Source organism: Ursus arctos, unplaced genomic scaffold (assembly GCF_023065955.2).
Source record: "Ursus arctos isolate Adak ecotype North America unplaced genomic scaffold, UrsArc2.0 scaffold_12, whole genome shotgun sequence".
NCBI lineage: Eukaryota > Metazoa > Chordata > Mammalia > Carnivora > Ursidae > Ursus > Ursus arctos.
Genome location: NW_026622786.1, coordinates 27,420,897 through 27,487,569, shown reverse-complemented (window position 1 = coordinate 27,487,569; position 66,673 = coordinate 27,420,897). Strand labels below are relative to the sequence as shown.

Sequence of the window (66,673 nt, the reverse complement as noted above, 5' to 3'; positions counted from 1 at the left end):
GCTGGCTCAGTCAGTAGAGCATGTGACTCTTTTTTTTTTTTTTTTTTTTTTTTTAGATTTTATTTATTTATTTATTTGACAGAGAGAGAGAGCCAGTGAGGAGGGAACACAAGCAGAGGGAGTGGGAGAGGAAGAAGCAGGCTCCCAGTGGAGCAGGGAGCTGGATGCGGGGCTCGATTCCAGAACCCTGGGATCACGCCCTGAGCTGAAGGCAGACGCTTAACAACTGAGCCACCCAGGCGCCCTGAGCATGTGAGTCTTGATCTCGGGGCTGTGGGTTCGAGCTCCACATTGGGTGTAGAGATTACTTAAAGATTAAAACTAAAAAAAAAAAAGAGAGAGAGAGACTAGTTGGAGTGCTGTTCGGGGGAGAGGTAAGGGAAGAAGTTCCTATACAAAGGTCAAGCACTTTGGAGGTCCGTCAAAACAAAGTTCAAATTCAGCTCTGCAAACTTACCTAGGACATATTATTTAATGGCTCTGAACTGATTAAAGTCAGTTCAATAGTGACTTTCTCTTAGACTCTTTGAGGAGAATTACATGTAATGATATACAGAAGTCACTTAGCATAACACTGGCCTATAGTAGTTACTCAATAAATAGTGTTATTGTTACCATACACTTCAGAGTCTTTCCTGCCTGCTCTTTCGTCTTCCCCTGGCTGCAAAGCCAACATATAAAAATTGTAAAGATCAGCTTCAAGAGCATCTGAGATGCCATCAGTTGTAAGATAAGCCATTATTTTATGTACCATTAAAAATAAAATATGCTGCCAAAAAATGTGCTGCCAATGATACTATGGCTCACTCTCTTATCGCTTGGGAATTTTTTTATACTTCTTGAAAAAGCTGTTTTAGCGGCGCCTGGGTGGCTCAGTCGTTAAGTGTCTGCCTTCGGCTCAGGGCGTGATCCCAGAGTCCTGGGATCGAGCCCCACATCAGGCTCCTCTGATGGGAGCCTGCTTCTTCCTCTCCCACTCCCCCTGCTTGTGTTCCCTCTCTCGCTGGCTGTCTCTCTGTCAAATAAATAAATAAAATCTTTAAAAAAAAAGCTATTTTAGACTTATTAAGATGTACCTTATCAAATACCACTGTTGTACATATATAAAAGGAAGGTATAAGCAAAAAATTGGTTAAAATATTCCTGAAACTCCCTCACATTCTGTGTCTGATGGCTGTGAATCAATGTATCAACTCAGAGGCATCAGTGTCTATGTTTTTCCACCATATATCATCCTTTATTCCATCAAGAGCTTCAGTGAGACAGCATTTCTTTTAAAGAAGTCACTCCACTAATGCTACGATTCCAGGACTTTTTCCAAATTGCTGGTACCCGTTCTGCTGTTCTGCAAGTTTTGAGACTGCTGTTTTCATGATCTCACCAGAAATCATGTGATCAAGGAAAACATCCAAGTTAATGGATGTGCAAGCCATGTCAGTGTCTGCTGCCTGGCCAGTGGCCAATGCAAGGTGCCATGAGTGGTATAAAGATTCCCAGTTTCAGAGTTGTTAAAATGTGAAATAATGTGCACCTAAGGATTGATGTACAAATGGTAGACAGCCCACATCATTACAGGTCCCTCACTTAGAAAAAACAAGTCATCATAAAATTATTTCAAACAGTGAGCTTGTTTAGCACATTAAAAAGTATTTGAATAACCCCTCTTTAATCTGTATAAAATGAAGTGTACTTGTATTTTCTTTCTTTTACATCAACAGGAAATGGTAGGCTGAGTTTTAGGCTGAAAACAACTTGCCCTAAGTGAAGGAATGGTTTTCCTCAGTTCTATTAGCATCCTACTCACAGAGACAAGTTGGTGCCATTTGAAGGTACTTGAGACCTGCAGCCTTTTCTTGCCAAGATTTGTTGTTATAAAATTCAGAAAGGCTTAAGAGTTTTAAAAGAACAACTTCTTTCAATTTTCAAGTTGAGGGCATATTCACTTCAAAATCAGAAAAAAAGGAATCTTATAAATGTATTATGAACTTACTAACCTGTGTTTTCCTCCCAGTACTCTCTCTCTTTTTTTTTTTAATTGAGATATACTCTATGTCAAATAAAATGCATAGGTCTAAAACAGTACAGTTAAATGGCATAAACTCATGTAACCACTTCCCCAGTCAAGAAATAGAGTATTTCTATCATAACAAAAAAGTTCCCTGGGCCCCTTTCCAATCATTCACCCTGGCCTCCTTCAACATAATGTGGTCTTTTAACTTAAACCATGGGTCAACAACATATTAACGTATAAAAAAAAAAAGAGAGAGGGAAAGAAAAGAAAAAGAAAGAAAGAAAGAAAGAAAGAAAGAAAGAAAGAAAGAAAAGAAAGAAAGAAAGAAAGAAAGAAAGAAAGAAAAGAAAAGAAAATAGAAAAAAAAGAAACTTCTTAAGTGATCATGAGTTATAGGGTGAAAAATCTGTTTTGCAACTTAATCTTAATTACTATCGCTATGTTGTTATATATAACTACCCTGTCTTCGAGTGATTTTGTTATTTTTAAAATGATTAATATTAACCTGAATAGTAAATAAAATGTATACCCTAGTCACACACACACAGGTAGAAATATGATATATTTTTAGCCAGGCTGGATCAGGTAGCGTGTGGTCTCCCATTTCAGTTTAGGACATAAACACTATATAGATTTACCTACCACATGACTTCCAGACTTAGACCAGCAGTCTCAGAACTTTATATTGTGTAAATTATTACTTAAAATTTATTTTTTCTTTGCATATAACAAAGTGAAGTGGCAACTGTGGGAGACTTTTACTGAAATGTAAAAAGTTACTATAAAGGTGACAATATACTTCTCCCTTTCACTCCCCTGTATGAAACTGTGGGACTTTAGTAGGAGTAATTCACTACTTTTTGTCCATTTGTACTTTCTTCATTACTCCAAATGTGATTCCAATAAAGACATGGGTAATAATCTGCTTGCTTAATGTTGATATGCGTTAACATGTTCAAGGGCTAATAAAATCTGGTTGGAATTAGAGTAGAGGTAATAAGAAAAATGAACCATGGCCTATTTACTTTGACACTATAACTGTGGGTTCACTCATTTTGATTAGTCAACAAATATCGAGTACCTTTTATATGCCAGTCACTGTGCTAAAGTTGGAGGTACAACCAAAGATAGAATAACCAGACCAGAACCAAAGACCCTTTTGGCCAGAGTGGGGGCTCAAAAGTTGTCCACCCAACAAGGAATCATTCACTGTCCAGAGAGCGAGGACAAGGACAATGTCTATTACTCATTGCATGAAAGTCATACTCTACTGGGGTTGTAGACACATGAGCAATTACAATTCAGTTTGACGAGTGTGTAAATATAAGTGGTGGGGAAATATAGGAAGGGTCCTCAACTCAGACTCAGATGGAGGGGTGCAATTCAGATCTAAGGAATGAGTAAGAATTCACCAGGTAAAGAGCTGGGAAAGTAGCTTATAAGAAAGGAGAAGGAGATGGGACAGAGTATTTGGTTATATGATCCCAATAGTAGGAACCCTGGCCATACTTCTTCAAGTATAATGTTCCTTTTAAAACAAATGAAGCTATCACTGAAGAAATTAGTGGCCAATCAATGTTTCAAAGGGCAATGAGAATCACATAAATATAGCAGGATTTTATCTGAAACAATAGACCAAGTATTCTAGATCCACCTTTCTGTTCTAAGATAGTTTTTATATTCCTAGGGAGAGACAGAGACCCTTCCAAGTGATAAAAGTACCACAAAGGAATTTTTTTGTTGTTGTTTTCTTTTTCTCTCCACTGAAAACAGAACGAAACAAAAAAAGTAAAAACAACAGGGAAATACAGAAACCCTACCACAAAGGAACTATTGTCTTGATCTAGATTGTGTTAGAAAAACTGGCAAATCAGTGCTTCTCTGTTCCAATTGCTGGGAAACACATCACTGTCATTATGAAATTCTTGAGATGCAGGCAGGCAATTTCATCTACTTCCATGATTTCAACAGGCTGCTGATTACCAAATGAGTTATCTCTTAAGATCTGTATTTCCCACTACACTACAACTTCCAAGAGGTCTGTGTCAAAAGCCATCATTTCCCCGGGGCCTGGTGTAATACTTGGCACACAGTAAGGTGCTCAATAGATGCTTGTTAAATGAAAGTAGAGATTTACCTTTCCAGCCATCTTTTTTCTCCAGCTTTCCTCCTTGTACCCTATGATGGGGAAAATCAAACATGATGGCCAAACCAGAATTCCTTGGCCTTCTCTGACAGCCCTCCATTCACCTGGCAGGACACTTACCAGCTGGCCCCAGGATAGGCTGATGTCTCTCCCAAACTGGATTGGGAGCTTCTGAAGGATGGTGATTGTGTCTTATTCAGTCATGGAATACCTGAGCTCTCATAAAATCACTAGGATATAGTAGGAGCTCCATAACCCTACTGAATAAGGAATTGTATAAAGAGTTTATAAACTTTGCAATGAATTTATTTGTATCAACAAATAAATATTCATTGCATTCCTAATTCACTAGGCACTGTTTTAGATGTGGAGGATACACAGGTGAACAAGACTGATAAGGCCCCTGGTTTCATGGAGGTCAAAATTCTGGTGGAGGCAGACAATAAACATGTCTGACTCTGTTTTTGATGTTTGACTGCTGACAGCTTTCAAGCCCCAGCCCTCCCTCTTCCCTTCTGTCCTGCCTCTGGACAAGTGGGTGAGAGTCTCCCTCCCTTGTTCAGACCACAGAAACCCCAGCAATGTGCAGGAGAATTCTAACCCTGGCCCCACCCCCTAACCACAATGAACACCGGAACCATTCACCCCTGACTTCACTCAGGCCATTTTGAATTGCCCTACTCTTCCCAGAAAGTCCCAGCATGTGAGTAATAAACGCTTTCAGACTCTTCTGGTACATGTGTGTCCTCATCACTCTGGACATCTGAAAGGCTTTGGTGGTGCTGGTGAGGGACTGATCCTGTTTTCTGTGGAGCAACCACAAGACCCATGTAAACAAACAAGGTGATTTCAGATAATGGTAAGTGTTATGAGAAAAATAAAACAGGACGAGACAAACAATGAGGGGTGGTGGCAGTCAAGGGATGGGGAAAGGGTGAGCTTGACAGAATTATGTATGTGACAATGTTTTGACTAAAACTCCACTTGATGTGGTGGGGACTGCAAGCTGCCTCCCAATAATTCCCTTTCTCCATAATAAGAAAGGAATAATAACAATATTTCATTTCTTCCTCCACTTTTAGCTGGGTATGTGGCCTCCTAGAATAAAAATGTCATTTCCCAACCCCCTTAACTGGGAGTGGTCATGGGACTAAATTCCAGCCAATGGGCTTGGACTGACTCCATTCTCCTGACCAGATGTAGACTTGGTGGTTGGAGCTCCAGGGACCACCCTGGAGCATGGCATGACAGCAGGGACCCAGGCTGTACAGAGCAGAGCCACGGAAGGGAAAGGTCCCTATGTTGCAGAGCACCCCAGCTCTGCCTGGCTCCCTCCACTTGAACCTCTAAGACAAAACCCCTGTATCTTGTTAAAGGTGCTAAAGTTTTAGGTTTCGTGCTTTTCTCACCTGAATGAATCCTAAGCCATACATTTGTTGGACATACCACTTTTGAAACTGTTATATTCTGTCTCTTCATACCTCTCACCGACTCTGTTTTGTCTACTTAGTCCTGCTTCTTTTCTTCTTTTCCTTTCCCTATTTCCCCCTTTGTTTCTGTTCTTTTCTCCTTACTGAGCATTATGCAAAACTCGAATATCTTGATCTATTCTCTATTGAATACGTTTTAAAAAGTAACTTATTATAGAGAATGTAAAATACACAAAAGTAGACAGAATAAAACACTAAATCTTTTGCACTCACAGCTCTGCTGCACCAGCTTTTAATCTATGGTCAACTCAGCCACATCCACATTCCAGCCTCTTGCCCCTTTCTACATTATTTTAAAGCAAATCTCAGATCTCATATTATTATTGAATAAATCTTCAGGTCTCTCTATTGCTTAAAAAGCAGATGAAGCAATATTTTTCTTCTAGAAATAAAGCCAAATTTTTAACTCATGTTTTTCTTCACTTCATAAAACTTATCCTTTTCATATTATCTTCTTAAGTGTTCACCTTCCTATTTCCCTGCTCTTTGCCCTCCCCCATTCCTTTTTTTCTCCCTCATTCCCTTCTTCCCTCCCTCTTTCTGTATCTAAATCATCTTTTGACTATAGGGCACCCCACATTTTTTTAAAAAGGAAATCCAGGTCTAATTATACCAGTTACAGATGTGGTTCTTTGATATACCTACCTCTTTCAATTTTCAACCACTGAGAATCTTTTTTGCCAAAACAGCAGAGTTTCCTCATTTATAGTTCCTTTAGAGTTTGAAAGGAAGTATTTTTAAAAAGTCACATAGTCCCCAAACTACCCTCCCCCGGTCCCCTAATAAAAACCAGCTATACTAGTAGTACACTGTGAGAAAGTATAATTAATAAAAGGAATCCAGTTACAATAATAACCAAAATTAAGTATTGGATGTTATTTTAATTATACAAACTCTAAAACCCTACTGATACTGAAGACTTGTTTTTATAATATTGATAAGACATTGAACTTTTATGTCATTGGACCTGGGCCATGTGTATGTTTTCCCACAAAGCAAGCTGGAACTGTTTTGATATCACTCATGCGTAAGAATCAAGCATGTTTCTCATAGGCAGAATGTAACCAATCTTTTGGAGTGAGTACAGATTATTTGGACACGGTGGAGGCAGATCTTGCCACCACATGGTATGATTACAGAGTCACTGTCAAATTCTCATAGATTTTGTTTTTATTTTGCTATCCTGGTGAAAAATCAATTTGTGACTTTTCACACTGTAACAGAACAAAAAGAACTATGACCGATAAACACAATGCTCTTTATGTACCTTTGGAAACAGACTATGTTCCTAAACATTACAAACATATTTCTCCTCTGGGAAGTTGTGGGAAGTGCGTGTCACTCCACCCATTGCTTTCACCTATTACCTTGACCTTCACACCAATAAGAAAGTGTGGTGAAAGAACTTGTAATTGTTGCTCATTATGTTTACTTGTCTAACCTAAGACTAAAGTGTTTGAGGGCAAAGGCTTGTTGCTTTTGCCTCTGTATCTCAAAACACTCCGTTTGTAGGGTCAGGCCAATCAACAGTCAATGTGTGCCCACGAGCATTTTATGAAACGAGTAAATACAGAAACTCTTCAGGAGAACCAGTAGCACGGGTTATAGAAGTCCAGGTTCATTTAGCAAGTTGGCATTTAATGCTTCTTTTGTTCTTTACTCTTAGTAGTTCTCTCTCTCTCTTTTTTAATTCCAGTTAGTTAACATACAGTGTTAGTTTCAGGTGTACAATACTCTAAGCAGTTCTTAAAGAGCATTTTTACTTTTCTTGTAGTCTTAACATGATCGTTTTCCTTATCATGTCCCTCTACTTCAGTATTGTTAGCTTTTTTGACACGAGACTAACATTTAACCAACCTCTCCTAATAGTCTTAAAATCGTGTGTTCTCACTTCTATGCCCAAGTGGGGTTTGACTTACATTTTCAGAAACAGTGTGAGTATTTAGGTCTACATACTACTCATGATAAAGTGAGCAGAAGTGTTTTCTCAGAAAAGCTAAAATAACTATTTCCTGAGCTAGTGGTTTTAACTGAAGGTGAGAGATTTAAAACTTCTCCTCCTTATGGTCTTGGGAAAACAACTGTTTAGAAAAGTTGCATGTATAAATAATATTCTAGCAAATCATACACTGTTTGAGGGAGGAGAAGGGGAGAGGGAGAGGCAGAGAAAGAGAACATGCTCTAACTAGACATTCATCTACATGTCTAGACATTCATTCCACATTTAAATATTTAGAACTTTCAGTAGCCTGTGAATACAAGAAAATTTATTACATTAAGGTAGGCTTTAGATATTTGACATGTAGCTGATATTTTCATAGTGTGAGAAATACCAAGCTGACATTATGCTTTCTCTGTGATGATTACTTCCAAATGTCAGAGAGTAGAAACTTATTCATGGGATTTCAGGGCCTTAGGATAGTGTCAATTTAAAAGACATTCACATCGACCTCTTTTTTATTTAAACATGCTAAATGGAGGATGAAAAGCAGGTTAAGAAATCAACAGAGAAAGGAAGAGCAAAGAAGAAACCTATTGACAAGAAAATTTTAAATAGATTGATGTACTCTTACATCAATTTCATGAAACCCTAGCTGACAGCAGGCTTTGCAATTGCCTCCTAATATTTCTGACAACCGGAGTCTGGCAGTTCATATTATTTTACTCATATCACTTCTGTTGAATTTGGGAAATTAAAAATAAGATGTGAACTATTTGATTTTTTGTAGACTATCTTTAATAAATAAGTCAGATAACTAATATTGTCTTTTAATACTGATATTGGACTTCAAATTAAAACCAAATAACTTAGTGATATTTTAAATTAAAAATTTATTCTTTTGTTCACCAAACTCCTTAGAAGCTAATTATGAATCTACTGAAGTGCTATTTTAGAAATAACTCAAAGAAATTTTTAAAATTATTATTAAACAAATTGGCACATCAGAGATAATTATGAGTTTAAATAAACCTTTGTCTTTCCAATTATGTGCACAGCAGTGCTCTTAATTACTTGGGGTCACTGAAATCCCATGGCATCCTGAGAAAAGCATTTCTCCTGCAGTCTATCTAGTTAGATTTCCTGTTTTTGGAAGCCAGCATCTTTTCCTTTTTAAAATCCCTTTTTAGCAACAGTGGGAATGATGTCAAGGATGGTAACATGGATTCGGAATCTTAAAATCAGGCCCTTTTGTTTGTCTTCTGTAGGTCAATGACAGGAGTCACTGAGTAGCCATCTAAGTTCTCTGATTTATCTTACAAACTAATTTTTGATACAAAGAAAATATTGTGGAACCTCAGTGAGCTAGACCAGCTACTTCTTGGGGCTGCAAAATTTTAAATTGTTACTTAGAAAAACAAAAGGACAAGCCAAACATGCTGACTGATAGAACTATAGCAGAGGATCATTGTAATCTTGCTCACTAAATCAAAGCTGGAATAGAATGGACTGATAACTCGGTTTCCCTATTGGTATTGCTCAAATTCTTGAACTGAAGTGCTGGATTCAAGGACGATCATTCCATTATTAAGCTCTAAAAGCCATACTGTTTTGTATGCATCGAACACCACAAAATGAATAATATTGAAAAGCTAGAGGGGCGCCTGGGTGGCTCAGTCGTTAAGCGTCTGCCTTCGGCTAAGGTTATAATCCCAGGGTCCTTGAATCGAGCCCCCAAATGGGGCTCCCTGCTCAGCGGGAAGCCTGCTTCTCCCTCTCTCACTTCCCCGCTTGTATTCTCTCTCTCTCTCTGTCAAATAAACAAAATCTTAAAAAAAAAAAAAAAAAAAAGCTAGAGTTTGCTACGTTTACACACTTGATAGACCACCCCCCAGACCCCTCGCTCCCCCGCCAAGGCCAAGGCGTCTGGGCTGTCCCCTGTGAAGGCAGGAGACAAATGGGGAAGGGTAAGACGTTGTTACCAGCACCCTGGCGCAGAGCGCCCCACAAAGTCCAGAGCCACCCCAGTAACATCCTTAGAATGGCAGAACCTGTAGGTCCTCTGCTTTTGTCAGGTTAAGAGAGAGAGGTCTCAGGAATCCAGAGTCCCAAAGCCAGTCCCTGGGCTTTGACTGCCCTGGGCCTTTCCCGGGTGTCTCACACTGCAAGAGTCACTAACAGCTTCATCGGGACAGAGTGTCTCCTGCTAACTGCAAGGTCCCCAACACCTAGTTCAATTCTGAGCTGGACCAGGGCTCACCTCCTCACTGGGCACTTTCCTGATTGTTTTTGTCTTCTTAGAACCTTCAAGTCCCGTACGCCCAGTCTGTTCTCTGCCCGGCAGCCCAGGGCCAAGTCTGGGCGGGAATGGTGAGTGTTCAAAGCCTGGGCTAAACTTAGGGGATTTCGGGCTTTGCTGAGAGGCCTCCTCCCTCTGTCAGAAAGCAATGGGTGCGCTGCACGGTCGCCTTTGGCTTCCGGGGAAAAGTCCCCCCAAAGAGACAGCCTCGCGCCTGGAGTCTGCAAGCTGGAGCTTCAGGGCGAACTCCTAGGCCACCGTCCCCAGCCCGCGCAGGGCGCGGGGGAGACTCGGGGCGCCCCCCAGTGGCCGCCCGGCCGCGCCGCTCCGGGCCGGTAGGGGCGGCGGCGGCGGCGGCGGAAGGGGAGGTGCGGCTGCGGCAACGGGGTGGCCATGGCAGACCCCGCGCGGGAGGAGCTCTCCGCCCTGGCCGCGATTTTCTGCGGGCCCGACGAGTGGGAAGTGCTGAGTCGCTCAGGTGACTACCCCCGCGAGGGAGGGGCCGGGCGTCCTTCCTTCCCACCACCGGGACTGGGCTCCCTCCCCCGGGGCCCACCCTCGGGGACCCGGCTAGTTGAAGGATGGAACGACACGCACTGGGACCGGAGATGTGTGGGAGCAGGCGGGAGAGTGAGGCGACCCCTTCCAACGTGAGCAGTGTGGCGGCGTGCTCGCCACTCCGCAGGGGACGGAGACCGCAGCGCCCAGGCCGGTGCGGCTCGCCGGCGGGCCCCTGCCTCCCGCGTCCCTCCGGCCCGCGCCCGCCCCCACCCCAGCCCCACTGCCACCGGCCGAACGCCCGGCCCTGAGCGCCCGCAGAGCCCGGGTCCCGGAACCCGCTCCACCCGGCTTCTCCGGCCGCCCGTGTTGACCTCAGGTCTCACCTTGAAAAGAGGCCTGTCCTGACACCCCGTTTAAACCCAGCTGCCCCAAATTGCATATTGTCTTTTGTAAGCGCTGTGCATTATTCCTTCGGGGCACTCACCACAGTTTTAACTCTGTGGGCATTGAGTGTGCCATGCAGGTGGGCGGGGACCCTGTCTGTTACGTAATCACAAAACTCCATGCACCTAGGACAGTACCAGACATATGGTAGTCAGTAAATGTTTGTTGAATGAATCTTTGAATTCTCCCAGTGCTCTATCCGAACCGTGTCTCAGTTATGTTCCCTAGTTGATTGCTCTTCTTTGGGTTTTTCTAGTCCCTTTAAAGGTGGCTGTCAATAAGAGGCTCTTGGGGGGTTGATCGTTCAGCTCACGTGTACTGATTTCCTGTAAACACTGACAAGGGTTCAAAGACACCGCCCATGTCCTCTGGGAGCTTACAGTCTAGAAAGGTTCTTCTGGCGATTTTTTGATGATAGTTAAAACTTATTCTGTCCCTGTCTGTGACTTATATTACGTAAAAACCAAAACTGAGGATTTTGAAAAAGTGCAGCGATGCAGATAATTTTCAATTTTCACTTAGCTTTTAAATTTATTATGTAAATTTTTTGGCATGGGATTTAGCCTTCTGTTATATTTCAGCAACTATTAAAATTGCCTTTTTGACCGTAAATTGGTTGACCTTTAAGAAAGTAGTCTAAAAATGTTCTGGGCTTGTGAGAAAACCATCTAGGACTAAGATGGGTTTCATGGTATCATTTGGTTGCTAATTCACACAGGAAGCCAGAGCTGGGCCTTTTCATTTCTTCTTCCTTGCAGCCCCTGTGGTCATGTGACCACTGTCATGTTCCAGGCACTGTGAACCGGTTTGGGTAATGGAGCTGCTTCCTTTTCAGTGCCTAGCCTGTCTTGTATCTTATAGAAACTATCATTGACAATCCATATGAAATAATTTATTTTTAGTGTTCTTGTCACGCCTCTTCTGATTGGATAGCATTCATGATTCTTCATCATCTTACTCCCTGTCTCCATGTCTCTCTTTATTGATAATTACTTCTGCCTAAGGCAGGCTATTTGAGAGATCATCAGTTTTTCTAAATTCTTTCATAATGCCTCAGTTGAAATATCCTGGGAAAATGAACATATGATTTCCCATCACACCTTAAAGAGTGGAGTGGTTGTGAGCCGGGTCATGAGAGCGTAAGATGCTGCTGACAGGTCAGAGAAAACCTAAAAAAGTAAGCATAGAAAGAAAGAGCAGTTTCTTAATAGCGAGAACACTGTGGACCCTTTATCTGCTGTTAAATTGAGCATGACTTTCAAGCCATGCCTCCTAATTAATTTAATTCAGCGTTCTGGCATCAATAAGTAATTGAATTATAAAAGAATTCAGTGTAACAACTTAGGACATTTTGTTGCTGAAAGGTTCATTGGAGAATAGAACAATTCAGTGATTGAAATAGGTATGTTTGATGTTCACAGCTGGGAATTAAGAGTAAGGTAAGGCCTTCTTTAATAGACCACAGTAAACATACAGTGAACTGCTGGCTGTTGTTCTCACCGTCACCGTCACCGTCACCCTGGATTGGAGGATATAAGATTGATACCAGAACATTTTTAACACCATCAGTTCCATTCTGGCCTCCCTGCAAATAATGCTCCTTGTTGCCGCTGGAATCAGGAGAACATTGTGGGATACTGTGGGTGAGATTGCGCTTCTGGTTGCCCAGGAAGGGTTAGGCTCCCAACCCAAGGGTCAACTATTGAGGCCATAAGATTAAAGAGGCTGACTAATTGGAATCAGCTAAGTTGGGCTAATTTGTGCTGGGAATTTCAGGGGACTTAAGCACCTGGCCTCTTTACAATGGTTATAGTAAGCTTATAGTAAGAGGCATCAGGTATAACTATCTCTTACAGATACAAATGAAGTAAACCCCCACACTGCTGTCTACTAGGGAGGGCTGTGGGTAGACCAAATCAGAAATATTCTACGCCTCCCTGTACAGTGCAGTCAGGCCAGGTGCCAGGTTTAATTGGGGTCGCCTTCCATGTGCCTCATAATTCAAATGCATCTTACTTGATGAGGGGTAATCTTAGCTTTTTGTTTCATAGAGAAGTTAATAGATGCTCAGACTGGTTAACCACCAGGCACCAGAGTGTATGGACCCTTGACAGAGATGGGGCTGCTGCATGAGGAAGAGAATTCTTAGCAAGGGTAACAGTTGTGAAAGAGCAATAATGAGCATGCAGAGAAAGGAGATGGGTGTCACCCAGTTTATGTTCAGAGTAATTCTGAAGGCGAGTGTGTGGGCATGCGTATGTGTGCACACCTATCAGATAGATGAAATTGATATTGTTACAAATCCTCATTTTCCTGATGAGGTAGTTGAGGGTCACAGATTATATTGCTGTGGTCAGTGCTCATTATATGTGGAGCTGTATTTCTGGAAATTACCTTGTGGATCAAAAAGTTGTAAAATGGGAGGTATATAGGACTCAATATCATATAATGTTTGCACAGTAGCTTCAGCATGAATTTTTGTCTTCTGCTAATACTCATGTTCAGATTGGATTGGGCCCTCTTGCAAAATGAATCATGACTGTCACCCACTGACCCCTCTAAATCTGCTCAGCTCTGTTTCCTGCTGATTGTCAGTACTGTGCTCACCTCTGTAAAACCAATTCAGCCTTGAACTTGACTTCTAAAGGATGGGATTGCCACTTTTAGCTTCACTTATTTTTAGTTTTCCTTTTGCTTTTTTCCCTGTAACCACATTTTAAACACATATAAAAATCCAGCCATAGCATAAAAACAAGCACAAGTGGATGCGTACTTGTGGCGAGCTGCCCAGGAGGAAAAGGAAAGAAAGCCCTGTTCAGTGTAGTACAAGACGGGATTGGGGGGTGCTTCTTGGTTTTCTGAACAAAGGCTTACTCTGAGGATATCTAAAAATTGAAGAAAAAAAAGCAAGTAAAAGGAAAGTCAGTTGTATATGGTTTCTTAACGGGCTCTAAATGAATCTTGAAGAACTCATTCTATTAAATTGTTTACATTTTCCAATGTGTTCTGTTATTGGACAGCATTTACTAAGTTCCTATTATGTGACTATGAAGTAGGGAAATCCTTAAAAATAACACTGCTCTGGAATTTGGGGTTCAGTTCAGTTTCTCTAGTTTGAATTTCTGTTGTTTGGAGTGTGGTTAGGTGTACAGTTTCTTTCATCTACTTGTAAGGAAGAACAAGGTCTGAAACCTATTTCAGTTAGTGTTTTATTTATGAAATTGATACACTTATTATAAGGCAGAGTGACTTACTTAAAAAAAAAAAAAGAAAGAAAAACTAGGGAATTTATATGTGAATTTCAACCAGAGGTGAGGTCTACATCTTTTGGTAGGATCTTTAGATTAAAAGAGTCTTGGAACTTATGAAAATTCTAGTTTTCTAGGGCAAGCATAAGGTTTCTGGGGCATAGTTGTTTATTGACAATGATGAATTTGTGAGTTAACGAGTTTGTTGAGGTCAGGGAGGGGCAAAGATTAGCATTAGATTTAGAGCACAATTATTTTTCTGTTAATCATTCTTTCTAAGCTGTTAATAGTCTTAAAGCAGATAGAGGCAACTTTGTTTTTTGTGTCTCTTTTTTTTACTGAAAAAATCAGAGTGACTGTACATGTGGTTATATGAAAACTTCTGACATGAGAGAGAGCCAGTTTAATTGCATGTACAAACTAAAGCAGATGTGAAGTGTAAGAGTAGTACACATACTTTGAGAGTTTTAGGGAGAAAATGAGTTTTTAAAAGAATGTATAATTTTATTACCACATTAAATATCAGCAGAGTGGGGTCATTTTTGGGCTTTTCATTTTCCAATAGGGATAACATCATTTTGTGTTATTTTAGTTTGTAGCCCCAGTGTGTGTGTGTGTGTGTGTGTGTGTGTGTGTGTGTGTGTTGGGAGGGAAATGGGCAGGGAGTCACTGTCTCTGAGAAGACCAACTAGGAAGAATGTTAATCCTTCCCAATTCTTGAAAGAATCAAAGCAATTTTTCTTTTAAACATATGAAAAGAATTTTACAATTTTCTAAGGCAAAAGTGAGGATGTTTCCCATTGCTTTTTTTTTTCTTTTGAGAGAGAGAGAGAGAGAGAGAGAGAATCCCAAGCAGGCTCCACACCCAGCATGGAGCCCAGCGCAGGGCTCAATCCCACCACCCTGAGATCATGACCTGAGCTGAAATCGAGAGCTGAACGCCCAAGCAACTCGGCCACCAGGTGCCCCTCTCCCTTATTTACTATTTGCTGACTAGGACCAGAAAATCACTGAGAGAGAAAAATAAAAATTGGTCAGGAGTAGAAAGACCAGCTCAATAGCATTTTCATACTTTCTCGCTGGACTGCCTGTTTCTGTCAGTTGGTTATCTGCACTGGGGAGGAGCAGGTGGGTACTTAACGTATGGCAGAGATTGGAGGACACTGTGGGTTTCAGGGTTTTGATCAGGAACGGATTCTTGCTTGAACGGAAAAGCTTGCTTTGTGGACACAGGTACTGTATTAGTTTCCTGTGGCTACTATAACAAATTTCCAAAAGTGTGGTGGCTTAAAATAATGCATATTTTTTCTCTTGTAGTCCTGGAGATCAGAAGTCTAAAATCAGCTTCACCAGGCTGAAAGCATGTGGTCAGCAGGGCTGTGTTCCCTCTGGGGGCTTTAGGGGGAGAATCCACTTCTTTGCCTTTTCCAGCTTCTAGAGCTGCATTTCTTGTGCCTCTTCGCTCATGGTCCTTCCCTATCTTCCAAGCCGGTAGCGTGGCATCTGACTTCAGTGATTACATTGCCTTTTGTGGTACAGTCTCCCTCTGCCTCACTCTTATAAGGACACTTGTGATTACATATAGGGCCCATCTCAGGATCCTTAACCCGATCACATCTGCAAAGGCCCTTTTGCCATGTTCTGGGGATTAACACATCCACATTATTTAGCCTATCACGGGTAGCAAGGACTTCTGCACCTGCGAACCCCATGGGTACAAGCTAGTGCTCAGAGCTGTTTAACTAAAATTTAAAAGTTTCTTATAACCTGTAAAATCATTTCTTGGTTGTTGTCCAAAAGGAAATTGAGATATTCCAGTGGTGAAGAAAATAGTTCATTTGGTTCAAACATGATAATTCTGGTATGAAAGTACCATAAAATAAGTTCAAAGTACCATGGGAATCATAAGACAGATTTTAGAGAGGTGATGTTTGTTGAATGATGAATGTATAAAGATCTTCAGAAGTTATGCCTGCCCTTGAGGGAGAAGGTGGGCTCCCTAAAGGATTTCTGGAGAGTTTATTCAGTCTAACGGTCATACGTCGTCTGTAGGTGTATTTATAGTGCCCATTTCACATAGTGGAATGTACTAATCTAACTGACATATATGGACCCTATTTAATAATAAGATTAAAAAAATAAGGAACTAGATGAAAGAAAGAAGGGTTTTGAGAAGTATGATGGATTGTAGAGGAACGTACTAAGTTAGGTTTGGAAACTTTTTCTTTATGCAGTACCCGTTTTACTTATGTAAACACATTTTAGTTGTATCATTTTAATATGATCTTTATAATGGTTACTGTCTGTGTTTCTGGGTGGTGTCTTAAAATAGTAGTGCTTTGCAGCTGATACCAGAGTCTATTAAACAACAACGGCAGAAACCCTTTTGTAGCAGATGTGTTTGGTCCTATGTGAATCAACGCCTGTAACGACAGCTTTTATATAAATGGAATCAGATGGCTCGAAAGCCATGTTAATATTCTGTCTGATTCTTTCGAGGGGGACACAGTCGGGTTCCAGTTGTTGAGGCTGTTGAGCAGCAATCCAGGTATGGAAATGAGAAAGGTTTGGCTGCCTCTCTCGTGAAGGAGGCTGGAACAAGGGCGTGTGGAGAAAGAAGTAGGGGTAGAGAGAGGCAAGTTAGCTTCAAAGAGATTCGTCTGCACCCAGTTCTGTTCTACTCTGCTCTTCTGATCTGTGTGCTTCTGCCCCCTGCAGAATGAATCAGCCTGACGTTTTATCAACTTTTTGAAAAGTGGGGTGAAGCGATGTGGAACACATCAGAGGGGTGAAGTCGAGCAAATCTGAAAGGGAGCAGTGTTTCATCTCCTAGCCTGTGTGTGCTCCCCCCACCCCTCATGGAGCCAGAGAGGGCTGAATTGATGTCCGCCCCATTTTAGTTCATCCTGCTACCTTCATGTTACACTGATACTAATACATTTGAAGTCAGAAAAGAGCAGGGCCAGGCAGTTACTGTCTCCTGCACAGTCATCAGTTTCTCGGGCCCTGCAGCCACACAGCATTGCGGTGTTTGCTTTGGCATGGATTTTCCACACAATGACCTTCCTTGGATGTACTGTGTAACTTTTCAATTAATCGTTGATTTTATAGATATACAACTGTTTCTCTGAATGTTCACGGGAGTTTATTGCAGAATTAGAACTAAGTGAGGGTAGAAAAAAAATTGCGTGCTTTACCCTTCTGATAAACCTGAAAAAAAAAATGGGGCAATAGCAAGGGTAAATGCCCCAGAAGCCCTGGGTGCTGGGATGCAGGAATCCAGGAGTATATGTGTGTGGTTGAAGCCGATGATCTGCAAATCATGGTTTTCCTGGAGTTATGTGTCTCTTTGTGAAATAACTCCAGTTTTCTCATGAAACCTAAGTCGACGTTGGAAACAAAAATTTTAACTTCTTAGTGTGCCATTCAAGTCGAATTATGTATAGCTAATCATTGTTTTTGGATGTTTTCCAGAGACAGATGGGACGGTGTTCAGAATTCTCACAAAAGCCGAAGGACTTACGGGTGCGGATGTACCGTTAGAGTTGGTGTTCCATTTGCCAGTCAATTACCCTTCGTGCCTGCCTGGTATCTCGGTACACTCCGAGCACCTGACCCGGGCCCAGTCCGTGACTGTGAAAGAGAAGTTACTTCAGCAAGCAGAGAACCTTTTGTCGGAACCTATGGTTCACGAGCTGGTTCTCTGGATTCAGCAGAATCTCAGGCACGTCCTCAACCAACCAGACACTGGAAGTGGCAGTACTTTTGCAACGGGCATGACTGTGGATGATGGACTGTGGCTGACTCTTTTGCGTTTAGATCACATGAGAGCAAAGACCAAATATGTCAAAACTGTTGAGAAGTGGGCTTCCGATTTAAAGCTGACAGGAAGACTGATGTTCATGGGTAAAATAATACTGATTTTACTACAAGGAGACAGAAGCAATATCAAGGTGCCAAAAAGTGTGATGTTGAATATAAATTTGGCTATTTTCTGCTAAAATGGTGTGTCTATAAGTGTGTTTTGTGACGATGGGACAGATTAGTCGTTAAGATGTTAATGGATCTCCATTTTTTAAAGAATGTCTCTAACTTCTAATTACAGCTACAAACTTGCAAAGCTTGAAGAATAAGTAGATAATATCTTAAAAATTATTCCACATAATGAAAGTGATGTCATAAAAAAAAATCTCTGTGGTGTGCGAATGTTTGTTTCTCTAATTAGCTTTGAGCCTTGACTTTATAAATGTGCACTAAAAGTTTGTGCAATTTGTATTTCATTCCTTAGGCACAGCAAGGTGTCTGTAGGTAGTGTGTAAAAGTTTGAACTTTTTGGCAGTTAAAAACACATGCTGACACTTTAATTTGGCTTCTGTAATACCTGGAAAGAGGAGCTGGTCCCTCCTAACCAGGATTTAGTGTTCGTGGAAGTAGCATCGTTAGGCTGTCAGCTTGTCACCTCCTACCTAACTTTTGCTTTCCACCTGACTTGTCGCAGCAGCTGCTTTCAAAACCATCATCTTCTTCAGATTCTCCAAGTTCGCATTCTCAACTCATCTAGCCTGTTTTATGTGGGACCAGACGAGGAAAGCTGCTTATTATATTTTAAATCTTGAAAGCGCTACAAATCACTTAATAGGTTTATGCTTTCAGATGGGTTGGGTCAAGAATACTTACAATTGAATTTATTCAAAACAGATTTAGCTTGCACAACCTATAATCTGAAAGATTTGTAGAATAACTACCTAGCTTTTTTCGGATGGGGGCTTATCGCAATACTTATTTGGCATTTGGTTAACGAGATTAGTGCTGGGGTTATAGCATAGAGGTGCCACCAATAATTATAGTTTAATCTAAATCTTGGTTTGAGGTTTGACCAAAGAACCAGATATTGCAAGGTGATTTATAGTATATCTATAAAACTTGATATTTAGGGTAAACTCCTGGCTGATGAAATGAATACGAATTAATTTCCTTGTTCATATTTCCCTAAAAGGCTCAGATTTTTCTTTAAACCAGTTCAGGAATGTTAGGCTAAGTGCGGCTGTTTTGCAGATGTTGTTACTCAGATTGGATCCATCAATTAAATAACAAGTATTTATTCATATGACTAGAACTTTGCTAATGTAGAAAAATTATGCTTTTTATTTAAAGAGTTTTTTCTTTTTTGTGAGCTTTCCCTACAATGCCATTTAATGTAAATATTTCTGTTAGATTTTTTAAGACTATATATCAGGATTGAGAATTACAGGTACATATTTATAGATGCCATCCAATTTGGAATTGTAAGTGCTGTGTACCTATTAACTTCTTGCAGACACAGAAGTAGTAATAATACTGCCACTAGCTGGTACTATTAATTGTGCCAGGCTGTCCTCTGAGCACTTTGCATGTATTCACTCATTTAATCATCACAGCTTCCCATAAGGTAGGTGCTGTTCTAAGTACCATTTTATGGAGTAGGCTCCTGAGGTAGAGAGGGCTTAGCCTGGAATCAGATCAAGGAGGCTGCACAGTCCAGATTTAAACCTGTGTAGTTTGATGGCCTCCTTCTACCAGCACATTCTGCTGCCTAGTGTAGAAAGACACTGTAGTCCTCTTACTGCTTGATTCAGAAAGAGAGTACTCTAGGCAGTAAAATAAGCCTGCAGGTACATGGCTCCTTTAAAACTAGGACGTGGAGATCCAGAGTAAGATATGTATTTAATGTACTGATTTATCATTTAGGAGTACCTGATTCTTCAGAAAACCTCCAGAGTAGATGTGGACTCAAGTGGAAAGAAATGCAAAGAGAAAATGATTAGCGTACTGTTTGAAACAAAAGTACAGAGAGAACACAAAAGGTATAATTTAGTACTATTGCAGATGGAAAAGTAACTGAATCGGTAATTATACTCTGACAAATCTAGGCATATTCATGAGTTTCTCTTGTATAACGCAGGTTTCTGGCATTTGAAGTCAAAGAGTATTCATCGTTGGATGAGTTACAAAAGGAATTTGAAACTGCAGGACTTGAGAAGCTTTTCTCTGAATTTGTGCTCGGGCTGCTAAGATGACATGGGAGACAGGAATCTTTTAGTAAGACAGCAGCGGCGTTTTGTTTTGTTTTGCTTTGTTTTGTTTTGTGTTTTACAGTGGATTTGGGGAATGGCTAATTGAAATCCTCGTAAGGAAACAATTTTAAAGTTTCTCTGAATCAAAATGATAGACACCATTCTAACTTCAGCAACAAAAGCCCATTTTGTTTATGGACTATTAAACGGGAAAAACAGCCGTGTATTCTAATTTTTGCCAGTAAAGGCTAGGTTCAATAGATGGAACATTATTTGAAAGATAAATATAAAATGATGATGATAAGTGAGCCCTTGTGATTATATAGAGGATTTGTTTGGAACTATGCAATGTTCTGGCCAATTTTCTTGTAATTAAATGAATTTTTTAAAAGGTTTGTTTTCATGTTCACTTTTTTCATGTTTACATTTTTAGCATTTGATCACGATTTTCCCACATTCAGCATATTATGTCTAATGTTTTAATTTGAATGTTAAGAAAAATATAACATTGATTTCTTTGTGAAAGTACATAAACTGTTTAAATACAAACCAAACAAGTTCTATAGAACTTGATTTTTGATCACTTTCTTTGGGGTCCTAGATAGCATGGGATTTGCTAGTTGCAGGATTAAAGAGTCAATTTAAATTAAAATTATTATTTTTTGTGGCGGGGGCACAGATGGAAAGGGAGAGAGAGAATCTTAAGCAGGCTACATGCCTAGCATGGAGCCCAACGTGGGACTTGATCTCACGACCCTAAGATCATGACCTGAGCCAAAATCAAGAGTCGAATGCTTAACCAACTGAGCCACCCAGATGCCCCTTAAAATAATTTTTGGGAAAACTTACCTTCTGGTTTTACAAGGGGAGAATGTTTCACATAAAATGAACTTGACTTGGTGGATGGAGAAAATGATATAGAGATACTATTTTATATTTCTTAGGAAATCTGCTAAAGTATGATGATCTTAAAATATACTTATTATGACCCAAGGAGAGAAAAAGCCATAAAATGAAAGCTTGTATTACAATCTGTAACAAACGTGTAAGGAGGCATTTATGTTTGAGAAAGGGTATTTGTGTTCATAAAGCCAACTGTGCTTCCAAAAGAAGGGGCCAAGTGATGGAGGAAAGGCCATGCAAATCCCTCTCACTGCAATCTATGGAGTACAGTGATGTCATTATAACATCATAACTGGTGGGAGACATATGTGAGGACATGTTGCAGTATGTGGGTAGTGTTTCTTGACGGTGCTGCTTTGGGACCATGGTGGTTCAATCTGATTGCCTCACTTTCAGGCATCCTTATAATTAAGTCATACCTACCTATTGATCGTCTTATGGGTTCAAATGAGAGGGGATTTTTGGTTCATTTTACCTCATTCCAGAGTGTTTATGATCTTTTTCTTCGAGAACTGGTAAATGTAGTTAGGTTGTTTTATGGGAACAGCATATGGCAAGGAGAAGCTAGGCTACCGGTATGCTAAACTGAAAACAGGCTTGAAAATTTGGGGCTGGTCATTATTACTGCTTCATTTGATTTACTAAGCAAGGAGATTAAAAGTTATTGCCATCAAGGCTGTAACAGTAGAAGTAGTAGGGGGCTGGTCTGAATTTTATCACAACAGAACTTCTAGTCCTTTATTATACCTTGAATCTTCTCTGGTCAGGTGTTTTCTACACCATGCTTTGTGGTTCTCCTCCAAACTTTCATCTTCAGATTTGACCCTCTACCCCTAGAGAAGAACTTGAATCAGGCAAAATTGAATGTTCACAGTGACTTTCTCCAAATTAATTAAATTTCTATTTGCTAAAATTATGTTTAAAAAGTATTGATTATGATCACTTTCTTGGATGTTTACATCTCAGTCTTTCACAAATATACACATCAGAATGCAAAACTAACCTTAACAGTGTTAGAGACTTATATAAATTTAATTTGACCATCTCTGAATAAAAGAAAAATTTAAATTATATGCAAAAAGTCTTTAAGAGCCTTTTTGGTATTTTCTTAACTTTAGAGGAGGAGAATTGTTTCCATTGATATTTTTGCCTCAAACTCGGATGCTTTCTTTTCAGCCTGAGGTACTTACGGAAAGATAATTAGGACTTCCAGAAGACAGAAGAGGTGAGGCCAAGAGCTGGGACCCCTGAAGGACTACACTGTAAGAGTAAGACTGAAGTGTGAATAAACTAATTGTCGTAGTACTATAGCTAAACTTTGAGGATTCTGTTAGGTCCAGAAAGTCTTAAACTTTGAATTTGGATTAAAGTAGTTCATGATTCTAATGCCCCCATATCCTCCAAATCTTTGGAGGAAGATAACATTATCCTAGGTGTCAAATTTTATCTATGAGCAATTTTAAAATTCAATATGCAGCAAATAATCAGAGATAACTGGACTCGTGAAGAGACAAGATACTATCAGTGAGAAACAACCGAAACAATAGACAATAGTAATAGACCCACAGGGACTCTACATGCTGGAATTATTAGACATAGATCATGGAACAGTTATGCTTAGTATGTTCTAGTAGACAAAAGCCAAACTTGGAACTGGTATTAGAAACTGTAAAAGGCGACATGGTATATTTGTATTTGAAAAACAACAAAACAAAAAGCAAAACAAATAGAAATTCTAGAACTGAAAAATATAAGAATTAAAGGAATGGTTAATGAGTTGAAGCCCAGTTAAGAAATCAGAAACCAGCTTAGGTATTTCTAACAGTGAATTTAAAGCAGGGATTGGTTAGAAGGCTGGAAGAGCAAAACAGAGAAGGAATGGGACTGGATGAGAAAAAAGAAAAAGAGAGGAGGGTGATATCCTCAGAGTTCAAATTGCCAAGAGTGCGTACCTGCTGCTGCACTTTAAAAACTGTTGTATTTGGTCCCAGATCTGCTCACATGGTGCTGCCTGGACCAGAGCTAAAGCTGCTGATAGGTACTGTCTCTGGTCTATTGGAGTTGCCACTTGCTACCACTACAGCAAATGCCAACAACTATCACAGTACCCTGTGCTACCTTCAGATCTTCCAGCAGTTCCTTCTATTGACCAAACCCAACAGGAATCCAGCTGGCAAAGAAGTCTGGGAAATGTAGTTTGAATATCCCAACCCAGAAGAACCACAGAATATAGGAGGATGGGTGTGTGTGTGTGTGTGTGTGTGTGTGTGTGTGTGTGTGCGCGCGCGCGCACGCGTGAAGTGAGAGGGGAGAGACCTGAGTGTGTGTGTGTGTGTGTGTGTGTGCGCGCGCACGCGTGAAGTGAGAGGGGAGAGACCTGAGTGCCTGTAGCAAGTAACCAGCACAATCTTCCGTTTAGGCTATTAAGCATTCCCACATACTCCGTACCCATATTTAAATTTCTCTACAATTTTTCTGATTCCATCTATGCAGATTTTATGCTTCCATCTATGCAAATTAAACTATTTTTTTTTGTACAAATGAAGAGATTTTCACCTTTTCCCCCAAAGGGGGAGAACTAAAGTCCCATCAGTTACTATTATACTCACTGGTGTTAATTCTTCTAGTTCAATCATAATTCCACAGTTCCGCTTGGATATTTTGTAACCTGAAGATGAAACTGTAAAGTTCACCACCACCACCATCTCTTATGTAACTTGAGGGAAGGAAAGGGAAGAACTTGCAGGAAGAGGGAAGGAAAAATAGTTAATACATACAAAGATATACAGAACAAAAAAAATTTTGAGGAGTATTTTGGTACTTATTTCTATAACTGGTCATGAAACTGCAGCTGGTATTTTTGACTTCTTCCTTTACTCCATTCTTCTTTGTTCTTAGTCAGTACTTTCACTGGTCAAGGCTCTCTACTTAGTATGGTGGCCAAAACCTCATTCTGGAAGGATCTAAACCTTCAGTAGTTGAGTTGCTTATTAACAAGAAATATTAAGAGGCAACCCAGAGAATTTTCTGGGCTCCTGACATAGTTCTTGTTGACCTCATTGTGTATCAGTAGCCCAATTTTGCTGTAATAATCTGGATCAATCACCCCAGCCATTATGGGATTCTCTTTCTTTGCTTGTGGGTTTAGTATCATAAGGAGCCTAATATATTCAAGTGTGTCTCAACTTCTAATTCATTTGAACCATTTTGTGTGCTCTGATAAAAACATTCTTCCATAGGAACTAAGACTGCCAAACCAGCATAGCCCAAGTTTACAGAGATGGGAATAAAAAATTCTGTGAGTAGATTATTAAATATAATATGGACAGAAATCCATCCTATTGTTATTCCTTGATTTCTAGACCCTTGTACTCTGGCAGTGGGTAAAATGATCTTACACTGATCACTGATTCAAAGTACTTTTTTATCTTGTATGATAGCACCTCAACCTTTCAGAGTCTTGTCTCCCAGCTGGCCAAATAACTGGGTGTTTTATAAGTCATTCTATTACTTTATCAAGCTGGCCACATCTGGTGTCTGGGTGATTTGGTACATGGAAAGACCTATGAATTTCATAGCCATGACCTGTTGCTACATTTCTTTGGTTGTGAAATATTGTTCTCATTTAGAAGTTATATTGTGCTCTCACAACGTCTATAATATTGTGGTTGGTAGTGTTATAGGAAGGGACTTCTAATTCATATCCAAAATAAGTATTTTTATGAAGACAAATTGCTGGCCCTTCCACTAGAGAAGAGATCCAATGTGATTAACTAGCCACTAGGCAGCTGGTATCTCCCAGGAAGTGAGGCCCTACTGGTGGCTCAGCATTGATATCTGTTCATAGCAGGTTAGACACTTGGCAGTGATAACAGCAAGATCAGGATTGGTGAGAGAAATTGTATATTGCTGAGCCCATGTATAACTTCCATCCCTGCTGCCATATTTGCTTTGTAGAAGAGCCCACTGAGCAAGCACTGGAATGCTAGCGAAAGAGAGTGACTGACGTCTATAGGGTGAGTCAACCTGTGCATTTGATCGATGAAGGCTTTCTTCACAGTGGTTGCCCTTTGATAAACATCACATGGTACACAGATATCCTTATATTTTGTGTTCATCCCGACGGGTCGATTCATGTATCTCTGCCTCAGATCTCCCTGTCGTTAGTCTTCTTGATCTCATTCTTTCAAAGTGACTGATTCCATGGCCAACATTAGCCACTGCCCATGAAATACTGTAGGTCTACACCATGGACATTTCTTTACCTAGACAAAGTAGACAGCCAAGGAGTACTGCTCAAAGTTCTGCCCACTGAGAAGATGTCACTTTCACCTTTCAGAGACACTCTAGACTGGAATGGTCATTGCTGAAGCAACTTGTGAAGAACCGTCCATATCCCAGGCCTGAGTTCTGTCTTCCTCAGTTAACAAGTTACAGGTACTCCCCATGACAGCAAGAAGAAGCTATGTCACAGTTGCTGTAGGCCTCTGAGCCACGTGATCACGTAGCTTGCCTGTGCCTTCAGGACCTGCTTGAGCTTGATCTTGTACATATTGTACTTTCTCAAATTTAAGAATACCCAGATGAAATAATATCCAGTTCGTGATATGGGGAGCTCCGGTCACATGGTCAGTTGGTATTCCACAGTCAAGTGTTCAATCTCATCCAAGATCCAGGAGCAAGCTAGGGGTACTTTTTCAAGAGAAGGGTAATAATACGTAAAAGAGGGCATGGCTTTGATTTAAAACCCTGAGTTCCACTGTGCTTATGAGGGGCTCTACATAGCATCACCACAGGCCATAACTACATTGAGCTTCATTGGGTCTTCTGGGTTGCAAGGTCCATGCAGCAAGGCAGCTTGTACTGCAGTTTGGATCTGTAGCCTTTTCTTGCTCCGGGCCCCACTCAAAACAGGCACCTCCAAGGGTTAATTGTCAAATGGGGACAGAAAATCACATTCGAATACAAAATATATTGCCTCCGGAATCCAAAGATGCCTGGGGAGCATTGTACTTCAGTGGCAGGAGTACAAGGGGAAGCAACTTGGGATATCCTGGAATATACCTGGAAACACTGGGGCCCTAAAAACTTCATCATGCTGATGGGCTTCTGAATTTTTATACGTTTTTATCTCCCTCTTTCGGATGCGGTATTTAGAGTACTTGCTACTTTCTGCCCACCAGGTCTAATCGGCATGATGTTCAGAGGGATGTTAAAATAAATGAAGTCCTTGAATACTGAATTATGACCCAGAGCCAGAGAGCTGACGTAGTCCCAAAGTAAAATATAGTCATGAAGTCAAAGTGTCAGGCTGTCCTTGCTAGGTAAGAACAAACTGCTTCTAGTGGGCCTTACAAATGGATCTTGAGAAAAAGCATTTCCCAGATCCAGAGCTGGATACCACGAACTCAGGGCTATGCTGATTTGCTGCAGGATAAGACCGCATCTGGAAGAGCAATTATGATTGAAGTCAATTACTTACCTAATTTGGTGTTCTACAGCCATTCTCTGAGACTCATCTGCTTCTGCCAAGCCCAGCTGGTGAGTTAAATGGGGATGTTGTAGGAATCACACTTAGAAAGGACAGAACGCGGTCCTGGAAAAATTGAGTACCTACATGGAGAAAAAACATAAATAAATTTTGCTCCTACCTAACATCATAACCAAGATTAATTCCAGTTGGATTAGAGACCAAAATGTGAAAGGCAAAAATATTTTAGAACAAAATACAGAAGCATATTTTCTTGACCTTCAGATCCTAGTGTTAAACAGGACACAAAAGCAACATCTTGATGGGAAAGATTGGTAAATTGGACTCCATTAAAATAAAACACTTCTATTCATCAAAAGGTATCATTAAAGGTCATGGAAAGATAAGCCACAGAATGGGAAAAGACATTTAACATCTAATTGATACAGGTCTCATTTCTAGAATATAACAAATACACAACCCAATAGAAAAATGGGCAAAAGAATCTTGAATAGATACTTCACAACTGAAACTATCCAAATGGCCAAAACAGTATGCATAGGTGCTCAATGTCAATAGTAATTAGGGGGAATGCAAATTAAAACCACAATGATATCACTAGCCACCCACTAGAAGAGCTAAAATTTAAAAGATGGATAATAACAAGAGTGGACAAAGAGGTGAAGCAATGCCAACACTGACACACCCGTGGCAGGAGTATAAACTGACCCAACTACTTTGAACAAACGGTTTGATATAATCTAGAAAAACTGACAATTCTGTATCCTATAACCTTCTAGGTATATATCTGCTTCTAGGTATATACATCACAGAAGCATAAATGTGTGAGGTTACCCATACAAGAATGTCCATAATAATATTATTTTTACTAGCCCAAATGAAGCAACCCAACATCCATCAACACAGAATGGATAAGTAAATTGTGGTATATTCATGCAATGGACTACGATAGAGCAAACTGAGTGAAGTGTAACCACATAGAACAACATGGATTCCTTTTATAAAAGCAAGATTCCACAAATGAAGTAAACACAGAAGAATACGTACCATATGATTCTAAAATAGAAGTCAGCATGGCAGTTACCTGTAGGGGGGAAAATAGGGTTGTGGTTGGGGTTGCACGTAAAGACTTTTTTTTTTTTTTTTTTTTTTGCAGGAGGAGATGGCTATGTTCTCTTTCCTGACCAGGTGCTCATTTCTCAGACATTTCGTTATAGTCATTCATTAAGCTCTACACTTACTTTATTGTATATTTCTATATTTTTTCTTCTATAAAAGTAGGCTTGGCTTTTAAAAATGCCAGAGTTCTTACAATATTTTTAGTAAATAAGAAAACTATTGAAGGTAATTCTTAAATCTTTATAATTAATAGCAATTTCTCTGATCTTAAAGCTTGGCTCAGCCACATAGAAAATTTGGAAGGTAGGTGCAAAATGGTAGGCTATTGTAAGTAGAATTGTTAGGGCAATCTTCTCTAAGGGCACGGCATTTAAACCAATACCTGAACGAAAGGGACCAAGCATGGGAAAAGTAGGCAGCAGAGAGTTCCAGGCAGCAGGAACTCTAAGTGCAGAAGACCCGAGGCCTGAAGGCATGTGACCTGTTTGAAATAGATTCAACTGAGTGAAGACTTGTTCCGCGACAGAAGCTGTACGTCCACCTGTCTCCGCAGGCCAAATGATCTCCATCATACTTAAGGTATGCTAACTTTATGACACTTCTGCTTGTTAGCATTATTTTTGACCCCTTAATTTGCTGTTTTCTACGTATTTTTATACAAAAGGGAAAATGCAATATTCAAATACTTGTACGCATAGAGCTATATAGGATGAAGATGTTAACAATTTTGGAATCGTGGTACGACAGTAGAGCAGATCAACAGGACTAGAAGCTGGTTCTTGGAGAGAATCAATAAAATTGACAGACCACTGGCAAGACTTATCCAAAAGAAAAGAGAAAGGACCCAGATTATTAAAATTATGAATGAAAAAGGAGAGGTCACGACGAACACCATTGAAATTGGAAGGATTATTAGAAATTTTTATCAACAGCTATATGCCGATAAACTAAGCAATCTGGAAGAGATGGAATCCTTCCTGGAAACCTATAAACTACCAAGATTGAAAAAGGAAGAAATTGATTTCTTAAACAGGCCAATTAATTATGAAGAAATTGAGTCAGTGATAAACAACCTTCCAAATAACAAAACTCCAGGCCCGGACGGTTTTCCTGGGGAATTCTACCAAACATTCAAAGAAGAAATAATACCTATTCTCCTAAAGCTATTTCAAAAAATAGAAACAGAAGGAAAGCTACCAAACTCATTCTATGAGGCCAATATTACCTTGGAATCGTGGTACGATAGCTTAATTTGTCTGTCAGTTGATGCACCGATGTCTGAATTTGAGAAACGAAAAACTACCTTTCAAGTGTCACTACTATAGCATGCGTAGGGCAGAAAAATGAATTTGAAATAAACAGATTAAAAATAGGAGCAATTCCCCCATATTATGAAAAACAGACAAAAACGTCTAAAGATGGTAAAACTGCCAAATGTACAAAAATGACCAAGAAATGAGAAAAGTTGGGGAATGGAATCTTCATTTTTGATCACTTGGTCATTTCAGGTCATCAAATGCCTAAGTCAGTTTGCTTTCCACCGTTTGATTTGGGACTAGATAGCTTTTCTTCCAAACAACCTGGATCATAGGTTTCAATTTCTTCAGATCACCTGAAGTGATGTTGCTGTACTCCTTCCATCCCTCTTCGATTAGTCAGGGTTCTCCGGAGAAACAGAGCCAATAGGGTATATATTTACTTATTTTAAGGGATTGGCTCAAGTGATCGTGGAGGCCGGCAAACCCAACATTTGCGGAATGGGCTGGCAGCCTGGAGACTTAGTAAGGGCGGATGTTGTAGTTTGTGTGGAAGGCTGTCAGTGTGGAGCCCAGGGGAAGAGCCCCTAATGCAGCTGAAGACTGCAGGCAGTCTCCTGGCAGAATCCCCTCCGCTTCGGGGAGGTCAGCCTTTTGTTCTATTTCCATTTGCAACTGATTGGATGAGGTCCACCCACAGTATGGAGGCCCCAATCTGCTTTCTCAAAGTCCACCATTTTAAATGCAAATCTCACCCTGAAACACCCTCACAGGACCATCCAGAATGATGTTTGGCCAAATATGCGGGCAATGTGACACAGCCAAGTTGACACATACAATTAGCCATCACACCTCTCAAGAAGGCTCCCGTAGCTTTGCTTCTAGAGGTGAGGAATGTGGCTTTCAGTTTGTAGCTGCTTAAGTCATTGTGGTTTCTTCTTACCATGTACCAAGGCTACAAAACATTAAAGACCGGTATGAATCTGTAGTAGCATTGGTAAGAAAGATACCGTTTACAAAACAAGTTCACAACTTGACAAACTGTAGTTTTCTTTGGCCTGAATGGCTCCTCTTGAGTCAGAACTGGCCACGGTAATAAATTCCACAAAAAGCTACATTTCTGCTACCCTAGAAGTATAAAAAATGTACACTCAAAGGTGTATATTGATTTTTTTAAAAAGTGAACTCACCTGCTTTGGGACATCTTTCTAGAGCTCTAAACTTGTGTTTCCTCAGTTCATTGTTATGAAGTGTTATTAGGGGGGAGTTCTGGAATTGTACTCCTTTCTATGTGAACTCCAATCTAGTTTTTTTTCTGATACGTTTGACAATCCTGTTTCTCCATCACCAGGGGGAAGATTAGCCTCTGTTAATCTTTAGCAGTAGACCTTTCATGCAACTAGGAAAGCTGTGTTGTAAAGCGCTAGTGACTTCGAAATTTCCATGCATTTAGGAAGGTGACCAGATCATAATCAAAGTAACTGGCTTCACAGCCAATTTGGAATTCTGTCTCCAGGAAAATGGTTACTATGTGATAGAGACAACCCTGAGAAAATGAGCATTCAAAACTGCGTCAAGGAAGAAAATAAGCTAAGGTGGTTAGGAGAGCAGATTCTTTTTTTTTTTTTAAGATTTTATCTATCTATCTATCTATCTATCTATCTATCTATCTATCTATCTATCTGAAAGCAAGAGAGTGAGAGCATGAGTGGAGGTGGGGGAGGACCAAGGGAGAGAGAAAAACAGACTCCCCACTGAGCAGGGAGCCCGACATGGGGCTCGATCCCAGGACCCGAAGATCATGACCTGGGCTGAAGGCAGACACGTCACCAACTGAGCCACCCAGGGGCCCCAGGAGAGCAGCTTCTATAGTAAGAGTGAACAGATCCTAATCTGCCTAAATAATTTATGATCTAGGTGGCCTTGGAAACAAGTAGACCTTTTCTCTGCCTTAATTTTCTCATCTCTAAATTGGAACCTATCTCATAGGGTGCTTGTGAGAATGCTGGCAGTGTCCTTGGTACACAGTAAATGCTCAGTAAATGTTACTAAATCTGGTAATAATATATTTTCTTCTCCTGGGGGTACCAAGAATCTGACACAAAGATGAGCATTTCAAATAAAGAGAAGCTATAAGATAAAACCAGCTCATCCAAGCTAATAACAGAGAGCAGTTCAGATTTTCTCTTGACTGGATTTGATTATATAATCACAAAAATAAATAACTGACTCAGTTTCAGATATAAAAGAGGTACAAGTATGACAGAGAAAGTGTTTACTTCTCCAGATACAGGGAGTGACGTTCAGTTTGCTCTTTTTTGTGTGTTTAGTACACTAAAACTCTTTTTTCTCCAGAAGAGAGAAAACAAGTCCACAAAAGTTGTTTCATCTCCTAATCCTGTTGTTTTATGTTGATTTATAGATATGCCCATTATAGACTCAATTCTTGAGTCATGAAGATGTGACCCACGTTATTTAGAACTCCCCATGTGCTGTAGTCAACACCCCCCACCTCTCATTGGGTTTTTTTTTTTTTTTAAGATTTTATTTATTTATTTGTAAGAGAGAGAGAGCACAAGCAGGGGGAGCTGCAGTCAGAGGGAGAAGGAGAAGCAGCCTCCTGCTGAGCAAGGAGCCCAATGTGGGACTTGATCCCAGGACCCTGGTATCATGACCTGAGCCAAGGGCAGACACCTAACCTACTGAGCCACCCAGGCATCCCTCATTGGGGGTTAGATTAGCAGACGTTCCCTTCTTCCTCATGCCAGAGCCTCCTGGAGATCAGGCACATCTTCAGAGGGCTCAACTCCAGTGTTGATATGGGGACCTAGACCCATTTTGTCCTGTGGTCCCCGTGTTTCGTAGGACTTTCTCAATGTTCTCCACGGGAGCTTCAGCCTTCCTCAGCTGATGAGCAAAGATACAGAATGAGGTTGATTGTGTGGGATATTTTATATCCAGCTTGGGAGTGGCAATCATCATTTATTCTCATATTCCTTTGGCCAGAACCTGGTCACGTGGCCACAACCTAACTGCAAGGGAAGCTAGGAAATGTAGGTTTCCTGTATTCCCATGATGGGAAAAAGGGACGGGCAAACATTTAGTTAGCCTCTGATGCATGACTTTTCTTGATGTGAAATTAAAAAGTTTTTGCACTGGGTAAAGATTTATAGGGTGGTTTGCCACAAGGGAAGTTCAGAGACCTTGGCCACTGGATCAAGGCAAGAGCCTTTTGTACTTCAAAATGTGAATATGCACATTAATATGTACAGCAGTGAGGACCTCTTTGAGTAGGATGCCCCTGATCCACTGGGGTGGGTGGAAGTTGTTCTTGCTTCCTTAGGCCAAGATGCTGAAGAAGGAGCGGTAACCCCATGCTTTCTAGATATTCTCCTAACATCAAGACCCCTCCAGAGGATATTGAAACCCTTTTCATCTGGCTAATGTAATTCAACTTGATGTTAACTTGATATTGCCCATCTCTTCTCTAGAATTTTCCCTTAACGTGTTTCAACTTTTACATCTGAGTCTGTCTGGATCATCAAAATGGTCTTGCCTTGCCCTCACTCACTCATTCATCCAGCAAGCAGCTATTGAGTGTCTACTATGAAAAGACAATAAGAATAGTTTTTGGTTATATCTTCAGATAGTAATGTGGCTTTACTAAAGGGGTAGAAACTTTCAGTTCATGAAACAATCTATCCAATAACAGTAATTTATAAAGGAAATTACTGGAATTACATGTTTTTCACTTCTTTATTACTTGGGAATTTTATCCATTTGCGTATCTCCTCTCTGTAGCAATGGCTCAAGTTTACGCCTCAGGTCCTGACCTCTCTCCTGAACTCTATACACACATTTCTAACTCTGCCTGATATTACAACCTAGATGTCCTGCGAACACCTTAAATCCACTATGATTAAAACAAATGATCCCATTTGTTGTTGTTGTTGTTGTTACTGTTACCAAAACTGTCATTGGGCTCCCAGGATTAATCCTGGATTTTCCATTGACTTCTTCACTTCTTTGCATCCAATTAGCTGCCAAATCTAGCTTCTACTGAGTCTTATATTCTCCCATCCTTTCCATTCTCATGGATATACTGTATGTCAGGTTCTTTTCTTTTTTTCTGGACAGGACTATTGGAGGTCTCCAACCTAGTATTCTAATCTCTGTTCTCCTCCTGACCGATCCTATACATTAATAATCCCTCATACAAAACTTGGGGTCAGATGTGTTTCAGAATGCAGATTTTTCTTTTCAATTGTTAGAGTTTTAGAAAAGTAATGTGGAGAAGATACCTTATATTACAAAGTCTCCCTAGTGGGGACTGGGGCAATGTCCTGTAGTCAAATATTGTTTTTCTGCAGCAAAATGTATGAATAATCACTTTAAGTAGGATAAATAAAAAGTATTAATGGTCTTGTATTGTTCATGTAAACTTAAATGCCAAATAAGTTCAGATGAGATTGGCTTTTGCCTCCAAGTAAAGTATCAAAAAAGAACCAAAACAATGTTCTGCATTTTTTATTTTCAGAACGTTTGCTTTTGAAATTGTGGAAAAGACTTGGTAGATCTGGACTAGGTATATCTTCCTCAGGTAACCCTATCACTCCCATTTCCTACTGGGTTAGTTATAAACTCTTCACTCTGCTATTTTCAAATGCCTTCCCAATTTGACCACAAAGCATTGTTTTCTGGTTTTATCTTCCACTCATCTTCTACATATCGTTTTGACCTACCTAAACTAGTTAACCACATCTTATTTTTTCTTCTGCATATACTCAGGCTCATCCTTCTTCCTGAAATGTCCTTTCCTCTTGTCCGTTCTTCTGCCAGCTATCTGCTGATCTTTTTTTCTGTTTTCAGAATGTTTCCCTCTATAAACTGTTTGATCCCCATTCTGGGATCAGTAACTGTTCTTTGGTCTAAATTCTTGTAGCAAGCTTTTATTTTCCCATATGGAAATGAGAATAATCCCACTTCCTTATCCCTTAGACTTGTCAGTGGATTAAATAATGTTACAAATGCACCTCGCACGGTGTTAGACCCATAGTAGGACTGCATTGAGGTTAGTTCTTCCTTTTTCATCTTCTGCTTGTTCTTCCTTGCTTTTTCTTGGTACATTCTGTACTTTATGTTATAGTTTTAAATGTGCTTTTATTGTCCCCACTACTAGATTGGAAGATTTCTGAGGGTAAAAACTTGCTTATTAGAAGCTCAGTAAATATTGAGTTATGTGAAATGAATACAAATGGTGTTACTAGAGAAATTTCAACTCCACCTTTGGATTCTGGAAAGACTGATTTGTGTGTCTATGAATGTACATTTAAAAACTCAAAACAAAACCTATGATCACAGGGCCCATCTTGTTGTTTAGTGTCATAATTTCCGTTTCAGGGGAATTCTGAATGTCCAGAGCCCTTGTAAGGGACACTGCCCACCCAGATCATGGCAAGCCTCAGGGCCTAGAGGGGCACACTCTTTCTGGAACACTAACAGCCAGCCATTGGGAGACCTTGCCAGAAACCAGTGGGTAGGCCGACTAACACAGCTCTTGCACTGGTGAGATACTCGAATGTAGCTTGGATCGTGGGAGAGCACAGATTCTGTTCCTATGCTCTTTCTTGGGGCTCACTGGAGTGTCCCTGGGCCCCCTCAGGGAGGGGGAGGTCTCTGAACACTCCTTTTGCTTTTGTGCACTTGGTCCTTTCAGGTTGGTTCTGCTTATCTCCAGGCCCTGCTGTCTCTCTCCCAAAATAGCTCTTCTAAAACCCCTTTCACCGCCCCCTCCCTTGCCCTGATAATATTATGTCCCCTGGAGAGAGAAAAGCTAGTGATGGTAGAGGTCACTACGTGTTTACCTAATTTCCATCTAACATTCTTTCTTAATAAATTTTTCTTAATAATTTTCTAAGTAATTTCTTAGTAATTTTTACCTGGGTACATTACTATCTAGAATAAAAACTATATTTTGCAGCTCCCCTTGAAGCTAATTATGGCCATAAGACTAAATTCAGAGTAAGGGAGAGTGCTGTGTGACTTCCAGGAAGGCTCTTCGAGGCGCTGACTCACTCTGAGCCGCGCCTTGGTCCTTCCTCCCTTTGCCGCCTGGACCCTGGACACAGTGGCTGAAAGGCCAGCAGCAATCTTGGATTACGAAGAAAGCTTGAGGGTGAAAATGGAGCAGAAAATAGGAGCTACCTTCTGAATGTTTTTTTAATGTGAAAGAATATACCTTTTTGGCTTTCAGTCCCTTTTTCAGTTTTCTATCGTATGCCATCCAATCCAGCCTTGACGGATCTGAAGATTGAATCCTAGTAAAATAATAGAAGCTAAAACGTGACTGATTGTGAATTTGTCCAGATGCCTTAGTACGGCTTCAATTTGTTGCCTGGAGTTCTTAGAAACCTAGATTTTCTTAATTCGAAGTAAGATTTCAAAACATGTGGCATAAGAATTTCATTCCTCTGTTGCCCTGCGTTCAACTTCCAACAGCCATTTCCTGTTGTTAGAGGAGGTGGGAGGCCGGAGCTCTTGGGGCTGGGTAAGGGATACAAGAACACGTGAGGGGAGATGCGTGTGCGAAATACCATCTGACATCATATCCTATAGATAAATATGCTTTGACTGTTTTCAGGGAAATATCACCTTGGCACATTCATAGTTTATGTTCCCATGTTTCTATTAAAGTACATGTCAATTTGGCGGGCTTTCGTTTTTGTTTTTTGGGTTTTCTTTAGATTTTATTTATTTAATTGTTAGAAAGCGTGCACGTGCGCGTGCACAAACAAGGGGAGCTGCAGGCAGAGGGAGAAGCACGCTCTCTGCTGAGCAAGGAGCCCTATGCAGGACCCTGGGATCATGACCACAGCCGAAGGCAGACGCTTAACCAACTGGGCCATGCAGGTGTCCCAATGTGTGTGCTTTCGTTTTTGTTGTTATCATCTTTCTGTTTCTCAGAATTATTACTAATAATGATTGGAAATTTGTGTGGTGCTAATATCTACAGACAACCTAAATGACTTAAGATTTTTCTTGGAGTTTTCCAAAAGACACAAATTCGTATGAAATTAACATGCAGGGGAAGAAATGGAGAAAAGTCTGCGGATTTAATTTTTGCTCACTTCTTGGTTTTCTTTAAGCCCACGGCTGGATTTACACCGTCAGCCCACACAAACGTGAATTCCCAAGAAATCCAAGGAGAAAGAGAATAGAAAGAAGGGCGGAATGTATTTGATTTCTTTATGGCTAGAGCTTTGTTCTAGGCCCTCGGCATGAAGTTCTTTATATCTATTTATAAATCATCCATGAATATCTGTGCGTGAACCCACTCCATGCACCAGAGAGCAACTCACTTAGCTTGGATGAATAAGGTTCCCCACGATCCAAAGTTCAGTTCCTTAATTAACAAGGCTCTTTTGAAAACATTTTAGAGATGATAACATTTTAAAGATGTTTTGCACTCATCTGATGAACAGAATGTATAGAACATGATCTAAGCTCGTGACGTGGGGATCATCACTAACAGCCGGCGCTCCAGCCTCCTGTGATACAGGAAAGTTGGGTCCTGGGCTGTTGAGGTGAATGAGCCTCCACTTCCACTTTACACGGGTACCCCATTGCTTCACATTCCAAGTGTTGATTCCTCCTTTTTCTTTCTGCTCCTTCTGCTCCATTTCCCCTCTGTCTCTTTTTCCTATACACCATTTCTGATGCTTCCCTTAATCTCTGCCATCGCAGAGATTGGCTGCTTATTGATTTCTTTCCTCTTTCCTTTTTTTTTTTTTTTTTTTTTTGCCTTTCCCTCCTTTGCTGTCTCTTTTCTCCCTTTCTTACCACTTCCTCCAAATTTTATGACTTTAGGGCAGCAGGGCTTAGCTTTTAGAGCCATCATCATCCAAGGAGAGTGATAGCCAATCACAACATGTCTTCTTAAGCTTCATCTCTTTCTTCTTTTTGTTATTTCCATTCATACTCACAATTGTAGGCTTTACAAATTCTTTTTTAGGTTCATAGTTTGTTCCTGCAGGTTGACAGTGTTTGACTGCTTGACTGGGGTAGCGTGTATATAGAAGTCATAGACCTTACATCTAGGAGGTACTAAAAAGATAGTTTAATCCAATTCCTTTTTTTTTTTTAAAGCAAGGTACTGAAGTAACTTACGTAAGAGCATTCATACATCTGGTAGCAAAACCAGGACTTTAAGACATAGGCCTATACATCTTCATTTGGAAGAGAATTATATTACCTCCTTAGTCCTATATATAATACAAGGAGACCTCACGGAGCCAAGCAAACAATTATTTTCCAATAGCTACAGTCTCCAGGGAAATATCTGCTCCATTCTGTTCTGGTGCTTTAGAGAGGAGAGAGACTCTTCTTTATTCTTTTTTTTTTTTTTTTAAAGATTTTATTTATTTATTCGACAGAGATAGAGACAGCCAGCGAGAGAGGGAACACAAGCAGGGGGAGTGGGAGAGGAAGAAGCAGGCTCCTAGCAGAGGAGCCTGATGTGGGGCTCGATCCCATAACGCCGGGATCACGCCCTGAGCCGAAGGCAGACGCTTAACTGCTGTGCCACCCAGGCGCCCCTCTTCTTTATTCTTGATTTGTAAAATTATCCCTAAATATATAGTCATGTATACATTGTAAGTTCATAGGGTTTCTTCACAAATGAAAGCTGTTTTCTTATGATTGCAATTATTTATGCATGAATAGAACGTACATGATCCAATGCCTGAAACTTGCTTCATACGTATTAGATGTTTTAAGCGGCTAAATGACTTTTAGTTGGGAGTAAGCACTCTGAGTATCACAGAGTCTTACATTTATTTAAAAACAAAAACCTTAAAAACATCCTGCTATTAGAGAAATGAGCATACAATAAAAATATTTTACATTGCATTTGCGTATTTCACCTTCTCTAGAAAAGTAGAATCTGAGACTTAGACAGAAACGTAGAGTTTTAGCTCAACTCCCTACCCAGCGCAGGAATTTTTAAAAGTTGTAACTTTGACAGATATCCAACGTCTCCTTGAAAACCTCCAGAGGCTGATATCACTGTTATGAGGCAGCCGTTATTGTTACTGGACAGCACAAGTGGATAAAATTTCCTTCTTGCATTGAATCAGAATCTGCCTTCTTTAACTTCCAGCTTTTTATCCTAGTTCTGGCCTTGGAGCAACACAGAATTAGTATACGATTCTCTCCATGACAGCCCTTCAAATATTTGAAAGCAGATATTATACCTTTTCTTATTCTTTGCTTCCCAAGTTGCTTGAATAATTTATCAAAAATTATAGCTTCTCCTATTCAACTGGACATTTGCCTTTCATTACATCCTAATTGGTCAAAGTCCCTCTTAAAATGTGGCACCTGGAATTGAATTCTATATTATAGATGTGGTTTAACTAGCTAAAAATCCAATAGAACTGTCATGGGTAGTGATCTGTGGGTAGTAATTTCTCACAGAAGCATCCTAAGTCCCTTAAAAGAAGGTGGCTTGTGTGAAAACACTTGGTAAACTGTAAAGGGCTTTATAAATGAAAAGCTTTGTTACATTTCATTTAAAAATACAAAAAATAAGCAAAGAGGTTTTTTTTTCTGTCATTAACAACTTTGATTTCAACTTTTGTGTCTACAGAGTTAGCAAAGAGGCTGGTATTTTTACTTGATAAAAGTGTGAAAATATTTTTAAACTCAGCCATTATGTTGAACAAGATTTAAATAATCAAGTCTTTTTGGAACACGATTTTTTTTTAAGTGTATGATAAATGTCATTTTTAACCTGTGCAAACTTATTTAATGAGACAAAAGCAGAATCTCCTATTGACAAGGCATTTTAATAAGTAGAACTATTTTCACATTCAAAGTTAAGTTTTAAATATGTAATCTGTATTTCTTCCATTTTAAGATATAAATTTTAAACTTCCACTCTAAACATTCCTTTTTTAAATTTTGAGTCAAGTGGTTTATGGTTTAATATTGTCATCTAACCATTCATTCTCATTTGCTGAGTATTGATTATGTGTTAAGAACTTGAAAAAGACGTTAATAAATTGTTATCCTTCCCTCTTCACTAACCCTAGAAGACTTTTGGAAAGAATAACTTTTTATCTAAAATGCTTGGCATGAATTTACATCTTGAACATTCTGACTAAGGGTTTAATGCACTGCTAAATGGGATAATCTCAAAACTAGCTGTAGCAGGTTACCATTGGTAAATATAAATGTGTATAAATGTAAATGCAAAATATAAATATGAAACCCAAATGGGATAAAGGTAATGATGGGGAGCCCGACACACTCCCTGGCACATAGCAGATTCTTAATCAACATTGGCCTCATGAATACCGACTATTAGGGGAGGATTATTCCTAATCAGGCAGTGAGCCTGGTGTGACAGCTGAAGGTTGAGTCCTGTAGATTGATGTGCCATTGCTCAAATGAGTAAGACACATTAGACACTACACCGTATTTTAAGACCTCATATCTCTTTCATCGGAACACTATTTCTTGGTTAAGAGAAATCACTACATTTTCTAAAACACGACAGTGTTGTGATGGTTATACTTTGATTTACAACATATGTCAAATACTCTAAAGAGCATAAATTATTTAAAAATATATAAGTACTCAGAATAAAAATCCGTTGTTCTGTACTGTCCATACTGGAAAGAAATTTATTAAAGAAAATAACCCAGTAAATCATTTCCAAGAATTATAGTATTCTGATAGCATTCTGAAAAGTCAGAATTCTGGAAAAACATCCATTTGTTGGTACATTTTTTAAAAAATTGTATAATTTAATAATTTTTTTTTTCTTTTTACAATCCTGGTAACTGGGGCCATGTAAATTGGAGAGGACTGCTTTGTAAAATTGGATTTGGAGTCACATAATTTAAACTTATATTACTAGGTCCAAAATTTATCTTTCTATTGGATTTTCTTTCTTTTTAATAGTTAAAAAAATGTACAAATAGGTTATCTTTTCTAGAGAAAGACTGCATTCTTTTTATATTTTGTGCACTTAATCTTCCTAAGCTAGGTATTATTTGGTTAAACATACAATTTATAGTTATACATAGACTGAGGAAAAATAAATATTCTAATAGCATCTAGTTGTTATTGTTTTTGGCTATACGGATGTGTGAGCTTTTATATCAATATTAGTGTTTTCTACCCTTCATAGTATTTTCCTCCAGCAAAGAACTGTCTCTTTGCTGAGAAGGGAAAAAAAAAAAAACCAAACTTGCTTACAAAATGAGGCCGTTTTGCATATTAATTAGGAGGTCTTTGAACTCTAAGAATAAAATCCGTTAATGCTTTGGGTATGGAACAATTACGCATTCAAGGACTTTGATTTTATGCTAATAATGTGACAGGCTTTACATTTTTCTTTGTTTTGTTTGCATTCCCTAAAGATAACTTAATGCAAATAATCCATCCATATACAGCATAGAGCGTGTCGGATGGTTTCCCTATAGTTAAGATTGTATCACCACTCCCATTATAAATCTCTATTACCCATGGTTTATAATTTAATTGAAAAAACCCACTGCAGGCAGAAACTCAACACTTAGGGTTTCAGGGTAAAAGCAATATTTCTCTTTTAAAAATTGCCTCCTCTCTTTAATTTCATAGTTAATGGAAATATAAGAAGGATCATCCTGGAGCTGATTTTGAACAAAGCCAAACAGATCATTGTCTATAACTAAAATAATTTCTAAATGAAAGTAGTTGATATCTTATCATTGGCCTAATACTACAACATTTAACCAAACGAGAAAAGACAACAATGGAATCTGCTTATCCTTTCTCTACACAAAAAAATACATACAAGGAGAACAAGAAAATTCTGTAAGACCAGATATCCATAAAATATATGTTTGACAGTATGGTGTGAGGCATTACATTTTTATTTGGTTTCCAAGTGCACACTTTATTCCTTTCAGTGGCCCTGGGCCAAGGCTGTGGAATCTGCTCTTTGTCAGACTGAGCTGGGAAGAGGGCACAGGGTGGAGAGCCACGTGCTCTGGAATTCTTTACTTTGTCTGCCACATAAATCTTATCTTAAGTTTATGCTTCAATTATCTTGACGGGATTCAGGGGTTAATTAACAGGCACAGCAGTTTCAACCTACTTACACAGTAGAATTGAAAAGATCAGTTTTTAGACACATGGTGGTTTTGTCTTCAGCTTTTGAACCCAAATCCTGTAGCGTAGAAAGGTTAACCTGCCTGCCAGGTAATGTGCAATCTCCAATCAAGACTCCACCGTAGTTTTGTCAACCCAGTGAGACAAAGAAACCATGAGTTACTTAGAACGAGATGTTCTGTATTTCCTGCAACCCATCAACCTTTTCCTATTTAATTTCTACTTGTAATGCTGCATGTGAAATATATGCCATGATTACTTAACCCTAAGCAGACATCAGAAACTTGCTTAAAGATGGTCTGGGTCTCTTCGCAATGCACTGTGTTTCTGAATCAGTTGCCTTTGAGATCCGAAGGGCAATTATTAAGGACAATAACACAAACTCACATCTTACAGCACTTAGCAGTGCATGAAGGGCTTCAATATTATCTAATACACATAACTGCTCAGAAGTAGAGAAAGAAGAAGCTGAGAGATTAAGTAGCAGTGAGCACTCACACTCTGTCTTGTCTACTACTCGTTCTTCTGTGGCCCAGTGGCTCCTTAGTTCTCTTAGGGGAACTCATGTTTTTAACTTTGAGAAGTAGAGTCTAGTGATACCATGATGAGAATCCCCTGTACTTACCTGACATCTATTGTCAGAGACCATAAGGAAATTCACACAGTTTTTAAGTCCAATTCTTAAAATATTCCATATTTGCTTAGATTCATAAATAGAAAACTCAAAGCCTAGATAACATTCATATATATCTTAGCTACACAATAAGTCGGTGATGAAATAAAAAAACAAGTCATGGATTTACTGTTCCATCTCTCTGATTGAAATTATTTTTAATGTTGATATTTTGATTATACTAGACACATCGCTTAAGTATAGAGGTTATGGGAAATTCTTTTCTGAATACACGTGATTGTACAGTCTTAAGAGATTTTTGAGAAAATAGTAGATAACTATTTTCCAAGGACGATGTAAATGTAGTACTAGTATAATGAAGCAGGGAATACATAAGAAAACTCCCTAGGGTTGCTGTCAATCTGACAGGCCATATTTGTTATGTATAGTGAAAAGCAGACTATCTTCTGATATTTACAAACTGATTCAAAGGTTTTTAGTTTCTGTTATAAGAATTTTAATAGATTGTTCTTTACTCCTCACCCATGTCCTTTTTTTTTCTTTCTTTAGATTACTTTTTTTTTTTAAGATTTTATTTATTTATTTGAGAGAGAGAATGCCAGATACAGAGCAGGAGTGGAGGGGGAGGGGCAGAGGGAGAGGGAAAAGCAGACTGCCCGCTGAGCAGGGAGCATGACCATCCCAGGACACGGGGATCATGACCTGAGCCAAAGGCAGGCACTTAACCAACTGAGCCACCCAGGCCCCCCTCTTTAGATTACCTTTATAAACTTAAAATGTCATGCAGGATTCACTTCCAAACTTTTTATAACAAAAAAGTTTTCTGCCCCCACTAGGTGTTGTGAATGATGTGTGATCTTGCGTTCAGGAATTCAACTAAACATTTTATGTAAGTGAATGGTCTCTCCCCATGCCACTGAGAACCAATAACCATTCCCTTCCCCTACTCCGCCCTGAGCAGATGTCATTAATTGGTGCATTTTCTTTTTTTTTTTTTTTAAGATTTTATTTATTTATTTATTCGACAGAGATAGAGACAGCCAGCGAGAGAGGGAACACAAGCAGGGGGAGTGGGAGAGGAAGAAGCAGGCTCACAGTGGAGGAGCCTGATGTGGGGCTCGATCCCATAACGCCGGGATCATGCCCTGAGCCGAAGGCAGACGCTTAACCGCTGTGCCACCCAGGCGCCCCAGTTGGTGCATTTTCTTACCTCACCTCCCATTCTAGTACTACCAGGCCCAACCCTACCCAGCTTCTAAGATCAGGTCAGTCAGGGTGGAATGGCTGCAGACTTTTTCTTTTTCTAAGCTCCTCTATTGCTCTCCATTCCCCCCAGATGAATTTGTGTGTGCTCGTCTATTTTCTTGCTCTGAAATACTCTTGCTTGGGCCACCAGACACCTCCTAGGAGCAGCATCCAATAATTTTTAGGCAGTATCCGGATAGGTAGTGAAAGATCCTTGACAAATAATGTGTTTGGAATTTAGACCAGAGTTGGCAAAACTTTTTCTGTAAAGAACAAAATAGTAAATAGTTTAGGCGTCTCAGGCCACGTGATCTCTCTCCCAACTACTCTGCCAACGTAGCGCTAAAGCAGCCACTGAGAAGATCTAAATAAATGGGCAGGACTGTGTTCCAATAAAACCTTACTGATGGACACTGAGATTTGAATTTCACGTAATTTTTATGTTTCATAAAAAGTATTCTTCTCCTTTGTTTCCACACTTAAAAAGTGGAAAAACCATTCTCAGCTCATGGGTTGTAGAAAATCAGGGGCAGGTCGAATGTGGGCCACAGATTATGGTGGGCAGACCACTTCTTTAGACAGACCTGAGTTTACATAGCAGCTGTATTAGCTACTGGCTTTGTCTCCTTGGGTAAATTAGTTTACTTCTCTGCGTTTCAATTTTGTCAGTAAAATGGGGACGGCACCAATTTCATGTAGTCTTTGTGAGCATTAAATTTGATAAGGTATGCAAAGCATATAGAGAAGCAATGGTTAGTTCTATGTGTTTTGTAAATAGTCACTATAAAAGTAATACAAATTTTAAGTAGTGATTAATTTAACTTGACAGCTCTTCCTGAGTTAATGTTTTGGCCTCTCCTTTCTTTCTCAAAATGGAAACAGGTTTCTCATCATGATTAAAAGTAACACATGTTCCTTTTTTTTTTTTTTTTTTTAGATTTTATTTATTTATTTGTCAGAGAGAGAGAGAGAGGGAACACAAGCAGGGGGAGCAGCAGGCAAAGGAAGAAGCAGGCTCCTCACTGAACAAAGAGCCCAATGCAGGACTCAATCCCAGGACCCTGGGATCATGACCTGAGCGAAAGGCAGACACTTAACCAACTGAGCCACCCAGGCCTCCTGAAACACATGTTCTTTTACAAAGTAAAGTAATATGGAGTACCTGGGTGGCTCAGTTGGTTAAACATCCAGCTCTTGATCTCAGCTCAGGTCTTTTTTTTTGAAGATTAATTTATTTATTTGAGAGAGAGTGAGAGAGAGTGCACACGTGGTTGGGGGGGAAGAGGCAGAGAGAATCTCCAGTAGACTCCCCGCTGAGTGCAGAGCCCAACCCAGGCTTGATTCCACACCTCTGAGATCATGAGATCATGACCCGAGCTGAAATCAAGAATTGGATGCTTAATATACTGAGCCACCCAGGTGCCCCTCAGCTTAGGTCTTGATCTCAGGGTTGTGAGTTCAAGCCCTGGGTAGAGCTCCACGCCAAGCATGGAGCTATTATAAAAAAAAAAGAATAATTTGGAAAATACAGAGATAAAAAGAATAGTAAGAGAATAAGATCAACACATAGGGTTAATTCCACAATAATCCTCCGATATAGGCACCATCACCTCTTTTTTTTTTCTTTTAAAGATTTTGTTTATTTGACAGAGAGAGACAGTGAGAGAAGGAACACAAGCAGAGGGAGTGGGAGAGGGAGAAGCAGGCTTCCTGCTGATCAGGGAGCCCAATGCGGGGCTCGATCCCAGGACCCTGGGGATCATGACCTGAGCTGAAGGCAGACGCTTAAGGACTCAGCCACCCAGGTGCCCCACCATCACCTCTTTCATTTCATATGTGAGGAAACTGGGAGTCGGATGTGTTAAGTAATTGGTCCAAGGTTATCATTTATGTGGTATTTATTTGCCTTTTTATTGTCCAGAAGAAAATTTCTCTTTGGGGAAGATTGTGTTTCTTCTCTCCCAAACATGTGGTTGTGGTGGCATGGAGGCTAATCAAAATTCTCATGTCCTTTGGGCACAGAGTGGGGCATTTGGCCAATCATCATGCCCTGGTCCTGGGGCTTACCATATGGTTCCGTCATGGTTGGCCACGTGATCCGGGCTTGTCCAAGCAGTGGCATTTTCTGGAAGAATTTCAACTGAAGCACCAGGGAAACTTTTCTCTCTGGCTTTGTGGCTTGAAAAATATATTTTTATCATTGTGTTTGGCCATGGATTGAACTTGTGGGAATAGCTGGCCTGATAGAACGAAGCCAACCAGAAGGAGCAGAGCTGGTAGCCTCTGGGAGGAGAGCAAGAGTGAATGGAGGGAAGAGAGAGAAGAACCTGATGAGGTTTGAGTCCCTGGATCCAGGTATTTCTGAAGGCAGACCAATACCCCAGCTTCTCTGTAGTTTGGTGGTGTGAGCCTTGATCAGAACTGTCTTCCTCAAGTCAGTTTGATTTCCTGTCTTCTTTCTTTATAGTAAAAAAAATACTGATTAAGCAGCTAGAGTCAGGATGCAAACCCGGATCTGGCTGACCCTACAACCTTGAGCTTCCTTTCCAAACTTCCTTGGAGACAACCTCTGCTAATGGTTTGATATTTTTCTTACCGTTTCTTCTTCTTCTTTTTTTTAATGACTAAACAAATATTATGGTATATGTAAATATTTAAATTTATGATATATGTTGCTAAGTTATCATTCAATTTGGCTTTACTAATTTATACTTTCTCTAACACTTATATGCTAGCTATCTTATGTTGCACCCCGGAGAGGGGTGCCCTCTACCCTTTTCTACCCTGTTTTGTGCTCTGAGAAGCTGACCTGGGAGTATAGGTCCCTTCCCTTCAGGCTTCTGGTTGGGCCAGGTTGTCTGGGCGGGGAGGCACTGGCAGGAGATGAGAAGGAAGGAGAGTTAAGAGGTTCCGCTTCTCCTTGGCTCTTCTTGTGGTGTTAATCGAGGGCTGGCTGCGTTCCCAGACCTACGGTTACAGTTCTCTCTGCTCCACTTTGTTTTTCTAGTCCTGGAGACTGCCCTCTTCCTTGTCGGTTCCCTCCACCCTGCTTGACACCCTTATGGATAACCCTTTTATTAAATGCTCTTCAAATTACCCAATTTGAGTGTGTTCTTAATTTCCTGTCTGGACTCTGAGTAATACCACTTGCATAAGGGTGTCTTTTCCTTCCACATTTCATATCAACATAGGGTATTGCCCACGTTTTTAATCATTTCAGTTCTCATAAGGGGAAAATGGTATCTTGTTTTAATTTATATTTTTTTGATTATTATTGCATTTGAACATCTGTTCATATGTTAATTGACTATTTGCATATTTCTCTTAATTGCTTGTTAATATTCTTTGACCATTTTTCTTTTGGGTGATCTCTCTTTCTCTCTTTTAAATTCCTATTAAGAGTGGAGTATTTGTTCCTATTATATTTTCCAACTGATTGTTGGTATAAGTGAAAATTATTGCTTTCATATTTTGTTATTCCTCTAAACTCTCTGTTAGTTTTAATAGATGTTCATTGATTCTCTTAGATTTTCTAATATCATTCACAAAGAATGATAATGCTATCTCTCCCCTTCTGATGTATGCCACGTTTCTTTATCCCATTTTACTACTCTGGCTAGATCCTCCAGCACACTCCTGGACAACAGGGGTGTCAGTGGGAATCTTTGTCTTATTCCTGACTCTAGCTCTGCTTTTCCCAGAGTGTGCTTCACAGAATGCAAACACTGACAGATACCCCTTGAGAAAAGTTTAGACCGGTGTGGGAAGCACTACGTATTCTTACAGAGTCCCAGTGCACATGAGCATGTTAAAAGCTCTAAGTTGATTTTTTGTTTTGTTTTGTTTTGGTGGTCTTTTTTTTTTTTTTTTTTTGGTCTTTGCCTAATATAGCTCTGGTACTGAATTTTATGTAGTACATTATCAGCTTGGTAATTTCCATAGGTCCTAGAGGACCAAAATACAAACAAAATATTTTGTAATAATATAGCTAAATCACTGTGGTTTTATGCAAAAACTGAATTATTCTAAGGCTTCTTTATGATGTCTCTTCTCAACGCTTATTAGTATAGAAACATAAGCCACTGTATTTTGAATGTAAGGGATCATAGGAATCATCCACCACTTCGGTACATTTTACTCTCAAAAAAACAGCCGAGATTAAAACACTAGCTTAAATTGAAGGATGGCTGTCAGGAAATGCAGCTGGTTTCTCTCCCTCTCTTCTCTGTTTTATGCACACACACTCACACAACCAACCAGCCAACCAGACGAATAAAACATTCCAACAAAGAGACCTCAAGTTACTGTTTTTCTCATGTGCAGGCTTCCTTATTAACCCTGTCTCCCTTCTATCCAATACCTTTCCATTGTTCCTTTCTGCCTCCTTTCCTTTCTTCTGGTGAGCGTGCATGTGTGTGCGTGCGTGTGCGTGAGCGTGAGCATGTATCGTCTCCAGGAAAATCTCTATCCTCCCTCTTTTCCCATTGCAGTTATCAGTTAAAAATTACTGTTATCGTTGTTGATAAAAATCAAGTGAATATTAGAGAATTCTTGCAACAAGAAAAGAAAAACGCACTCGTTTTTTAAACTCCCCTCCACTGTATAATTAATACATGTTATGTTTTCACACGAAATTAAGACCTGTACAGAATTGGTGACAACAACCTCGAAAGGCCTTGAAAAACCTCAGAAGTCCCCTTCAGAATTCTCACAAATGTCTCATCTACATTTACTTTCTCTTCCAATTAAGTCTATTATTCCCAGAGCATTTAAGAATAATAAACTATCTTTTATTCAATTTAACTTTCCATTTGCTTTAATTACTAGTATTGAAACAGTTTTGCTTTCTGCTATATTTCATTGCAAGCCTTTCAGCTACACTATAAAGCTAAATTAAGGCTTTTATAGATTTTTTTTTAGGATGAACCTGATCCTTATTTATTGCTTCTAGGGTAATATTCTTCTTAAGTCTCAAAAAACTGACATGTAAGTAAACTCTTAGAAAATAACTCACTCATAAATTGGCAATTTCCTGTGTGGTGAATAAAAAAAAAAAAACAAAAGATGGACACCTATTTTTACAGAATTTCTTTAGTTCAATTAGGCCATTTTTGTGAGTGTGAATTTAAATCACATTTCAAGGTTAATATAGATTTACAGAAATTCAGTGTTACCTCAACTTAATTGTTATGCCGTTATTTTAGTCATATGTTTATTTTTCATTTTTAGTGAAATTTCTTTGATTTCTGAAGTTGGAATTCCCATGTTTAAAAGAATAGATCCCTAGGGGCGCCTGGGTGGCACAGCGGTTAAGCGTCTGCCTTCAGCTCAGGGCATGAGACCGGCGTTGTGGGATCGAGCCCCACATCAGGCTCCTCCATTATGAGCCTGCTTCTTCCTCTCCCACTCCCCCTGCTTGTGTTCCCTCTCTCGCTGGCTGTCTCTATCTCTGTCGAATAAATAAATAAAATCTTTAAAAAAAAAAAATAGATCCCTGACTTGATGTTAAATGAGATGGCACACCGATTTTTTGGGGGGAGGGATTTGGTAGGGGGTGGTGTCTGGAAAAATGCTTTTTTCGTTAAATAGATCTGTAAGAAGAAAAATTCTTTATTGCTAATGAATGCAGGGATTTTACTTACTGGAAGTAGTCAAGTGGTCTAGTACAAAAATGCATATTGCATTATGAACCATAACATTGTGAGTTTTGTAATATAAGAGCTGCTAAATATATTTTGAATATCACGAAGACTGTATTTCTTCCCCGGAGCATGCTCTTTGTTATACCCTGCTTCTCATATTCTTATCTTTTTCAGGAGTAGTGAATCTCAATAAAATCTATGGATTGTGTTATGTTTAAAGGCTATTTACTGAACCAATATTTTCACAGATAAGATCAATAATAGATGTGTAAACGTTTGAAATTTAGATTGGAGGGGAAGCGGCCTAATAAAACTCTGGTACTGAATTTTATACAACATCTTACCAGCCTTTTAATTTTATATTCAGGTCCCGAAGGATCAGAAGACAAACTGAACACATCTGCAATTATCTGGATTTAGCCCCAATGGTTTTATGCAAAAACTCTGAATGCATTTAAGGTTTATGTATTGTGAAGACACTGTGTAATGGTTACTCATTTCATTTCTTTGTTAAGAACCTTTGTCTAATATTAAAATTTTGAAGGAAAAGTTTTATGTTTATACCTATTTAGTTGCACCATTAGTTCAAGCTGTAGACTAAGGAAGTGCTTGAGTTCTAAAGCATGTTTCATTCAATGATTATTTTATAGAGTTGGTATCTAATGCTGTATTTGTAAAGCCATCAGTTATCAAACCACGTAAGTGTTAAATTCCTTTTGAAGCTTTCAAGAGGTATTTTAATTAAGTTTTCAAAATTGCTTTTGGATCATCTTCACAATTCTTTAGTGCTTTATTTCCATTAACAAAATAGTAATTAAAATTAAATTTTAAAGGAAATAACCACAGTAGGTCATACTTTTATTAACTCGAGGTAGATAATGAACCTGTCCTATATAAAGACTGAGCTAAATCTGCTGAGAGGCTGGGGATACTATATTTTAATTAAGGTAATCCTTGTTTGCATCTAACAAACAGCATTGCCACTTAGAAATTTAAGATCTTAGTGATGCATATTAGTACGTTACCTCAACAATCTAATAGAGATTTAATACTTGTGCTTTAAAGAGCAATTTGTCATAAATTAAGAGCATTTGCATAGTAAATTTCAAGGATGTTATTCTTTGCAGAGTTTTCTATAATTAAGGAATACATTAAACATTAAAATTTTACAATTTTTGTAGTACTAGGAAAGCTTGCTTTGTTATTAAACTGAGCCTTATTTTCAGCAGCACATAACCCTATGGAAAAGTCCATCCTTAATAAAGACATAATGAATGTACTGTCACTAAGATTTTTTTTTCCCTCTTTAATCTTGAGTGAAGGCTTATGTGTTTAAGGAATGTTTTATCATGCAAAATGCAGCCCTGAAGATGTCTATTTACTTGGATGGAGAGTATTTAATCATTTAAAAAGTAGGCCGAAGAGACTTACCCCAACCATACTGCTGAATAGTTGTAAGCTGCATCATATATAAATTAAGTGTTCTGTAACTGGAGTTAAGGGTAGAATCTTTCTTTAGTCAGTTAAGTATTTACAATATTTGTATCTACTTTAGTTAGTTAAAGGAATTAAAAAAGCCCATTTTAATTAGGAATGACAACTTTATTCTCAAGGTTTCTTTTCTTTTGGTGGCTAACAAGATAATTCTAGCATTTGCATTTTATAGATCCAGAGAGAATGATTTTACCAAATATAGTTTAGGATTAGGCTCAGCAGCCTGGTTCACCCGTGGTCAGATGGATTTTTGACCTGTGGCAAGAGTCTCTGTCACTTAGACATTTTTACCTGGGGATAACCTTAGGATATGAAAGGATGTGTTCCTCAGAGAAGGACTTTATACCTTACTCAGTTTACCTCAGATTACTGTGTATTCTTCCTTCTCATTATCTTCTCCTGTAAACTACCTGACTCCCTTTGCTTTTTCCAACCAAGAGGGAAGGATCTGGACTCTGTGCCACCAGGATCCACAGAGTTTGTTGGCTTGAACTTCTTTTTTTTTTTTTTTTTTTTTAAAGATTTTATTTATTTATTCAACAGGATAGAGACAGCCAGCGAGAGAGGGAACACAAGCAGGGGAAGTGGGAGAGGAAGAAGCAGGCTCATAGAAGAGGAGCCTGATGTGGGGCTCGATCCCATAACGCCGGGATCACGCCCTGAGCCGAAGGCAGACGCTTAACCGCTGTGCCACCCAGGCGCCCCTGTTGGCTTGAACTTCTAGTAAATTTTTTAAAGTTTCCCCTTGGCAGGAAACACAAGTGTTTATTGAACATTCATTTAGTGAGTGTCTTCTGTCAAAGAATTAGTTCGGGTTATATGGGTGTGGACATTATGTGACTCATGATTTTTAACTCAGCACTGCATCAGTTCTAATAATAATAATAAAATATTTAGATCCTTAGTTTTATCATATGCTGGAGCCAGTATGGAAAGTGATATTACACTGTTCTCATAATTTAGAGATTTCTATGCTGTCAATATATCATCATCATCATCATTATATAATTAGCTATGAGTCTAATAGTTGTAATGTGTTATAGTTAGTTACAGCTAAGAAATAATAGTAATGAAAGAGGATATTCCAATTCTTCCTTTCATTAGAAGGACAGGTTGAAGTATAAATAGTAGGCATATGACAACAATAGGTTGTGATTTCAAATCTCAAAATTGTAATTATTCGGTGGGTGATCTTGGGCTATTAACTTGACAGTTCTAGTGGTTTCACAGATAACATCTGTGGCGAAGATTCTTTCTTGCCCTGTTTGTGCCACCAGCTGCCCATCTCTGCCCCTCAGTATTTAAGAGTTGAAAAATTAAAGCCCAGAAAGAGAAAATGACTGATTGAGGGATATCACTAAATAATTTAAAAATAAAAAAGAATAGTGGATGCCGATCAACTTCTCCAGACCACTCAGTCCTCAGGATGGATTAAGTGTTCCCGTGAGGGGTGGAGTGCTGAGTTTTACCACTGGGACTTAGGGAGGAATTGCCAAAATGTCTGGGACGGCAAAGAATCTACAACCTAAGGTCTTAGATTAAAACTACTTTCAGGCTATTTTGTTGTTGAGGTTGTACTGTGTTAGATGCTGAGCAAAACCTGGTGATTGGAAGCTGGTCAGTGAAGATACCAAGCTGTAGATGACCCAATCTCCACTCCGTTGTAGCTGGAAGAGCCAGAACTAGCATTCAGCACTTTTCAGCACTTTTCAACACTATTCAGCGCTTTCTATGTCAGGCACAAGCATTTCACATTTACTAACCTATTTAATTATCACTACGACTTCATGAAGTTAGGACTGTTACCACTCCCATTTTACTTATGAGAAAAGTGAGGCACAAAGAAGAGAACATTGTCCATTTAAGGAAGTCAGAGGTCTGGGAAGCTACTCTAGGCAATCCGATGCCATAGCCTAACTGTTAAGCGCTTTACTATTCTACCACTTGATATTCTGTGGGCTGTCCAAGGAAAATTGGTACAAGGGTCTGCATGGAGCCCAGATCTTTCCCTCTGTGATTCTTTTTAGGTTGGAAGTAGCTCTAATGGAGGACACACCTGGGAAGGGGTCTGAGAAAAGAGCAGAAAAGAGAAAATCTCAAGCAGACTACGTACTGAGCACGGAGCCACCGCAGGGCTCCATCCCAGGACCCTGAGATCAGGAGCGGAGCCAAAACGGGGAGTGTGACACTTAGTAGACTGCGCCACCCAGCCACCTTAGGAGATGTGACTTTTCACGTTGGTTCTGCAGCTCCTGGCATGACCTCAGGTGAGCTGCGGAAGCTCTCTGAATTTCCTGCGCGGTAAAGTAGTGATGCTAATGTCCACATGATGGGGTTGGTGTTCCGTGTCACCCAAGTGGCTAATGCCTGGTTCAAAGCAAGAGCTTTATCCACAGTAGCTATTGTTAGGATTTACCCAGTTATTACACTTAGAGAAATAAGGGATCGCAGTTGTACTCTTGTGCCCAAAGTGTTCCTGTCCAAAAGTTAAAGTCTCCCTCATTTTTGTTAATCTTGGTGGCCCCTGTTTCTGTGATGTGGGTTTGACAATTGTGTTTTCAAATAAATGTAACTTTCTCTTCTGGTTGCTTCTGTTTTTCCACATGAGTAGGTAATAAGCATCTGCATGAGATTGGAGGCTCCCTGCAAAAATCCAAGATCTTTTTATGAGGCACTTACTTGCGGTTAATCTCTATGAAAACACTTTGTGGGAATTCGCAGTGGTTAGACTGATTTTGGAAGGACAATCCTAACATAGGATGTTTTCATTTGGAAAGAGGCGAGGGAGTTTTATTTTTTCATGTCAGTAAATACAGAGTACCCCCCATGGGCCAGATATCGTGCCTATGTAGGGTGAATACATTTCGTTTTAAGAGGTCACTGAGCACTTGATGGACGCTGTTTGCTATGCTGTGTTCAGCTGGATTGTGATCCCAAGCGGGCAGGAAAGAGTTCAGGTGTCGAGAGAGGGGGTGACAAAATCGAACTACGTATTTACTGCGTATGATATAACTACCACAATATGAGCAAAACCCAAACCCAAGTCATGTTGTATTAGAATCTCCCTGTATTTATAAAGTGTTTTGAATATGTTGACTCTTTTGGACTTTTTTCTATTATATCTAAATATAGTTTGCATTATGCATTGATTATATGATCACTGGTATATTTTGCCTCACTCGTAGCTTCATTTTATAGCCACTTGATATGATCAGCATACAGATAGGAGTTTATCTTCCAAGAGAAGTTATTAATTATTTTCATGTGTGTAACAAAGACATAGACCCTTCCCTTTAGGAGTTTCAAGTTTAAACTAGACAGTACTAAGACCCAAACACTCTATAATATCAAACAGGTACCTACATTGAATAAAACACTTTGTATTTCCAGAAATGTCACTTACCTACCTTAACCAGCATGTGTGCCAGTAATTTTTGCTTCTGTTTCTGCAAAAACAGAAAGAACTAATGATTCAGTCCTAATGGGGAAAGAGCAAAGATGTCACAAAATCATACAGTTTTTTAAGTTAGTTTTTTTCATACTTCTTATTAGGGTTCTGCTCTTTATCTATAACTGCTGCTCTAAAATATTAACCTTTAAAAAAATTCCTTGCACCCCGTTGTAGCTCTGTGATCTGCCCTATTACAGCATTCTGAATGTTTATACATCGTTGGGAATCCCCAGCGGGTCTACCTAAATTCCCCGAAGAGAAAGAAAAATTCCAATCATTGTTTCCTCTTCCTGCTTTTGTTCCCAGAGAGAACAGACCTGCTCGTCGAGAGCAAACACACAGAGGTAAGAGATCAGTGAAATTGTAGGACAAGGTGCGGAGTTCTGCTTTGTGGAGCAAAAGGAGTGAGCCCCTCAGTCTCCATGAGGTGTCTCGCTGGCTGTGGAGGGTTTGTGTGAACTGTCAGTTGAAAGCATTGACAGTGTTCCATTAGTAATGAATTATGGGAGTAATTTCATTAATTCTTTACCTCAGTCAGGACATGTTAGTTTAAGTTGCTCAACCAAACATTAAAAGAACCACTGCATTGTAACCTTTTAGTCTTTTACCGTGTAACCTGGGACAGCAAAGAAATAAATTAGCGTTAACATTCCTTTTAAAAAAAATGAGTGGAGATAAGCAGTGGACATAATTTTTCCTGTTTTTAATTTAATAGCAGGTTTATGGTTTTATGCAAAACCATTCACATTACATTTGACCCTCTGGGAGCTGCCTGTTGTTTTTTTTTTTTCTTCTGTGGGTATAATTTTGAGTCTTTAATAATCTGTTGTTAAATCCAGTCTGAGTTTGATTAATGAATTGTGATGAGCCAGTGCATTAATTTGCAGGTTTGGTCTAATGCCCTAAAAGGCTGCTTTGCCGTGGATGTTATTAACGCTAAACTCCTCCGGAGGAGCCGTGGGATGGCAGTGTGCCCCAAATAATGGACAAGCTACATCTTTGGGAAATCCCAATGAGGGAACTATAGCTCTAGAAGTGACTATGGAGCTATGTTATTGAAGGAGAAAATCCTGATTGAGTTTAATGTCCTAGAACAGGGGCTGCAGAGCCCAGGGGTTCTCTGGATGGAATTCAGGGGGGCCTGTGGATTTAGATAGTAAAACAATTCTTTACTTTCATTAGGCTTTAACTGAAATTTCACATTTTGTTCAATTATAAATGTAGGCAGCAGACCACAGAATTATTAAGAGTATCTGTGACTTTGTCACCAATGAAAATCACAGATTTTTTAATAGCATATTATGGGGTTGCAGGTAGCTCAACATGCCATTTGTGCTTATCACTGCTTCAAAATTATAGTTGTTATTAGGACAGCTGCTGGGTCTGGTTATTTAATGTGTTAGTAAAGAAATACACATAGCACAAATTTTTAAGGTGATAACCATATTTCAATATGATTGGTTATATTTGTATTCTTGTTTTAGACATTTAAATACATGATTCTGAGACGGGGTCTATGGCCCCCAGATGGTTAAGAACTCCCCTTTCCAGAGTGGCTGTTGGCCGTGCCACCATCTTTTTCTTTGGTAAATTGATACTTTACTTCTTCCTCAGAGCTCTATTTTCAGGAGCAGGTCAAGGTTCAGGTGTGTTACCCATGTGGCCAGATGATAGCAGTGACTGTGTGCTGCTAATGTTACCAACTTCTCATTTATTCTCCTACTTTCCTCCTTCCAGGCTCCTGGAAGCTATGGACTGTTTATTTTATTTGCTGTTAATTTCCCAAGCACATATTATACTGTTTGACATAGTAGGCATTTGGAAAATATTTAATGAATGAATGATAGTTTAGGAGGAAATAATTTTTTTTGCCCCGTTTGAGTAAATCTGGGTTTTAAAATCATTTTGTTGTTGTTGTTGTTGTTTTAAAGATTTTATTTGTTTATTTGACAGAGAGAGAAAGAGAGAGGCAGCGCGAGAGAGAACACAAGCAGGGGGAGTGGGAGAGGGAGAAGCAGGCTTCCCGCTGAGCAGGGAGCCTGATGCGGGGCTCCATCCCAGAATGCTGGGATCATGACCTGAGCAGAAGGCAGACGCTTAATGACTGAGCCACCCAGGCGCCCCTGAAATAATTTTTTAAAGTGAAAGAAAAATCTGGTCACATTCTGAAGAGTTTATTGCATTATAAAATGTATTTACAAGGCATTAGGAATGTTTATAGGAACTAATATTAACCAGTTTATTGTCCAGCAGCTCAGTTTATCGGGTAACTGTAGACTCTCATAACTGATTTTTAAAAAGCATTGTTATCATTAAACAAAGAGAACTGGAATTCTCCAAAGGCAAATATAGCTGCAGAGAGATAAGAAAATTAGATTAAGGAAAGAGATTACCATGTGTGCTGGGAGCGTGTATAAGTGTGTGGATGTGTTTTTGTGTGTGTCTCTGTGTGTGAAGAGACCCAGCCCGCATGAGAGAGTCTTTAGAGCTGTAAGTTGCCTTGGAGATTATTTTTCAATTTAATTTAACAAGTATTGAAACTGAAGCACAAAGAGGTTAAATGATCAGTGACCTCCTAATTGCTAAATCCAATAAAGCCTTCCTGGACCTTATCTTACTCGACCATGCTCCTGCATTTATGTTGTTTACCTTTTACTTTTTCTGAAAGTCTGTGCGTGTGCTGTTTGTGCCACCCAGAATGCCTTCCTTTCCTGTTCCTTTCTATCTCTGCCCCTACCCTTCCTCCAGAAGAACCCATCTTTCACACTCACCTGGTCTCCATCCTTCAAGTAGAGCTTTGCTCTAGTTCCATGTTTATCAATTTTTTTTTATCCTTGCTGTCCCTAAGTAGCCTTTTTAGACATTAAAAAAAAACTCTCCTCATTCTCTCCTCCACCAAACGCTGGTGTAATTTTAGAACCACGGATATACTATAGATCAGTTTATGTACTCTAGCTTTTTGCAGGGCAACAAACCATTATAATATCTAAGCTATTCCCACCTCCAAGAACCAATTTCACCTCTCTGGGGGTTGGATCACCCCTGCTGAGAATGCACACTCTTGTAGAATTCAAATGTCGCCAGACTGTGGATTCAAAAGAGGTTGCGAAGGGCACCAACTTCTAGCCATTTTGCTCACAGAAATTCCAGTCTTTCCTATTGGATTTCTTCCCTCTGCCAACTTTTCAGGAGTGTTTACCTGTTTCGTATAAAAGTAGGTTTTGTTCTGTCTGCCTGTCTCTACCTGTGGGGGAACTGGGAGCATAGTCACTATGTTAAGGATGGACTGGAAAAGAATTGTTCTCCATTTTGTCTTTGGTCAGCATGGTCAAGCCCAGTGAAATGCGGCTGGTGGGCAGTGAGAACGTTCTTGTTGCTGCCACAACTGCCCACTGGGTAGGAAGATGGTCACCCTCACGGCTCTTGCTGCTGGCAGCAGGTGCTTGTGTTTACTAGCCTTTGCCCAGGTCTCTGGTTGAGTAATTGCCCAGCCAAGTGTGCTTTTTGGTGATATTAACTCTTTCAATTCCCATCTTACACAATTGTTTTCTCTAGGGTGCATCTGAGACGCCAGGTCAACTGTGCAACTTCCCGAGTATCCCACAGTCTCTCTGTCCTCCATGCTTGGCCCATGCTGTTCCATCACCCTGGAATTTTCTTCTCCTTTTTAACTAGATAACTGTACTCTCAGTTACCATATTACAATATCATTCTTTTCAGGAAGCTCCTCAAATGCTCCTCCACGGTCTACGTGTGGATACCTTTCCGGCAAGCTCCCACGGTATCCTGTATTCCTAGAGTTATTATATACAGACTGCTTATTTTTCTGTATATCCCATGATCATTTAGCCTCCTTACATGCAGAAAGCATGAGGGTTATGAGGTTTAGCAAATGAAAATACAAGATGCTCAGTTAAATTTGATTTTCAAATAAACAACAAATATTTTTTTAGTATAATTATGTCCCATAATTGAATATTTGCATATGGGGCATACATATTTGAATCTGGGACATACGTATACTAAGAATTATTCATTATTTATATGCCATTAACTGGCCATTCTGTATTTTACCTGGCAATCCTAAGATCATGTCATGTGTTTTACTATATTCCTGGAGCCTAGCACAGTTCCAATCATCTAGGAGACACTCTGTAAATCCTTACGTAGTGGATGAATTTATTTTAGAAGCTGTGATAGAGCAGTGAACAAAACAAACGTCTTTGCCTTCTTGGAGGTTATATTCTAGTGGGTGTATATAAATAATAAATAAATAAGTTAAAATACATAGCGTGTCAGTGTTGGTAAGAGCTATGGAGGAAAATGAAGCAGAAAAGGGGATATAACATGTCTAACATAGGACTGATTTTTCTTCTTGTCAAACTTGCTGTATGTTCATTCTTTCTCATTTCAGCTGATGGCAACTCCATTCTTACAGTTGTTTAGATCAAACCCCTGGAAAGTCATCCTTCCTCTTTCTGTTATACCCCTCATCCAATCTGTTAGGAAATCTTATGTGTTCTACCTTCAGAAAGCATCCAGAATCTGACCACTTGTTACCATCTCTACTAAAAAGTCATTGGTCCAAGCCACCATCAGCCCTCACCTGGATTACTGCAATAGCATCTGGGATGGCATCACTTCTGCCCTTGTCTCTGTATGCCCCATTTTCAACACAGTAATAGAAAGAGATTTTTAAAAATGTAACTCAGATCATGTCATTCCTTTCTTCAAAACATTCCAATGCCCCCCTATTTTCCTCATTTTAAAAGGCAGAGTCCTTAAAATGATCTCTGGCTTTTGCACTTGTTCTCCCTGCTGTGAACACTCTTCTCCCTATATCTTTTCAAAGTTTTGTTCAGATGTCATTCCTCTCAATAAAGCTTACTCCAAACACCCTTTTTATAATTCAATTTAAACTCCTTTCGCATGCCCTCTGAACAGTCTGACAAACATTCCTTGGCCTGCCCCAGTTTTATTTCCAAACCTCCAACACACGGTATAATTAAAGTATCTATGCTTATTGTCTATCTCTTCCTTCTAGAATCTAGGCCACATGAAGGCAAGAATTTTTGTTTTGTTTACTCATTTGTCCTAAGCACCTAAGTACCTGGCTCACTTTGGCACTGGATAAATATCTGGTGAATTGAACTGCAAAGAGATTGGAAGTTGTTGGTAGTGGAAGGAATTGCAATGATAATGGTCAGGGATGAAGGTGATATTTGTGCAGAGATCTGGAGAAGTGAGGGAATGAGCCATGTGAATCTGGGTGAAGAAATATCCAGGCACATGGAATAATGAGTACAAATGTCACAGGGCAGGAATGTGCCTGTCATGTTTGCAAAGGGCAGGGAGGCAGTAAGGCTAGAGCAGAGTGGTCAAGACGTGGGGGGTAGGCGATGAAGTAGGAGACGGGATGGCAGTCCAGATGATGGAGAGACATAGTTGTGACCATTATTTGACTTTTATTGTGAGTGACAGGTGAAGTCAGTTGGGCAGTTTTGTGGAGAGTGGTGACATAATGTGATTCAGCCTTAACAGCTTACCCTAATGACTGTGTTGACAATCAGCTATAATGAGCAAGGGTAGAAGAAGGAAGACCAGATACGGAATGGAAATGAATCAAGAAAGAGATGATATTGGTTTATACAGGGTTAGCAGCTGGAGGTAGTGAGAAATGACCAGATTCTGGATAAATTTTGAGTTGAAGCTGACAGGAAATGTTGATGATCTGGATGTGAGGTGTGAGAAAAAGGAGAGTCAGGAGTAATTTCTGATTATTTTTTTAAGTAAAACTTTCCTTGCAGGATAATCATGCATACAGAAACATGCCCAAATCGTAAGTGTAGAGCATGTTGAATTTTTCTCAAAGGGACAATACTCATGTAATCACCTCCTTCAGCAAGATAAAAACATGACCAGCCCCTGCTATGCTGCTTCTCAGCCATCGTCCCTCCTCGAATAACTATCATCACTGGTTTTTTCCCACTAAGCACAGCTTAACCTGTGTTCACAAGTTTTGATGTCAGGTTTTCATTATCGTTCAGTTCAAAATATTTTCTAACTTCTATTCTGACTTCTTTCACCGATTTCTAATATTTGGTGGATGTTCTAGTTTTTATTTGGTTACTGACTTCTTGCTTAATTCCACTGGTTCCAAGAATACATTAATGGTTTCAATATTTGAAATGTTGGGGGACTTAGGAAGTCATTTTATGGCCCAGGATGTGGTCAGTTTTGGTAAATGTTTCACATTCCCTTATTAGATGGAGAATCCTGTATCTGTCAATTAAATTAAGTTTATTAATATATTATTTAGCCTGATTGTTCAGTGAGTAATTTTTCAAAGTTTGTTGAAGCCTCCTACTATAATTGTGGACTTGTCTCTTTCTATATTTAGTTCTGTTCATTTTTTATTTACTTTTTGAGAGACTGAATTTAAAATTGTCATATCTTTCTAGTAGGTTAACTTTTTTTTACTATTTAAAAAGTTCTTTTTTTGTCAAATAAATCATACACACAAAAGAAAGATAATGTATATAGTTTAAAGAATAATAGAAAAATAAGAGTCTGTGAATGCACAACACAGCTTAAAGATACCCCTGTTCCCATTTACGTTCCTGCCTAGTTCTCTCTCATACTACTATCCTGGATTTTTTTCCTAAAGATTTATTTATTTATTTGAGAGAGAGTGAGCGCGCGCGCGAGAGAACATGTGAGTGGTGAGTTGGGTGGAGGGGCAGAGGGATAGAATCTTCAAGTAGACTCCCCACTGACTGCCAAGCCCGACTTGGGCTTCCATCTCACAACCCATGAGATCATGACCTGAGCTGAAACCAAGAGTCAGCACTCAACCGACTGAGCCACCCAGTCATCCGTATCCTGGATTTTTTGTTAATTGCTCTTGCTGTTATAAAGTCTTAACATAATTATAAACATCCCTAAATTATTGTTTAGTTTTATCATTTTTTCATCTCCACATCTGCAGATTAACTTTTAAATATCATTATGAAATGTCCCTTTTTATGTTTAGTGATAGTGCTTACATATCTCTCCACTCTTTCTCTGCAATTTCAGATGTGCTTATTTAGCAATGTACAGTTGAATTTTTATTTTTTCATTTACTTGAACAAACTTTACCTTCCAGTTGAAGTATTTAGTCCATTTACATTTAATATAAGTAATGTAAGGATGTATTTGGGATTATATTTACAGGCTATAACAGCATGCATCTTTACTTAATAGAGTCTAATACAAATTACCACTTCTCAGACAACACTAGGATTTAATAACATATTAATTCCATTTATCTCCTTTGGCTATGAGAGTTATTGCTCTCATGCATCTTAATCATGTATTTTAAACTTCATAGTATATTATTATTGTTTTGTAGTCAATAGTCATTTATATTTATACTCATATTTACCTTTCTATTTCTCTTCATTCCTTCCTGAATTTCTGTCTTTCCATCTGGGATCATGTTCCTCCTGTCTAAAATCCCCTTTAGTATTTCTTTTAGTATGAGTCTGCTGACAACAAATGCTCTTTTTTTTTTTTTATGCCTTTATATCTGAAGGATGTTTTTAGTGTGTATAAACTACCAAGTTATGGGGCGCCTGGGTGGCTCAGTCGTTAAGCATCTGCCTTCGGCTCAGGGTGTGATCCTGGCGTTCTGGGATCGAGCCCCACATCAGGCTCCTCCGCTATGAGCCTGCTTCTTCCTCTCCCACGCCCCCTGCTTGTGTTCCCTCTCTCACTGGCTGTCTCTCTCTCTCTCAAATAAATAGATAAAATCTTTAAAAAAAAAAAACTACTAAGTTGTCAACATTTCTTTCAGCACTTAAGATGCGTTCTGTTTTCTTCTGTCTTCCAAGGTCTCTGTTCAGAGCTTAGTTGTCATTGTTGTAGCTCCTTTGAAGGTAATATACTTTTTCATCTGGTTGTTCTTGTGGCTTAGTTTTTGTCTTTGCCATTTGGCAGTTTTACTATGATGTGACTAGTAGCTTATTTATCTTGCTTGGAGTTTGATATCTTTCATCTCTTTTAGAAAATTCTCAGGCATTATGTCTTCAACATTGCTTTGGCCCCCATTCCCTCTGGAACACACCTCTGGATATCCAGTTACATTTACACTACACTTTTGCCATCATTCATGTGTCTCTCGCACTGTTTTCTATATTTCCATTCTTTTTTTTTTCCTTTGTTTTTTGGGCTGAATATTTTCTACTGAGCTATCCTACAGTACTAATTCTCTTTTCACCTGTGTTTAATCAGCTCGTAAACCCTTCTGTTGACATCTTGATTTTTATCTTTCAGTTCTAGAATTTCCACTTGGTTCTTTTTTAATGGATTCCATTTTTTCTAGTGAAGCTATCTTGTCATCTGGTTTTGAATATATTTATCCATGTTTGATAACTTTAATATCTGAATTATCTGTGGCCCTTTTTCTATTGTCTTTCTTTTTCTTTTTTCTGATTTCTTGGTATGTTGGCTAATATTTTATTGAGTGCCAGAAATTTTGTATGAAAAATTGTAAAGGCTCTGGATGGTGCTATTTTTCTCTAGAGAAGGTTAACTTTATACAATGGTAGGCAGCTGGAATAAGAGCAGAGCAACTCAGTCCAATCAGTGTATGACTGAAAAGAATTGGTTTTCAAAATTTGTAAGGTTCTAGAGTCATCTGCTTAGGTTCAACTTGTAGGCTGGGTAATCTTGGACAGTACTGAATGTTTCTATTCATCACTTTTTTCATTGATATTACAGGGAAAATAATAGTACTTTCCTCACAGGGTAGTTGAGAAAAAATTAAATGAGCTCATATATGAAAAGTACTTGGATTAGTACAATAGTAAGTGGTCAGTAAGTGTTTGTTAGTGTAGCTATTAAGTATTGCCCTGGTTAAACCAACATCCAAGGCCAAAATCTTCTCCTTCCATTCCTGCATTTAACAAATATTAATTGGAATGGCTACTGATGGAACTCAATATGTGGAGAAAGATTAGACCTTGTTAGAGGAGAGGATCAGGAAATAGGGTGGAAATGTAAAACACTTAAAACAGTTGCTATATGGATAATAGAGTCAAAGATATAATGTAAGCATCTCAGTGCTGGTCCATTGTTATTCCAGATAATTTCCTATATATAATTCAGTTAGTTCCCATAACGCTAAGTGGAGTTTCAAGGTGTAAGTCTTCCACTGTGGAGGTGATTTTAAAGACTGGTCAAGTTCCTATTTGCTCTCTCTGAAGCGGGAGGAGTGGTTAGAGCAAGTGAGCCTCAGGAAGAAGGAGTAAATAGTTTCTAACATTCTCCCCATTCTATCTCCTGGGCTTTGTTTTACTTCCTTTTGGAGTGGTGCATTCTTGATGCAGGCTCCAAGAAAGATGTTCTATCAACAGTGAATTAGACATAATTTCATTAGAGAATTTCCCAACTAATGTTTCTTCTTCACTCTTATAAGAATCATCCTAGTAGGATCATTCTAGTTTGATCGGATTCAAGGTACATGATTATGCCACAGACACTGTACATGAAAGCAATCTGTGTTTTGACTGGTGATAAATTGATAATCACCTAGCTGGCTCAGCCAGTCCACGGAGAGGCAGTTAATATTGTGAAACTTCAATAAAGTCGGCTGTCAATGCGATAGATATTACAGGTGAACTCCTTGATCTCTCATTGTAATCCTTTGAATCTCTGTTATCCATCACTCTATAATACATTTGTTTAGGAGGAAAATAAGCTTCTAAAATCTCACCATCAAAGTAAGTCTCCACAATAACATTTCTAAATCTGACATACAAGTCTCAACAATACTGTCAGAACACTATTTAGTGAGGTGATGTAAATTTACAGAAGGATGGCAAGAGATTGAAAACTGTTCCCCTTTGTTTTCTTGGACAATAAAAAAGTTTTAGAAGCATATCCTTTTCCACTCCCCTTACCAACCAGTCCTTTGAGTAACAGGTCTTGGTATTAAGCTTCTGAAATTTTCCGACTGCTAAGTGTTAAGTGGTACAAAGAGTAAGAATTAGATTACAAAAGGTACAGCTTTATTCTTATGAATGGAAGCAAAACTCTGAAGAAGCAAGTAATATCGACAGATGTTTTTTATTTAGGAAAAAGGATTAAATTCTTTTTTGTTTTAGTTATCTTGTATACTTGGTTTCATTGTCAAAATGAGTTATCACCTCAGTAATTCTTCTCAGAGAACTTTTATCCCACAAAGGCCAACACTCAAGAGTAAAACCAGTCGTGGCTCCACTTAGTATTTCTAGGGTGTTACCTTTTGTGAAGAAGACATTTACTCTTCTCATGGTATATTTTGAATTTATATGAACATTCTAATGAATGATCTTATTGTATGCAGTTCAGTCTCCGGAGGAAAGAATTTTCTTCTGTTTAATCTCAGGAAATAGGATCAGCTCTGCCAAAGTATTATAGAGCCCAAGGAAACACCTCCTGTATTTAAATTAAGCAGCTTTAAAATTGCTTAAGGGGGTCTTACTAATTAGAATTCCAGTGAAGAAAGCTTGGGAAGGCTTCAGAATGCTGTATCTGAATCCACTTCTCTTCCACTCCTGGTGGGAATTTTGAAGGGATTTCATATCGTTTCCCTAGGTCAATTACAGACCTACTTTCCCCAATAATTTTGGAATTCATTATTCTCAAATATCAAATACACAAAGGAAAATATAGTCTTTAAGCTATGGCATGAGACACAGTAAGTGAATCAAAGGATTCTTATAGTTTCAAAAAAAGTTTGGTTTTTGCCATCCTTATTCAGAATAGGCTGGGAGAAGCATGGAATCGAAAGCTTCTGAGGACACGGACTTCACGACAGCAAGCACCTTGAGGACAGGGACATGTATCGTAACTGTTCTTAGAGCAACGTGCACGATATTTTTTGCACGATTTACGCTCAACAAATGTGTGATTAAATCTACTGGTTTCTATTGCTTGGAAAAATACTTCTCACTTAGGCATTCTAGAGCAGCCTGATTGTTTTGAAAGAGATGGATCGTGTCAGAATGTGTTTCAAGCAATCTGTAGTGTGTTTTACTTGTAGTTGATCTCTTGTGCCAGTTGGACCTTCCTGCTGTCCGTAGAATGTTGCTACCTAACAGGATGTCTGCTGGCTTTTGAACCTATCATAACTAAATTAAATTAAAGGGCTGGAAAGCAAGGAAGGCAAGCATAAGATTAATTTTTTTTTTTACATATGGTACATTATTATTTCCAAAAAGAAAATTATATCTAACATTGTAATTAAAGCAGAATTTCACAGACTTATTGGAGGCATCGTGTAATATTTTTAATCATAGTAATAAGCAGTAAGTTGAAATGCTCAGAAAAGAAATAGTAATAATAGCTAATATTTGTTGACTACTTAGATGAGCCATATTCTTAATCTTTAGGAGCAGAGCCTTCCAGAGCTGGGTCACATTTTCCATTTTTTTAATTCAACAAGGTGGCCACTGTATTTTAGTCTCAACTTAATTTCTTTCAGTCCTAGGTACGTGGGGCTATGTTCATTTTCATAGTCATGGTAAAGGTTTTAGATCTTTTAATAGCATTTCATCAGATGCTTCTAAGGACCTGACAGAAAATTCTGCACCCCATTTACCTTGTGTCTTAAGCCACATTCAGTTCTCCATTCTGGGACATCTTCAGTCATTGGACTCTGAGGAATTTCAAGAGCTCACCAAGGCACTTCATTTTGTTAAATGCTCCCAGTGAGCCTTCATGTGGTATGTGGAATTTCATTAATTTGGAACTCAATGTCATTGCATTCAGACAAGGCCAGTCTAGAGGGCAGAATTTTGGAGGAATTCACAGAAAGGAGGATGCTGGAATACCCAAAGGAGGAACATAGAGGTAATATACTGATATTGTTATTTACCACACAGAAGATGAGCTTCAAAGGATTTTTAAACCATTTTAAACCTCTTGGTATAAAAAAAAAGCTGATAGAGAAATAAATTTATTGGATTTGGGAAAGACATATGGCACCTGCATCATGACACGCAGTGACAAAGTTGTGAGCAGATAAACAGAGAGCAGAAGAACTCACTCTCTTTCTCTCTCTGCGGCTGGTGCATAGTAAGCTTCCAATTAACTTTTGTTGAGGGGATAAAAGAAATTGCTGTGAAGTAAGATCTCTTAGGATACTAGACCAAAATACCAAAAGCAGGATCATCTCAAAAGAACGTTAACTCTGGATTTCCTTGTGCAAATGAGGAGGACAGTGTGAGGGGCAGTGGGGACAAGTGATAAAATGCTTGCTCCCTCAAGATTCGGTGTGTCCATTCACTAACACACCTTACAGTGTAAAGAAGGCTGGTGTAAGCAGGGACCTGTGGAGCCAACAAGCTTTTGTTTGATTTTTAAAACTTTTTTATTTGCTTCTTTGCCTCATCCCGTCAACCATACTGCTATGTGAGAGTAGGAGGGTGGGATAAACTTAGACGAGTCACTTGACTTGGATTTTTCATCTCTAAGGAAATGGGGTTATAACAGGTGAGACTTGGTGTCTTTGTGAGCTATTATCTTGGATTTTTTTCTTTCTTTCCCCTTCTCTCTTACTTGTAACTCATCTGCATTCGGTTTTATTTATTTTTTATTTATATTGTATAGGCTCACCCCAAAATTATAAAATGTCTAGGAGAATATACTTATGTTTGTCTTTGCCTTTTGCTATTTGATTAGAGCCCAGGCACTGTGAGGTTACACCATTAACTTGTAAATTTCTATCTGATGGAAAAAATAATCTCAAAGATTTAATTAATTACCCTGAGGACGTTAACCAGCTTTGTACCTAACCTAGCAGTTTTATTCTATCTTTCCTTTATTAGATTGCCTGTAAACCCTAATTCCTCAAGTGCTCTTTGTTTTTATTTATTTCTTATTTTTAGTCAAGTATAATTAACACAGTGTTATATTAGTTTCAGGTGTACGATATAATGATTTGACAATTCTATGCATATCTCAGTGCTCATTAAGATAAGTGTACTCTTAATGCCCTTTATGTACTAATTGGGCTGAATGTTTGTTGGTATACCCAGAGTTTCTGATTTTAAGACTTTACCTGCAAATGAAAAGAGCGCAGAAAGAAAATGAGAGATTGATTGAGGTGGGGTGGTGATGTA

At 39.2% G+C, this 66,673-nt stretch overlaps 1 protein-coding gene across 12 annotated transcripts; it reads left to right on the top strand.

Annotated features, from left to right (window-relative positions):
• The first annotated feature begins 10,252 nt into the window (after positions 1-10,252).
• RWDD3 (RWD domain containing 3) lies at positions 10,253-53,168 on the top strand. 12 transcript variants are annotated; one of them, XR_007190352.2, is made up of 13 exons: positions 10,253-10,363; positions 17,553-18,031; positions 19,806-19,921; positions 20,020-20,156; positions 22,211-22,296; positions 24,274-24,332; positions 24,992-25,050; positions 25,374-25,471; positions 26,218-26,358; positions 26,468-26,575; positions 27,682-27,713; positions 28,139-28,223; positions 48,948-53,168. XR_007190352.2 is itself a non-coding variant. In XM_057310449.1 (4 exons), the coding sequence occupies exons 1-4, from the start codon at positions 10,279-10,281 to the stop codon at positions 20,132-20,134; spliced, it is 795 nt and encodes a 264-aa protein (XP_057166432.1). In that variant the 5' UTR covers positions 10,253-10,278; the 3' UTR covers positions 20,135-20,522. The 12 variants fall into 12 exon arrangements, 3 of the variants coding, with proteins under 3 accessions (XP_057166432.1, XP_026353356.2, XP_044239560.2); XR_008958771.1 differs by lacking the exon at positions 28,139-28,223; XR_008958772.1 differs by lacking the exon at positions 48,948-53,168 and having other exon boundaries at positions 22,211-22,259; positions 27,682-28,787.
• Positions 53,169-66,673: the final 13,505 nt, after the last annotated feature.

Coding starts and splice junctions, on each gene's coding strand:
- RWDD3 (XM_057310449.1), top strand. CDS start 10,279: ATGGCAGACCCCGCGCGGGAGGAGCTCTCCGCCCTGGCCGCGATTTTC. Junction 18,032..19,805: donor GAGACAGAAGCAATATCAAG/GTGCCAAAAAGT, acceptor TTTATCATTTAG/GAGTACCTGATTCTTCAGAA. Junction 19,922..20,019: donor GTACAGAGAGAACACAAAAG/GTATAATTTAGT, acceptor TGTATAACGCAG/GTTTCTGGCATTTGAAGTCA.